The sequence below is a fragment of the Schistocerca serialis genome, chromosome 3 (assembly GCF_023864345.2).
Source record: "Schistocerca serialis cubense isolate TAMUIC-IGC-003099 chromosome 3, iqSchSeri2.2, whole genome shotgun sequence".
NCBI classification, from domain to species: Eukaryota; Metazoa; Arthropoda; class Insecta; order Orthoptera; family Acrididae; genus Schistocerca; species Schistocerca serialis.
Genome location: NC_064640.1, coordinates 443,646,859 through 443,718,947, shown reverse-complemented (window position 1 = coordinate 443,718,947; position 72,089 = coordinate 443,646,859).

The window sequence follows — 72,089 nt, the reverse complement described above, 5'->3', positions numbered from 1 at the left end:
CGGCCTAACGGTGTGCGGGACCGTAGCCCAGCTTCATGGAGACGGTTGCGAATGGTCCTCGCCGATACCCCAGGAGCAACAGTGTCCCTAATTTGCTGGGAAGTGGCGGTGCGGTCCCCTACGGCACTGCGTAGGATCCTACGGTCTTGGCGTGCATCCGTGCGTCGCTGCGGTCCGGTCCCAGGTCGACGGGCACGTGCACCTTCCGCCGACCACTGGCGACAACATCGATGTACTGTGGAGACCTCACGCCCCACGTGTTGAGCAATTCGGCGGTACGTCCACCCTGCCTCCCGCATGCCCACTATACGCCCTCGCTCAAAGTCCGTCAACTGCACATACGGTTCACGTCCACGCTGTCGCGGCGTGCTACCAGTGTTAAATACTGCGATGGAGCTCCGTATGCCACGGCAAACTGGCTGACACTGACGGCGGCGGTGCACAAATGCTGCGCAGCTAGCGCCATTCGACGGCCAACACCGCGGTTCCTGGTGTGTCCGCTGTGCCGTGCGTGTGATCATTGCTTGTACAGCCCTCTCGCAGTGTCCGGAGCAAGTATGGTGGGTCTGACACACCGGTGTCAATGTGTTCTTTTTTCCATTTCCAGGAGTGTATTTCCAATGGAACCACAGTTCATGCCCGGAGGTTCGGGTCCTCCCTCGGGCATGGGTGTGTGTGTTGTCCTTAGCGTCAGTTAGTTTAAGTTAGTTTAAGTAGTGTGTAAGTCTAGGAACCGATGACCTCAGCAGTTTGGTCCGTTAGGAATTCACACACATTTGAACATTTGAACACAGTTTATGTGCACTGTGTACTGTTATGTAAGCAAACAAAACTCAGACGTCGTTTTGTGGTACCAGCTACATTTCGAAATGAAATACTAAAACAAGTGCATGAGCGTGTGTTAGCAGGGCGTGGAGGTCATAGAACAACAGAGCGAAATGTAGCCAAACAATATTGGTGGCGAACAAAATGGTTCAAATGGCTCTGAGCACTATGGGACTCAACTGCTGTGGTCATCAGTCCCCTAGAACTTAGAACTACTTAAACCTAACTAACCTAAGGACATCACACACATCCATGCCCGAGGCAGGATTCGAACCTGCGACCGCAGCAGTCGCACGGTACCGGACTGCGCGCCTAGAACCGCGAGACCACCGCGGGGTGGCGAACATGTAAGCAAAATGTAGAGCTGTATGTAAAGAATTGTATCATACATACATGGAGCCAAAATAAGTCATCAGTGTATGAAACTGCAGAGATTATTGGCGGATAGAAAATAATTTGAGATGATCAGTTTGGACAGCTTATGTTCCTTAGGGTAGACAATGGCAGGGGATCATCGTGTGTTAAGAAACAAACTTCGTGCTGCGTAGAAATGATAGATATTCCGAATCTGTTACGAGTTTGTAAATTGAGAAGAAGCATGTTAAATTTGCAAGCAAATGGCTGATTGGAATTGGTTTACTATGGATGTGCAGTCAAGCTATAAAGGTGATTGATAAAAAATCACCCGTGCGACCCATCCTACAATATTACTCAAATATGTGGGACCCGTACCAAATAGGACTATCAGGGGATCTAAAGGTATACAGAGAAGGGTAGCACGAATTACCAAGGTTACTTCGATCCGTGGGAGAGCGTTACGGACATTCTAACAGAACTGACCTGGCAGACTCTTGAAGGTAGTTGTAAACTATTCTGAGAAGGCCTACTTACAAAGTTTCAAGAAACCGGTTTTGAATGATGACTCTAAGAATATACTACAAGCACCTGCTTATTGTTCTCGTAGGGATCGTGAGAACAAGATTAGATTAATTACAGCGCTCATATAGGCATTCAAACAGTCATTCTTCCTACGCTCCATACGTGAATGGAACGGGAAAATGCGACGTACCATCTGCCATGCATTACATAATGGTTTGATAAGTATAAATGTAGATATAGTTGTTTGCAGTTAACGTATTTGAGCGCACGATGGATATGAGCGACTATATCAGCAAAAATCACTTGTCTTCCCTAATTTCTGATTATGAGTACTGTTGCGAAAATAACGATGGAGAGCATAAGGAGTACTGCAGCAGGCAAATGAAAAAGGACTGTCTCCTAGTTCATTTTCGCAACTAGTCTTGAATCGTCTTTCATTGGACGCAGGAAACTGAGGAAATCTGATACAATGATCCGCGTAATTTTTAAGACATTGGAGAGACAACATGAACTACCGGGTACTGATGTGGATATGGAAGGAACAGTAAGGCATATAAGTCTGTCACGATCTTCATCATGACATTCTAAGACACATCGAGGGTATTTGAAGTATGACGTTTCAGGTCGTAAAATTCTTTATTTGTTATATACTCAGATTTAGCTTTTAGGCAGTTTTCAAGGGAAGCATTGTAGATAGAATTAATACATTATATGCAAGCATTCTGTACAGGTGCAAAACTATGGAAGGCATATGCTGACAGATTCAACATCCAGCTCATATAAATTCACTTTCTCAATGAAACACGACTGTGTATTCTGTAGAGAGGGTCTTGACTTAAACTATTTAATCGAGCCTGTGGAACAAAGTACAAAGAAAATACCAATAATAACGTAATCGTAATATAAAGGCTTCGACTGAGTAAGTTTGCTGAAGTGGAAAAAAAAGAACCTGTTGTTCTGTTGCACCAATCAAATCAGTTCCACCAGGAAATAACGGAAAGCTATGAAGAGAAAGTGTATTTTGTGAAAGTGGTGCTCCACAGATAGTAAAATATCGTATTTCACCTGCCAAAACTTTCTTTCTTTTTTTTCTTTCTTTTGCATGTGCCGTTTTTCCCGCTGATACGCAGGGTCGGCATGGTTAATTGGATGTGGCAAAGTTAGTTGAAGGGGTGGCCAGATGCCCTTCCTGCCGCCACCCTGTACCCCCCGGGAAGGAATTAGTTTACCCCAACTGTCTGCGACTAGTGTAATCCATAGAATAGTGCGAAAGTGTTCAGATTTCTGCGAGCCGTGGAACTGAGGCGGGACGAGGGGACCAGCCCGGTATTCACCTAGTGGGATGTGGAAAACCGCCTAAAAACCACATCCAGGCTGGCTGGCACACCAGCCCTCGTCATTAGTCCGCCGGGCGGATTCGATCCGGGGCCGGCGTGCCTACCCGAGTCCAGGAAGCAGTGCGTTAGCTTGCTCGGCTAACATGGCGGGTATTTCACCTGCCAAAACGTTGCTGATAAATACACTGATGTGACACAATCATGGGATAGCGATATGCATTATACAGATGGCGGTAGTATCCGATACACAAGGAATGAAAGGGCAGTGCACTGGCAGAGCTGTCATTTGTACTCAGATGATTTATGTGAAAAGGTTTTCGACGTGATTATGGCCGCACGACGGGAATTAACAGACTTTGAATGCGGAATGCTATTTGGAGCTAGACACATGGGACATTGCATTTCGGAAATCATTAGGGAATTCGATATTCGGAGATCCACAGTGTCAAGAACGTGCCGAGAATTCCAAATTTCAGGAATTACCTGTATTTGACAAAGCAGTAGTCGACGGCCTTCACTTAACGATGGGAGCAGCGGCTTTTGCATAGAACTGTCAGTGCTAATAGACAAGCAACACTGCGTGAAATAACAGCATAAATCAATGGGGGACGTACTGCGAACGTATCTGTTAGGATAGCACTACGAAATTTGGTATTATTGGGCTATGGCAGCAGACGACCGACGAGAGTGCCTTTGATAACAGCACGACACTGCCTGCACCGCCATTCCTTGTCTGCTGACCATATCAGTTGGACCCCAAACGAATGGAAAAGCGTGGACTGGTCAGATGAGTCCCGATTTCAAATGGTAAGACCTCATGGTACTATTTGAGTGTGGCAGAGACCCCACGAAGCCATGGACCCAAGTTCTCAACAAAGCACTTAGCAAGATGGTGGTGGCTCCATAATGGTGTGGGTTTTCTTCACAAGGAATGGACTGAGTCCTCTGGTCCAAATGAACCGATCATTGACTGGAAATGGTTATGTTCGGCTTATTGGAGATCTTTTGCAGCAATGCATGGACTTAATGTTCCCAAACAATTGCCATAATTGTTCGTTATTCGTTTAAAGATCATTCTGGACCATTCGAGCAAATGGTTTGGCCAGCCAGGTCGCCCGACACGAATCCCAGAGAAAGTTTGTGGGACATAATCGAGAGCACAGTTCGTACGAAGCATCCTGCAGCGGCAACACTTGCGCAATTATGGATGGCTATTCTGCTATTTCTGCTGTAGACTTCCAACGACTTGAGTCCAAGCCACGTTAAGCTGCTGCACTACACCGGGTAAAAAGAGGTTCGACAAGGTATTAAGACGTATGCCATGACTTTTTTCACCTCAGTGTAATTCATTAGCCACGTCGGATTTCGATCTTCAGTTCATATTCAGGTGTCTGAAAGATATTTATAACAGCTTACACGGGAATATTAAAACTGTGGCTTCTAATAACATAAAAGACATCCTAAGCCATTGCCGTGAATAATAAAATGCATTACATGTCTGTATGTAGACGAGGGTAGTACGCTTTACTGTTGACTATGTGGGGGTAAGTCAGGTATTATCGGACAGCGGGTTGTACCGGAAAAGAGCTTTTTCTGAGCTCTAATGGAAGCACCTGTAGCGCCACTGCAGTGTGAACTGTGGAGGAGCAAGACCGCTCACGCGATTTTGAATGAAAACATGAGAGAGTTTAGCAGTGGCAACAAGTTATCTGTTTTTAGTGGGTTTTTCGGTGGACAAACTTAGCTTTGGAGTGGTGCGTTTCGTATGCAAGTAAGCAGTATTACATTTTTATTGATTACGCGATACGTTTGAGCTGTATTGGCCAAAACAATTTTGCGTTATACGCGACATAAAGCTTACAATAAAGACTAAAATTTTTACGATTTCTTTTCTTTAACCCGCAAATATGGAGAAGTCGTGTCATAAATGGGATAAAAATAGCATGGAGGAAGACCTCGAAAAGTCAGACTCCTTGAAATGACCATCCGGGAATCGAGTGAGAAATGTTCTGTTTTAAGAAGTACGTTAGGTTATAGACATAATGCTTCACGGGAAAAGGAAGAGGTAGCCTTGAAACCTGTTTTAGGAAATTACAATGTTTTTCCGAGAACATTCAGTGACGAAGACGAAGATACGTTTGGAAACTGAAACGGAATCTGACAAATGTGACTCCATTATCTTAAATACTTACCCACCACTCTTGGAGAGGAACTGACGAATCAAAATCGGATAAAAAATTGTCATAGGCAAGTAGAACTGTCTCGTGACGGAACCGTGCAAGAAGGAAATTCTATAGCTTGCTACAGTACTGGAAATCAGTATAAAAGTATGCATATTTGTAGGAAAAATAGCACTGGCAGTTGGAATAGTTGTGTACAATCTATATTTAATAGTACGAGATCCAGTATTCTGACAAATGCAGTCAAATGTTATCACATTTGATGTCAATAACACAGTATATATACTGAAGGACCAAACAAAGTGGTGCAGCCATGTGTACTCAAATACAGAGATATGTAAGCAGGCAGAATACGTCGCTGCTGTTGGGAAAGCCTATATAGGACAAGTGTCTGGCGCAGTTGTTAGATCGGTTACTGCTGCTACAATGGCAGGTGGACAACATTTAAGTGAGTTTGAATGTGGTGTTATAGTCAGCGACGAGCGTCGGGACGCAGTATCTCCGAGGCAGGGATGAAGTGGGGATTTTACCGTAGTACCATTTCGCGAGTGTACCGTGAATATGAGGAATCAGGTAAAACATCAGCTCTCCGACATCGCTGCGGCTGGAAAAAGATCCTGCAACAACGTGACTAACGATGACTGAAGACAATCGTTCAACGTCACAGGTGTGCAACCCTTCCGCAAATTACTGCAGATTTCAACGCTGGGCCATCAACAAGTGTCAGCGTGCAAACCATTCAACGAAAAATCATCGATATGAGCTTTCGGAGCCGAAGGCCCTCATGTGTACCCTTGATGACTGTACGACACAAAACTTTACACCTCGCCTGGGCTGGTCAACACTGACATTGGCCTGTTGATGAATGGAAACATGTTGCCTGGTCGGACGAGTCTCGTTTCAGATTGTGTCGAGCGGATGGACGTGTACGGGTATGGAGACAACCTCATGAATCGAGGGACCCTGCATGTCAGCAGGGGCTGTTCAGGCTGGTGGAAGCTCTGTAATCACGTGGGTCGTATCCAGTCGGAGTGATATGGGACCCCTGATATGTCTAGACTCCGACAGGTGACACGTACGTAAACATCCTGATCACTTGCACCCATTCATGTCCATTGTGCATTCTGACGAACTTGGGCAATTCCAGCATTGCTACACCCAACACGTCCAGAATTGCCACAGATTGGCTCCGGGAACATTCTTCTTAGTTTAAATACTCCCACTGGCCACCAAAGTCCCCAGACATGAACATTATTGAGCACATCAGGGATGCCTGGCAACGTTCTGTTCATAAGAGATATCCACCCCTCGTACTCTTTCGGATTTATGGACATCCTCGCGGGATTCATGATGTCAGTCCCCTCCAGCACTACTTGAGACATTAGTCGAGTCCATGCCATGTCGTGTTGCGGCACTTCTACGTGCTCGCGGGAGCCCTTCACGATATTAGGCAAGTGTACCAGTTTCTTTGGCTCTTCAGTGTAAGAAAATGTCGACGATTAGGATGGTAGAGGGTTGAACTACGGAAAAAGGCCGTCAGCTTTGTGTGGTGTCAGTGTGTGCGTTTGTACCTTTGATGCTGACAGGAAACAGCGGGTTGCGGACATATACCACGATTGTGGCAATGCCACGCGGGAAACTGTTATCACGTGATGAAAAAGCAAAAGCCGGTGCGTACAAGGAAATGGGACTCACTAATCGTCAAGTCGCCAAGAAGTTGAACCGTTCAAGTACAGTGATTTATAAAAATGGTTCAAATGGCTCTGAGCGCTATGGGACAACATCTGACGTCATCAGTCCACTATGACTTAGAACTACTTAAACCTAACTAACCTAAGGACATCACACACAACCATACCCGAGGCAGGATTCGAACCTGCGACCGTAGCGGTCGCGCGGCTCCAGACTGAAGCGCCTAGAACCGCTCGGCCACACCGGCCGGCCACAGTGATTTATAATTTCGTTAGATTGGGCGCATCGTATGGACATAATGGAAAATACAAATAAAGTAAAAAACTATCTGAGGCATCGAAACAGTTGCTCTTGGGCAAAGGAAGGGCCACAAATCGTTATTCTTCTCACCCTGTTGCTGATTTGCAGTTGCCGATAAATGCCAGGCATCTACGCCAAATTTTAGGAAATGACAGATATCTTGCATTCGAGAAACGACTGCAAAAACCTACCCCAACATCCAAACAATAACAGGCTAGATTGGAGTTTGCTGAGAAACATATGTCCTTGGCTACAGAATGGGATAAAGTGATTTTCAGTGATGAGAAGAAGTTTAATTTAGTCAGGTCATATGGGTTTCAATAGTACTCGAATAATCTGAGAACAGAGGAGAAGGTAAGAATGAGCGGAAATTTTGGTGGCAGAAATGTTATGATTTTGGCAGCCTTCTGCGACAAAGGTAAATCGCGCATTGCTTGGTTGAACACCAGAATGAACTCTAAGATGTACACTGAGATGCTAGAGACAGAACTAATCAGAATTATGAGGACCTAGGGGACGAAAGTCTAATGTTTCATCAAGGTAATGCAAGTGTGCGTGTTTCTGCTACAACCAAAAGGTGGTTTGTGGATAAAGGTATCGAAGTCTAGCCCTGGCCTGCACATAGCCCGGATTTGAAATCCATGTGGAAGCCTTTGGGAAATACTAGCAAGGTGTGTGTATAGCAATGAAAGGCAATTTGGGGCCGTATGTGAGTTGAAAAGTGCGATAGGAGAAAACTATGTGACAGTTTCACTCCACGAATTGCAGCCCTAACAAAATTAATGTCGAAGAGTACCTCTGAGGTAATAAGGAATAACGGAGGTTGGACAAAGTACTAACACTGCAATGACACAACAGGACAGTGAGTGCCTTTATACCAGTTTTCTTCCAGGGCATGCAAACACCTTATTTTTTTAAGAAATGCAATTCCATTATGATTGTTTATGTCCTGTATGTATCTACCGCTTTCATAATAAGTTCGATACATGTATGCTTCAGACATTGTACTATCACTTTCGTAGGAATGTTGCCTTTATACTGATTTCCAGTCTATAGAGGTCAGACGTTACGTAAGAGAGAATATTTGGCCACCAACGGAATAACCTATACCGACTTTCAATCTATTCTAATAGTGGATTACTATCCGATAATGGGGCGCACTGAAACATCTTGCTACGCTGAAACGCCGAGAAGTGCGCACTATGAGGAAAACAGGTGCAGTATAATGAGTCGAATGGCATCGTTGGCTGGAAATTTCACGGGGTGGGTTCAAGAACCTGTAGTAAGGGATTTTCTTCCTCCGCACACATTGGACCTTTTCCTTGCTGATATGTGAGAGTTGAATAGTATGTGTATTTGTGGAGCGTAGGTGACTGCAGTCGATGCGTGTATAGTGTAGGGTTATGCTTTTTGGACTTGGTCCGTGATGACCGTCGGATCGGTTATATCTTGACATCGGCTCCGTGGTCAAACTGTGTTTTTGTGTGACAAGTGCCGCTCTTAGTAAGTTGTACCTGCACCGCCGGCCAGAGTGGCCGAGCGGTTCTAGGCGCTACAGTCTGGAACCGCGCGACCGCTACGGTCGCAGGTTCGAATCGTGCCTCGGGAATGGATGTATGTGATGTCCTTAGGTTAGTTAGGTTTAAGTAGCTCTAAGTTCTAGGGGACTGATGACCTCAGCAGTTAAGTCCCATAGTGCTCAGAGCCATTTGAACCATTTTGTACCTGCACCTATAAGTAGTGGAAATGTCACTTACTCAAGTGTGAGTTTTCTCGAAGAGACATTATGAGTAAATAAGGCAGGGTGAATATCTTGATGTTTTAAGTGTGGTCGGTCGTTGATAGCGTGAAGGGACCGCCGTCTCCCGTAGGTGTAGAGAACGCGTCGGTGCTTGCGCTGTCAGCTGAGTAAAGGCTGGCGGATCACAGTGCTGTCAGGCGCCCGCTGCCGCTGCTGCTGCAAGCCAGCCGTTCAGCCTTCCGGCACAAGGCGAACCACACCAGACGCGTACGGCGCTTCTTGTGGAGACTGAGCGGAAAGCGACGTAACCAAATCAAAATTAAGTGGAGCGTGTTCGACATCTAATGGACAACCAAATGAAGTCAGGATGGCTACCCGGAAAGGAACGACGTGCAACTGACATGGCTAATTAAAGTGATAATGCAGAAGGAGAAGCTGCAACAATCAGAGAAGCAGTGAATATACAACGACTGTATGAAGACTTCGTGACATTTATTTAAAATGAATTACCCGGGCAAAAGATGGCACAGGCAAGAACAAGCGAATTAAAGGAGGAATTATCGCGATGAGTGATGTAGCAGGCGTTATTAATTGGAAGATTGGAGCAACTAAAAAAGAGAATGACAGTTATAGAGAAAATTCACAAGAACCAGCGAAACAATATGCAAATGCGTTGCTGAGGATGCTACCTAGCAGAGATGCAACCAAAACAGCTCCTGCAGCTAAAATCACAGCAGTGTAAACAATGCAACAAAATACTTTGTTCATAAAGTCAAGAACAAATGAAAAGGCAAAAGTAGTGCAACAAAAAAATCCCCGCAAAGGGAAAATTTGTATAATAAAGATCAAGCAAACCAATAATGTAGTAATCTTGGAAACTGCTACACAAAGTGACACGGAAGAGAAAATGAACAACAAAAATATGCAAGAGACGCTGATTTGTGAACAATTTAAGAAAAAGAAACCTTTAATGACACTGTAAGACGTCCCAGAGGACATAGATGTAAAGACACTAAAATGAACAATATACACGCAGAACCTTGGAGATGAACTGACCAATGAAAGCATCGAAAGTGGCTTTACAGTACGATTCAGGACAGGACCGATGGGAAGAAAAGCCCTTACTAAGCGGCAAAAAGTATGTCTTCAATTTCGTTCGCTTCCAGTGAAAGACTATCTAGTAGCGAGGCTGTGCGTTCAATGCCAAGACCTCGGTCATTTGGCAAAACAGTGTGATAAACAAGTTGTAATTTGTGGACATTGTGGGGAAGAAGGCCATATCAGAAAAGACTGCAATAAAATCAAGCGAGCGTCAGTCGGTATGCCATTTCAATATAGGGGTAAAAAGTTCGCAGGGAACAGAGATGAATGGCAAACTTATCAAACCCTCCTGATAAGGCAGATTTCAAGAACAGATTATAGATAGGCGTCTCATAACCGTAGCAATGAGGACTCTAATGACACCATCAAGTGCCGTCCGTCTACGTAAGAAACCCCCAGTCACCATCGCGGAGGAGGAGGGACGCCGATAGAACGAGGAATTTCTGGCAAAAGGTGAGTAGTAGGTACCACAGAAAACGGCATGCAACAAAGGCCGAAGTAGAGAATCATGCACATATGAAAAAGCAGGAAAGCAGTTTTTGGCGAAAATTCAGAACTGTGTGGAATAACAGAGAAGCAACATCGCAGGCTGATGTAGGACTGACATATGAGATAGGCAACCAGGATATTGTGACACAAACAGCGCAGTTGCATGCAGAATGCCAGAGCACACAGCCTGAGGAAAATACTGCGCTGTCTATAGAAATAAAAGAAGATTCGCCAATGCAGGACGTGAATCTGCAACAAAAATAGTAAGAGACTCACAACCAATCTGTATAGGAAACAAATACCTACTACAGAGAAGCAAACAATAAAACAGAGCGGAACAGATCCGCGACAGATGTATGAAAGCATAGAAAGCGTTATGCAACTCACTGGGCTGGAAGAGCCGATGACACTTACTATAGCGTTAAGACGTCTGGTAAGAAATGTGTACCAAGAAGCGTAATATATTACTTTCTCTGGACCTAATATCGTAGATAAAATCCATCTCAAACAGAACACTCTGTCAAGAGAAGTGGAAAACTGGAGAAGTTAGTGAAACAGGTTTCTGCCAGAAGAAATAAACCATTCTTAAATGGTTCAAATGGCTCTGAGCACTATGCGACTTAACTTCTGAGGTCATCAGTCGCCTAGAACTTAGAACTAATTAAGCCTAACTAACCTAAGGACATCACACACATCCATGCCCGAGGCAGGATTCGAACCTGCGACCGTAGCGGTCACGCGGTTCCAGACTGAAGCGCCTTTAACCGCACGGCCACACCGGCCGGCAATACCATTCTCCTTAGATACATTGTACAAGTACTTTGTGATTGCAGGTGGTCATATAGCATGGAATTACAGACAATAGGGGGGGGGGGGCAAGACTGTGAAGTATATACCCATCATCCCCAATGGAGATGAAAATAGGGCAGCTTAATGCCATGACAAGTGTCAGCGCATTGCATGAGGCTAAAAGAGTTGCTGTTAGATGCATTGTGCCTACAAGAACCGTATACTAAAATAGGAAAGGTCCACAGTATGCCGATAATTGCCCAGTTACTCACCCAAGGGCAACACCCTATGGCAGCAATAGTAGTATTTAACAATGCCACAACACTGACAAAAATATCACAGTATTGTTCAGAACACCTAATCTGTCTGGAATGATAACCGGAAGTAAGAACTGTATCCTGATTTCAATGTATTTTCAGTTTAATGATGAGATCGACGAGTATCTGCTAAGACTAAAGGATATTAGTTACCTAGGACGAACTAAGCCTCTAGTGTACTCCATTGATGCAAATGCGAAGTCAATATTGCGGCATAACCGCCTGATTGATGACCGTAGAAGACAGCCAGCAGAAACCATTACGGAAATCAATCGAAAACAAAAATTAAACTAAACTCCGTCCGAATAGGCCTCGGAAGGCCCAACAGTACCGACCGTCCGCCGTGTCATTCTCAGCCGATAGGCGTCACTGGATGCAGATATGGAGGAGGATGTGGTCAGCACAACCCTTTCCCGGCCGTTATCAGTTTTCGTAACTGGAGCCGCTACTTCTCAGTTAAGTAGCTCCTTAATTGGCCTCACAAGAGCTGTATGCAACACGCTTGCCAGAAGATCTCGGCAAATTCGGACTGTGACCCATCCAAGTGCTAGCCAAACCCCCCAGTCCTTAACTCCGATGATCTGACGGGAACCGATGTTACCACTGCGGCAAGGCCGTTGGCCGGAACTCAAACTAAAGGTATTGAATGTACCTCGCAATCCGCCAACCTACGAAGAGAGGATAGGAGTAACGTCAGTTACTGACGTCACTTTAGCAAATACGGCAGTGGTGCGCCATGTAAAAGGCTGGAAGGTTGAGGGTGGAATGACATCGAGTGATCACAATATCATACACTATACCATCGCTGGAAGGGGAATCCAAGACGCAAAAACGCGCGCATGAGACCCAAATACAGCAGCAAGGACGCTAACTGGGAATAACTAATAAGGGTGTTTCGGTGTCCGGGAAGTCCATCGCTAGGGAAGGAGTACCTTGCATCAGGACCGAGGCGTTACAGAAATTAAGATGTGAAACAAGAAGAGCCAGGAAGCTGTACCAGAGCAGCATGACCAAAGATGAGAAAGTACGAAGGTTGCATAGATACAGGTATGTTGAACAATGTTTTAAAGAAGAGTTATGGAAAACAAAAATGAAACGATTGAAGCTATTTGTGGAGGCTAACTTAGAAACCGATCTCTGGCGTTGTACCATATAAAATAATCTGTGAGAAAATAAGATCACCAACAGTCTTATCTATTCTCAAAAAGACTGATGGGCCGGTAACAGAAAGATGAGAACAGTCAGCTGTCCTGCTAACGGAAAACTACTTCCTAGCGACGGAGGAGAAGGCGAAACAGAAGATCAACGTAGGTTACGAAAAAATGTTGGGGGACGACTATAGAAACAATAAACTTGTGTACGCACTCACACAAGAAGAATTTAGGCAAATACTGAATACTGAAAAAGAAAATACCAGGACCTGATGGGATTCGTGCCGAAGCAATACAAGTCCTATGTGACCAATTAGATAATTACTTGCGCGAACTGTACATCTACATCTAAAGATCTACGTGATTACTCTGCTATTCACATTAAAGTGCCTGGCAGAGGGTTCAATGAATCACCTTCAAGCTGTCTCTCTACGGTTCCACTCTCGAAAGGCGCGTGGGAAAAACGAGCAGTTTTACTGGTTAAAGAAAGGCAATGAAATGGAAGTACGAATAATGCTTGAAACTGAGGCCAATACGAAAAAGTTAATAAAAGATTGCATATTACAGCTACGGCAAAATGAACAGGGCAACTTAGGCACAGGCAGGAGAAAATACAAATTTCTCCCTAACGTTAGGGAGAGACTAAAAATGAGGTTTCTTAACCCATCGAGTGGACTGATACTTTACCGGACAGGTCAGAGCCCCTATGCTACGTATCGACACTATATCAAAAGACAGATGAACGATACTTGTGCCTGCGGCAGTGTGGGCACACCAGAACACACATTGTGGGACTGAACGCTCTACAAAGACGCAGCGGGTAATGGCCGTAAGACATTAAGGATGCTGGACCCCAAAGCAGCACTACGAAGTGTGTTGACTGTTGCGTCTTGAACAAAACTACAGCCGCAGTATCCAGGAAGGCCAAGGAAGACTTCATGAAGCACTCAAACACACCTTGGCATGCTGCCATCCTGGTCTGACTGCCTTTTTTTGGGTCTTGTCCCGCGTCGCGCGGGGTCGGCCGCGTTATCACGGATTTGGCAGTGTTAGTTGCAGAGGGTGGCCGGATTCCCTTCCCGCCGCCACCTCGAATCCCCCCCCCCCCCCCCCGGGACATAAGTGGTGTACCCCAGCTATTTGTGTCGAGTGTAAGCCATGAAATAGAACGAACGACTGCAAGTGACTGTGAGTCGTGTAACTGAGGCGGAACGTGAGGACCAGCCCAGTATTCACCTAGCGGGATGTGGAAAACCGCCTAAAAACCGCATCCAGGCTGACCGGCGGACCGGCCCTCGTCGTTAATTCGCCAGGCGGATCCGATCCGGGGCCGGCGCGCCTACCCAAGCCCAAGAAGCAGCGCATCAGCGCTCTCGGTTACCCTGGCGGGTGCATGCCGCCATCCCGGCTAGACAACATATTCTGCAGATGGAAAGAAGACAATTGATGTCGGAAAGCACCGAATGAAATAGTTTCTCAAGAATGTATTGTGTTGTTGTAAGTGATCCTGGAAGAGTGGACTTTAAGACGTAACAGTGATTGGTGAAACTGCTTGTTATAGCGGAAACGCTGCTGACGTGCTGCCCGACGTCCAAGGAATCCAGCAGACAATGGCTGTTGACCAGGGTAGTTTGAAGGCGGATCCAGTAGCGGAAACAACTACCTACAAGTTAAATGCGTCAAAATGAATGGCCAAACACAGAACAGGCTCTGCAGTGCGTACAGTAGTATCAGCAGTTGCGTATCTGGTTAAAGCTTTTATTGTAGCTTTTTAGTGGTAGAAACAGTTGTAATATTAAAAAAGTTAAGTATCAGAAATAAATAGTTAATATATACATTTATTATTATCCAAGAAATTGTGATCTGCATGGCCTATTTTAGATTTGCGGATTGTAGGTTGTAATTGTTGAGGACAAATAAATAAAACAATAAATGTTTTTCTGTATTGTATGATGATTATGACAAAAAGGGTGATGATGGAGCCCGTTCTGCCAAAGAGCCTACTCCTCTCGAAGGGGGTCACCGAGTTTAACGTCCACATCCGAAGGATAGATCACGATCAAGTGTCACATGCCCTCACGTCATGAGACACTGCAACCACTTTTGGAATTTCATCCAGAACACTGGCAGAAAGACTGGTGATTAGTTACGCCACTACCTCTCCTCCCCTTTCCGGCCAAATACTGGCAGTGAAAATTTCATCCAGTTCCAATCCAAGCACCACCGCAGAGGCGTACGTTTACATTGGGTACGGAGGCGACTGGTTGCCGAAATGTTTCCCAAGGTGTGCCGTGTATGATGCGTCCTAATCCTCGAACATCGTCAAACTTACCAGATGCTTATTTAGGAGCAAATACGCAGTAAGGAAACTATAAAAATTACGGAGTGATAAACAAACATGACTGACGCATGATAAAAGCAAGAAACAAAATAGCCTCCAGCAGTGTACGTAATTGGAGGGATGCAGCTTAATAGAGATAATGTTTGTCTATTTAGTGCTGACTAAAGTACAGCAGCAGTAAGAAAAACAAATAAATAAAAATTGTTACCGCAAACGTTCAGAATGGGACAGAAATCTACGGTTCTGTAACACTTATTTCCTATTTAGCACAAAAATAGTTTAAACATTCCGTATGTGAATGACGTTACTCTATAAACCATATACTACAATTTCGAGTAGCTAGCCATTGGGACAGCGAGGCCTGTGAACTAGCCATGTGAACTAGCCACATTTTTTCTAGACTCGAAGGATAACAAAGAAGCAACATGTTTTTCTAATGTGCTTAGGAGCCAAGATATCAGCAGTATAGGGAACATATCGCACGGTGAAAGTAATAACTCGAGGCACCTACGAAAGAACATAGAATTAGACTGAAAAACTATTATTCCACTCCATAATATGTGCACAGCTATTATAGTGATATCATTGATGGTTATTCTAGTTAATCCGAGTTAACAAAACGCAGTAGGGTGCTCGGGAACTTCAAAAATACTAGTAAATAATGCAAGGGATTTATGATAGACCTCTCTAACGGACAATAGCACTAAAGTGACACGCAGCGCACCTAACAGCACTCAAAATCAACTGCAGTATTTTTTAATGTACTCTTGACGCTTCTTGTGAACGTATAGTTAGGAAGGATGGATGAATTACTGTTCCGAATCGGAAGCGACATCTCACGTTTGCGCGGAAGTGCTCAAATAGCATGGCGTCCTACTCAATAATGTAATTTATTTTATTGAAGAACATTTAACATATTCATATCTAAGTGGATCAAGGACTCTGTAGATACGGAGCTGAGATACAGAGAAAACATTTCATTCCAAAAGTAAAACTTGAATACTGTTGAAAAATTGGTTGGGGGCGTGTTTTTGCACCAGAAAGCTACACTGAAAGAACACTGCGTTACAATAAGAAAATTTACATACGGCAGGCAAACGTGCCTAGTTTTGAAAATAAACTACATTTTGACCAACATATTAGCTTAAAGCATCCATACAACTAATCTAAGAATTTTGAAGGCCGCTTAACATTTATTCGATATCTGCCTATTTAAGATGCACAATGAATAGGACAGTTCGTTTAGCGTCAACTGTACACCTTAGACATTGTTGTATGATTCATTTGTAATTTGTAGTCGACCACTATTAAATTATGATGCTTACAGCGCCATCTTTGCTACATTTTGTAGCTATTTATTTTTCTCCTGCCATAAGTTTTCTCCTTTCTCTGATTATACTCCTTTGCAATTTGACGTCATTCTGACCTGTGTTGTTAATTATACAGCGGTTTGAAAGTTAAATTTTAATTATAATCACCCTGTACATTTCTCTCACCAATATCAGGTAACATTTCCGAATTTTTTACTTCACGAAATGCGTGTTGCGTTCCTAATTTTTTGTATAAGCAATCTGTATTAAAATGACAGAAATTTCTAATCTGTGTCATTGTTCCCATGATCCTTTATCTCCATACAAGCATCAAAACCGAATTTCATTTGATTTACTCTCCAAATACTCTACATCAACACTACGGGCTCCGAATTTGAAGGAAACGTGTGAGAGACTTGGTATTTTACTGTTGGAGGATGCGGGAGTATAGGGATCATAATCTTACTTCTCTGGCGGACGAAGTAGATGGGCGCAAGACATTTAACTAACATAGGAAGGATTGAAAACAGAGGAGGAAGTATATCTAAACGTTAAATATGAGTTTTATGTAACTTTTGACTCATTATAAGTGAAATCGTTGTAGGATAACGGAAACATCAATACTTCTAGTCTGTTTTCCACTCGCGCGTTAATTTATCATCGGAACCTTTAAATCCGTATCTCAAGACAAGATAGATTAAAACATACAACAGTGTCATAATATAATTTTCAACGCGATAGGGTCTCCAGCTGCGATTAATTTGATGCCTTCAACTGCCATTCTTTTTATTTCATGTACGATTGCACAATCTGTGCTTTAAGTCATTTTCAGGTATCTGATGGATGATTCTTTAGTAGAATATTATACCACGAATGTCCTTGCTCCTATGATGCATGTAATGCTCATACAATAAAATAGCGGAAAACCTCTCCAGTTTATTTTATGAGCATTACATGCAGTCCTAGAAGCAAGGACACACATGGCATAATATGCTACTAAAGAATCATCCATAAAATACTTGAAAATCGTCTAATGCCGAATTTGTACAATCGTACATTAAATAAAGAGCATTTACTGAAACACATTGGTTCATATAGTGAATATACTAATCTACTTTCACACAAGTAGATTGTGATAAGTGTAATTGTTTTTTTGAGTTGACTTTTATAAACATTTTTTTCTTTTCAGCAAAACTTTAACAGAATATGTACAGTCTCTCTACCGCTGCAGTCATGTGCCTACATCTAATACAGTTTAATTTTAGCGGAAAGACGAGATCTATGACATTGCTTCAGAGCAATGTAAGGACGCTGCCGGAAAAAAAGGTATGCCTGGGAAGATGACCTTGATTTTGATCTGATGGCGGCATATGCCATTTGGGAGATCGTAGATGTACTGTGTGGAGTGGTAAATTCGAGGGCGAATTTCTCCAAAGGGTGGAGGAATGTTGAGTGGTACTTAAGATAAGTAGTAAATAAATTAGTGAAATCAAAGTGAAGTAGAAATTAGAAAATAAATGAAAAACTTGGTTTAGTTTAGAGAGTTACATACTGGCAAACAGCGGGCAGAGCAGAAGAGACAATGACCGTGAAGTCAGCAAGTTCAGGAGAAGTCCTCCCCACATAAGCGGACGCTGTCGATTCAGCCATCAGGGCATCGCCCGACCGGCTCACGTGTTTCTCAGTTGTCACATGTGAGCAAAGGCCCTCGCCTACATTCCAAGAGCCAATGACCGACGTTAAGAAAATTCTTCGAGAAGCTTTTCAACATGAAAGACGAGGCAATGACCGTGAACTCGTTCACCTCCAGTGAACTGAAGTGAATAAATACGCGAGACGCAGTGGGCCCGACAAGAAGAGTAGCAGTAGTTTTCAGTCAGTTTCGGTGCTGAAGACCGTCATGCCAGAAGAGACTACATCATACACAGACGCACCAAGTCCGCCGCTGTAATGGAATAGCAAGCAGCAGCCTCGGCGCAAGAAGACAGAAGTTAAAAGGTATTTGAAGTCTGATTTTTATGAAACCGGGTGACTCGTGAGGACGGGAAGGAGACGGCCTCACATCAGCAGTCACCTGTGAGCTGGGATGAAGATCTGACTGCCAAAGACTGGCAAGCGGGAGTCCGTTGTTCGAGTCCGGGACACTGGCCTTCCCCCGTCACGCCGCTCCACTGGCCGACGCACAACACTGACACACGCAGCCGCTTAGAAAAGAGAAACACTGGGACAAAACATCCGACGTATCACCATCCGATGCACGACTTCGCTCTCTATAATTAAACGGGCCACAGCACGATGCGCGTCTCCAGTCAACTGGGCGAGACGGCGACACGAGATACACACCGCCACGCCTAATTAGACACCGCCGCTGCCGCAGCAGAAGGCTTCGCAAACGACACAGCTGCCGCTCTCCGAGCCAGAACATCCAGTAAGCAAACAGTTGTACAAAACCTTCAATAAAAGTTATCTTATGTAAAAATGCTGTTTCATTCTACCTCATTCCCGAGCCAAGGAAGAACCCACCCTGCCCACATGTTGTTAAGATAGAAAAATTAATTTATTTAGTATTTTCACCCTGACATAATGCTTTAGAGTCAAATGCCCTTTGCAGTAATGCTCATCCTGACAATTGACTAGCATCAAAAGAGAAAATCCAGTTACATTAAGTAGCAGAAGTGTTACAACTGATAATGGTTTCAACGTCGTCCGCCAAAAGATAGCGTTGCGGCGTGGTCTCCAGAGCGCCATATGTGTCTACCCATTAACGGGGAATGGCCACAGCCAGAAGACTGGGTGTGGTGCAAACGTGCGAAGCAAGCGGTCAACCACACCATGGAGACGCAGTCCTGCTTCTTACAGCCAACTGAGCGAGTTTGAAAGGGGTCAAATTGTGGCCTATCGAGTGGTGGGATGGTTCTTTCAGAGAACTGTCACGTGCTGCGTCAGATGTGCAACGGTGCTGGTATCAGTAGTCACTTGAGCATTCTCACACCCGTAGATGACGTTCAGGACTTTCAAGTAGCAGAGACGTCCGCCAGGTTAGTCGTATTGTAAGGGCAGCAGTGGCAAATCGTACAGCTACCACAGCACAAGTAAGAGGGCTTGTGAACCCAGACGTTTCAACACGTACTGTTACGAACTGTATATTAGCCGTGGGAGTAGGGGCACGCACAGCTATTGTCCGTCTTGCAGTCAAGCCACAGCATCGACGTTCACAACTCGACTGGTGCCGTGAGAGGATCGCTTGGAAGATGGAATGGCGCGCTGTGGTCTTCAGGTTCTGCCTGCTCGCAAGTGATGGTCGTTTGAGCGTACATCTTAGAGAGCATACCGTCTCGTAGAGAGCATCAGTCCAAGACACACTAGCCCCACCGCACGCCTTATGGTCTGGGGTGCATCTTTGATATTTCTGGAGGGGACGCTAGTCCGCGCTCGGTACGTGCAGAATGTTATTTGACCCGTTCTTGTGCTGTTCTTGCAACAGGAAGATGATGTGTCGTTCCAAAAGGACAATACTCGCTCACACACGCCTGTGAAACTCAACATACTGTGCAAGACGTGTAGCAACTTCCCCAGCCAACACCAAATCCAGGCTTGTCTCCAGTCGAGTACATGTGGGATATGATGGGACGAAAAGTGACTTGTGTGACTCGTCAACCAACAGCTCTTACAGAACTACGTGAAAAAGTCCAGCAGGCGTTTCATAACGTATCCCAGGACAGTATTCGCCAACAGTACGAACGACTGGATCGCAGCCTGATCACCTGCATTGCCGTCCGTGGAGCTACTGCTGTGTAAATGTAATCATTTCATGTACTCCACGTGCACTGTTGCAATAATAAAAGTATAAACAATAGTCCTCACTACGTGATACTTCTCATCCTGAAATGTGTATGGGATATATACTACTGGCCATTAAAATTGCTACACCAAGAAGAAATGCAGATGATAAACGGGTATTCATTGGACAAATATACGAGGGCGGTTCAGAAAGTAACCTCCGATTGGTCACAGTGCGGGTTGTGGGGGGAGTAGCGACGCCATCTGTGCGTTCACGCACTCAACAGGTCAGTCGGCATCAAGCCGTGGTCGAGTGAACGTCGTACCTGCGCTAGTTTAGTTTTTGTGGCAGTTTGAAATGTGTGCTGCAATAGAAAACCCCGCCAAATGTGAAGTGCGTGCTGTCATAAGGTTTTTTACAGCCAAAGGATATTCTGCAGCAGCTATTCATCGTGAGCTTTGTGCCGTGTACGGACCAAGAGTTATGAGTGAAGGAGTTGTCCGTGAATGGGTACGTTTATTTAGAAGTGGACGAGAAAACGTTCATGATGAAGAGAGGAGTGGTAGACCATCATTGGTGACTGACGAACTCGTTCAGACAATTGATGCAAAAGTTCGTGAAAATCGACGTTTCTCAATGTCGGAGTTGTCTACTGGTTTTCCACAGATTTCTAAGACTCTCTTGTACGAGATAGTGACAGCAAGATTGGGTTACCGTAAGTTCTGTGCACGATGGGAGCCCAAAATTCTTACCGACCACCACAAAACTCAAAGAATGGCCTCTGCATTAGACTTTCTGTCACGTTATGAGGACGAAGGAGAACCATTGTTAAACAGAATTGTGACCGGTGACGAAACCTGGAATAAGTACGTGAACCCTGAGACAAAAGAACAATCAAAGATGTGGGCACATTCAAATTCGCCTACCAAACCAAGAAAAGCCTCGCAAGATTTTTCTGCCAGAAAACTGATGGCAACGGTGTTTTGGGATGCCAAAGGGGTGTTGTTGGTTGAATTCATGGAACGTGGTACGACCATTAATCAAGACGTGTACTGTGAAACAATAAAAAAGTTACGACGGGCTATACAGAACAAACGCCGTGGTATGCTGACTTCCGGTATCGTTTTTTTTGCACGATAACGCCCGTCCTCACTCTGCTCGCAGAACAACGGCCCTTCTTGAGTCCTTCAAGTGGGACGTTATCAACCATCCACCTTACAGCCCAGACCTGGCGCCAAGTGATTATCACCTCTTCATGCATTTGAAGAAATGGCTCGAGTCACAGCGGTTTGATGACGACGAAGAGCTCAAAGATGCGGTCACAGGCTGGCTGCAGGCACAAGCGGTGATTTTTATGCAGAAGGAATTTCAAAGCTTGTGAAGAGATACGATAAGTGCCTCAATCGCTATGGAGACTATGTAGAAAAATAGTGCAAAGATGTAGTTGTAAGATGTATATATTAAAATATTTTTATTTAACTTGGTGTATTTTTTTAAATCAACCGGAGGTTACTTTCTAAACGGCCCTCGTATTATACTAGAACTGACATGTGATTACATTTTCAAGCAATTTGGGTGCATACATCCTGAGAAATCAGTACCCAGAACAATCACCTCTGGCCGTAATAACGGCCTTGATATGCCTGGGCGTTTAGTCAAACAGAGCTTGGATGGCGTGTACAGGTACAGGTGCCCATGCTGCTTCAACACGATACCACAGTTCGTCAAGAGCAGTGACTGGCGTATTGTGACGAGCCAGTTGATCGGCCACCATTGACCAGACGTTTTCAGTTAGCGAGAGAATGTGCTGGCCCGGTCAGCAGTCGAACATTTTCTGCATCCAGAAAGGCCCGTACAGGACCTGCAACATGCGGTCGTGCATTATCCTGCTGAAATGTAGGGTTTCACAGAGATCGAATGAAGGGTAGAGCCACTGGTCGTAACATACATGAAATGTAACGTCCACTGTTCAAAGTGCCGCCATTGCGAACAAGAGGTGACCGAGACGCGTAACCAACGGCACTCCATACCATCACGCCGGGTGATACGCCAGTATGGCGATGACGAATACACACTTACAATGTGCGTTCACCGCGATGTCGCCAAACACGGATGCGACCATCATGATGCTGTAAACAGAACCTGGATTCATCCGAAAAAATGACGTTTTGCCATTCGTGCACCCAGATTCCTCGTTGAGTACACCATCGCAGGCGCTCCTGTCTGTGATGCAGCGTCAAAGGTAACCGCCTCCATGGTCTCCGAGCTGATAATCCATGCTGCGGCAAACGTCGTCGAACTGTTCGTGCAGATGGTTGTTGTCTTGCAAACGTACCCATTTGTTGACTCAGGGATCGAGACGACGTGGCTGCACGATCCGTTACACCCATGCAGATAAGATGCATGTCATCTCGAGTGCTATTGATACGAGGCCGTGAGGATACAGCAGGGCGTTCCGAATTACCCTCCTGAACCCACCGATTCCATATTCTGCTAACAGTCATTGGATCTCGACCAACGCGAGCAGCAATGTCGCGATACGATAAACCGCAATCGCGATAGGCTACAATCCGACCTTTATCAAAGTCGGAAACGTGATGGTACTCATTTCTCCTCCTTACACGAGGCATCACAACAACGTTTCACCAGGCAACGCTGGTCAACTGCTGTTTGTGTATGAGAAATCGGTTGGAAACTTTCCTCATGTCAGCACGTTGTAGGTGTCGACACCGGCGCCAACCTTGTGTGAATGCTCTGTAAAGCTAATCATTTGCATATCACAGGATCTTCTTGCTGTCTGTTAAATTTCGCGTCTGTAGCAGGTCATCTTCGTGGTGAAGTAATTTTAATGGCCAGTAGTCTAAAAGCTGTTGAGTCAGTGGGGAGGAAGAAGTCGAGAAATCGCGACGAGAAAGGCTGGCGGCTCGAAGAGTGAACAGGTCCTAACAGGCCCTAGTGTGTTCTTTGAAGAAGAACAATCTGGTTAGTAGGCGCCTTGCGCATCGCGAAGTGCAGAGGGCGCGCCACCCTCGCTGGGCAACTGGTGACTGCCTGAGGACGAGGCGCTCTTCACGTAACTGTATCTGTAGGAGCATTCCCACCAACACCTCATCAACATTATGTCCAAGGATGGCAGAAGTCTAGATGTACTTGCAGCCCTCTGTGGACAACAGTTTGAAATGAATCTGTTGTTTTGTAACGATGGTACAGTAGAAGATACTGATACTGCTGTGTCAAATGAACATCTTGATAGAATACTTGTCCTTGTGATACTTTTACAATTTAAAAAAAAAAACATATTTTCTCTGTGTGAATTTCCGGATACATCTGGTATTTGGGGAAACTATCTCTATATTTTGAAAGTCCTTTTCAAAGTATTTTCGTATGTTAACCAAGTACAGCATTCCTGGGCAAAACATGAGGTCATGTTTGCGACGTCTAATTGCGACTTCAGCATGTCCGTGTTTAAGTGGACGATGAGGAATTCTGTGACTTTGTAAACCCATAACTGATGCGCATTACGAGGGCTATTTTTTTTAAACTTCCAATCGGGCGCGAAATGAAAATCACAGAGAAAAGCCTCTGAAGCTTCACGCAGATGTGTTGCGCAATGTCTCTAATATGCACGTACATCGAGTCACGCAGCATGTTTCACTTCTGAGCACAAAGTGAGCACGTACAGGTGTCTACAACAACAGCGTCTCCCGCCAAGTGTGAAGTGCCTGTTGAGAGGTTTCACCTGGATTCATGCAGTCCACGTAAAGTAACAGTTATGTGTTTCCTTCTTCATGACAATTCTCGGCTGCACACTGCAAATGCAACGAAGATGCTTTTGCACCGTTTTCGATGAGCAGTGTTGGATCACCCATCACACAGGCCGAAATTGGCTCCCTGTCGTTTTCACTTTTTCGCTCACATGAACCGCTGACTATGAGGACAGCATTTAGGCACAGACAATGAGCTATAGACGAGCTGGTGGAAATCGTAGGTGACTGCCTTCTATGACGATGGATTTGGAAAATTTATACCACGCAAAGACAGTTGTCAAAGTCAGAGCGGTGACTACGTAGAGAAATAACTGGAAGAAGTAGCCAGATTTTACAAATAAAACATTTGTGATTTTCGCTGTGGTTTCCATTTCGCTACCGACCTGCGGCTGAAAAAAATATAACCTTCGTAGTGTGGCCAGACCAGGTTCCGGCATATGGTCCGCCGAACTACTTGCACGTCGTTCCGATGAGTGGAATGAATTTCATAATGCAGAAGGTTCAGTTTGTTACGATACTTGCAATAAATTACAATCATTATAACTGAATATTGATTGGCTGAAATTATATGGAAAGAGGTAAGTGGCTGCAGCACTCACCGTTTTCTGTGATGAATCTGGATCGCTTCAGGTCGGATTTATTGGCTACTAAAAGAAGGGCGTGTTCTCCATTATAGTTAATGCGCCCTAGATACCTCATGACGTCAGGTGTTTAGAAGGAATCCTTATGGATGAAAGAGACTGCAAAATACATTCGTCTGGAAAATAGGTAGTTATGATATTCTCAATCTGAAACATAAAATAATCATCGTAGTTCGTGTTTTAGTTTTGCCACCTGGCGCAGTTTATCTTTCTTGAGAATAAGTAAATTTTTCGCACGCTATATTTTAAGTAATCTATCTCGACATATTTTAACCATTCGAGGATTTATTTCTGATCTCAAATTTGATTTCTGAATGTTACACGATGTGATTCTCACGTACAAAAGTCTTATAGACGCTTTAGTAAATATTTTGGATACAACATTGTAATTACCTGTAATCATCACTTTATTTATGTATGTTTATCTCTTTTGTTTGGATGATATTCATTTTACTTCGTAACTGACTTTCTTTCGTAGCGGATTTCACCACTCTTCCTTCTGCCTATCCGTTACAAACGACGGGCATAATAATCTTTGTTTTTTATTCTTATCAGTTTCTAACATTCTAGTTACACCAAGTATAAAAAATCACATATTATATAAGTAAAAATTCCTGAAGGCTCAGAATATCAGTGTATGGTTCTTTGCTCCCTTATATTCGGTTTATTATTTTGACTTGCATGTTCTTAACAACAATTTTCCGTATAACTTTAAAATTTGCCATGTACCTTCGTATTTTATTTTCTATGTTACCATTCATCCGAAAGAAATAAGTCTATTCTCAAGCATAGAATGATCTTTACAACCATACGTGGATTTTAAACTTATGATTTTGAATATCATATATGCGCCAAGAAGTTTTGTAAGTTTGATGCATTGGATCTTCCTCAAAAAGTGCAGCAGTCAATATTCATCTCAATGTACAATGTTAATGGGAAAGCATAATTACGAATGAAATAATTTTGTTGTTAAGATACATCTTAAGAAAACGATAAAAGTTCATTAAATGTGAAGTTGTTTTATCACAATCGTTCACTACATTACAAAAAAACATTCAATAGTTTGACTATTATGTATCAGGTTACAACTTTATTACGTCCTTAATTATTCATCTCACGGAACGACCACTACAAGATAGTCAAAGATTTTAGAGATTATACCAAGTCTTATGGTCAGTCGCCCATCCCGTGCACAATTTAGGTAAGGGGGAAAAGAGAGTTGTGCCATAATTACCCTCCATCACTCATTGTAAAGTACCATATGAAGTATGAGTGTAGATAAGATGAATCGTTTATCCATGACTTTCGTTTCTTCTTTCTAATATTCTTGCCTTAGATGGAATGTATGGTGGTGGCTGCCTTATTAGACAAACTCATAAATACTCTGCATGTCTAGCAGTTCCTTTCTTCTCGGCCTGCTTGTAGGCGGTCCCCCATCCGTCTCAAGTCTGTTCTCGTCTAAGAGTCAGCTCTTTTTCTTCATCTAGGCAGCGGTTCACAACCTGTATGTCTGCTTCCAGCGTTGAAACAGAAACGGCTATACTCGAACTTTGTTTTACTGTAGCACCTATGTGGCTCTTAATTCGTCTCCTTTGCTCACTTTGCTGACCTTTACTCTCGGTTTCATTTCTGTATCTCTGTTTTTGCTGCTCCTTTAAACTTAAACTTGCTGCTAACCCTGGCGTATTCACATTTTTGTATATTATTCATTAACTCTTGTAACTTGTTACCATAGGCAGACCCTAAAAGTTTACTGGAATTTTGTGAAAACTACACAATTTTTGTCCATTCTGAAACAGGAGCCACCAGTTTTGGAAAAATACAGTAACTTCTTTTTGTGGGTAGCCACCATCTTCCACAAGAGATGAAAGCTTTCTGTAAGGCAATGCATTTTAAAAATGAGTGAGGTGGCGCGATGTTTAGTATACTGGATTAGATAGCGAGATAACCGGGATTCAAATCCCATTTAGACCATCCAAATTTGAGTTTTCTGTAATTACCAAAAGTTAACTGACGTGAATGTTAGGTTGGTTCCTTGGAGAGGCACGGCTGGTTTCCTTCACCATTCTTGAGTAGTTGGTGTTAGTTCCCTGTCTCTGACAGCCTCGTTGTCACCAGAATATTAAACCCCAGAATTCCTTCCTTCTTATCTTAAAACAACAGCTCAATGGGATGTATTTGAAAGCTTAGCTCGATTTCACAAGTAGTCTGACTGCGCACAGTATTAGCGTTTGATGTCTTAATACAAGAACCTCTATAAGAGATTACAGTCGGTTTAGCATTCGCTTTCAGCGTAATTCTTTTAGCTGTTCCTTCGCACTTCTTAACTGTTATGCTAGGTCTGTTTCTGAAATTTCCCTGAACTAAAATGTATTAAAGTAATACTCGAAACAATTGTAGAATTAGATTTTGAATTTATTATTAAAATAATGTATTTTGGAAATCATACTGTTATAGCTTAGAATAGTCTATATCATAATACAGACCGTATTTTTCTATTAACTAAATTTTCATTAAAATTTGACCTTCTGTATTTTGAATGCTAACCGTGTGTCTTTTCTGGACTCTTAGGTTTCTGTTCTCAAGAAACAACTCTTCTGGTCCCAAAAGTTTTAACCTGGCTTCAGCTTGTGGGCTATTTCTGATGTTTAATGTAGCTCTATAATATGCGATAATAAGTCTAAGAAAAAATATTATGAAATTTAAGTATTAAATGAATTAAAGAAACTCGAAATAACTGGTAACATTGCAAATACTAATCGACCAAGAGCCTCCCTATGCTTGATTACTGAAGAGTAAGGAGTGGTCTTTCTCATTCGTGTTTTCAGTGATTGCACCCTATATCGCAGGTTACTTCCGTCTACAGCACACATAAAGTGGAATCCAGAAGAAAGAAAACCGTGTGCACGTCTTATCTCCCTCGAAGTTCTGCTTGTAGCTCTCCAGGATCCGTCGCACGACCATACCTGTCGAAGCCGCTAAGGGTCTCTGTGACAGCAGCTCCATGACACTCCACGAAACGCCATCGACGCTGCAAGTCGGAAGCACAATGTCCTCAGAAGTCGTCACACAGCATCTTCTCCGTGTTGGCATTCAATCAGGTCAGCTGCGTATCCATATCTTCTTCCGCTTTACCTAAGCACGTTTTTGTTCGTGTTGCTGAGACCAGCTACTGCGAGGCGGCTGCCAGAGATCTGGTTGTCGCTGCTCCAACTATTTCTTTCCTCCAAGGAAGCCTTATTTGTTACTTCGTTACGTTTGTGGTCCAGAGTTTCTTCTGTCGATATTGTAGGGGTAATTTTGCTCTGGAAGAAATTTTGATGATTAGCGACCACTACTACTGTCTATTGCACCCTCTTGTAGTGCCTGCGCGTTATCCCGCAAAATCACTGAGCTTGTTCGAGTTGGCACCGACGGATCTCAGCGCAAGGTTCTGGCTGCACTGTATGTCTGGAAACGTCGTCCAGCGATACTACATAGAGTCGAAGGTACAGTCGCCGCCGACAGCCGATAGGTTACTCATTCGGCAGCAACGTGAGTTTTAACGCTGACGGACTGCAGACCAAACTCCTTGCAGTGGATCTCATCTACAAGGTTATTCATAAGTATCTCCGTTGTTTCGGAATAGCACTGCATAAGACTGTGAAAAACTACAAGACAGAAAAATGATACGTTTCAGTGGATAAAGCATCCCTTCAAAGTTCGATTCGTAACACGCGCCGTGGCGTAGTTTGTCTAAGGAGCAGGCGTGTCAGAACGTGTTGACCAGGTCCGGCCACGGCGTCCAGACTTCATGAAGATCCAGTGATCAGGCTGTGAGCAGGCAGCTGCTCGGCTTGTCTCAGCTTTACTCGTTCCTTCCCAAAAGTACTCGGTACAGAGTGAAAATTCACTTGGTACTACGGTGTGGCATTTTTCGGTTCCCACAACTCTCTTCATTTTGGCGGGATCGTGGGGTCACCGCTGTTTACACTTTGCTATTTGCTCGCGATCTGAAGGACTTTTTTTTGTTCGTGATTTGAAAGAGTTCACAGTCCAGTGGACGTTTACATAAAAAGTGGCAGTCTAACGATGTAAGTTCACAAGTCTTGAAAAATGAATGAGAATGACAAAGGAGAGTGATGAGAATTCTCAACTTCTATTATGCAGTGGCATAAGCGATAGGTTCTGTAAATTTACTATGAAACGACATTACAATACCATGTAGAAAGAACTGAAATATTTAGTCGACAGTGAAAGAGAAAAAATTACAACAATAGACAGGAGGGATTCATTGTTCAGTACAGTCAAGAAGCACTTGCTTTTAATTTACAGGCACGCAGCACGTGAATGAACTCGTGGTATGAGTAGTAAAATTTCTGAAGTTACACGGATTATTCTACTGTCAGTTGCAACAACATTCGATGGAAATGAACGAAGAGTATGGAAACTTTATATATTATTGCAAAGTACATTACTTAATTATAGTGGCATGCCAGGAACGACTTTTCGATTTAAAACTCGCTGTTGTTGAATTTATGAAGGAATAACGAATACAAGAACGAAAGTTAGAACATCTGGGATGAACTGTAGATGTCGCATTTTAAGTGGACTTGGCTGCACACTGCCCACCGGAAGACACAGCAAGATGAGAAACAACTTTTTATGATCTGATGGGGATACATTTAAAAAGAAAATCTCGTTGTGGAAGGGACACATTATGACACAGTCCTGGTCCCTAAGCTCACAGCCGCGAAAGCAATTGCGAGGATTAGAGAATACATTGTGGCCTTGAAAGAATTAGAAGGATAGTTCCCTAACATTGTGAGGACACTGGCTATCTTACATTTGTTGTCGAGACAGTTTCAGTTGAAGGCACCCATATGGATGAGCACATGTAACTGATTCATCTGCAAGGTAGTTCTCATCTGAGTAGCAAATCCTTTTACATTAACTGTCCAGGATGTCTACATTGCTTTCCTCACGTAGAGTTTCCACTTCTCCATAATGAGGTAGTAAAAGAGCTATTTAGATCGATTTAGTTAAGTGAAAGACCTTTTTTCAGTTATGAAACTAAACAAGTTACAAATACTTGGCAAGTTGAGTGCAAAAGTCTGTGAAATTGTCTGCATCTGTCCTTACGCCGACAGTTTGTAGCACATTAAAGTTATATTACAGTCAGTTCCATAAGAGAGTGTACGCACTTACATTTAAGAAATAAAGACACTAGTATACACTGAAGAGCCAAAGAAATTTGTATAGGCATGCGTATTCGAATACAGAGATATGTAAACAGGCAGAATACTGCGCTGCCGTCGGCAACGCTTATATAAGACACAAGTGTTTGGCTCAGTTGTTAGATAGGTTACTGCTGCTACAATGGCAGGTTTCAAGATTTAAGTGAGTTTGAACGTGGTGTTACAGTCGGCGCACGAGCGATGCGACACAGCATCTCCGAGATAGCGATGAAGTGGGGATTTTCCCCTTACGACCATTTCACGAGTCTACTGTGAATATCAGGAATCCGGTAAAACATCGAATCTCCGACATCGCCGCGCCCGGAAAAAGGTCCAACGACGACAGAAGAGAATCGTTCAACGTCACAAAAGTCCAACCATTCCGAAAATTTCTGCAGGTTTCAATACTGAGCCATCAACAAGTGTCAGCGTGTGAACCATTCAACGAAACATCATCGATATGGGTTTTCGGAGCCGAAGGCCCAATCGTGTACAATTGATGAGAGCGCGACACACCTTGATGACTGCACGACACAAAGCTTTACGCCTCGCCTTGGCCCGCCAACACAGACATTGGACTGTTGATGAATGGAAACACGTTGCTGGTCGGACGAGTCTCGTTTCAAATTGTATCGAGCGGATGGACGTGTATAGGTATGGAGACAACCCCATGAATCCACGGTTCCTGCATGTCAGCAGGGAATGTTCAAGCTGGTGGAGGCTCTGTAATGGTATGAGGCGTGTGCCGTTTGGGTGATATTGGACCCCTGATACGTCTAGATACGTCTCTGACAGGTAACACGTACGTAAGCATCCTGTCACCTGCACCCATTCATGTCCATTGTGCATCCCGACGGACTTGGACAATTCCAGCAGGACAGTGCGACACCCCACACGTCCAGAATTGCTACAGAGTGGCACCAGTAAGACTCTTCTGAGTTTAAACACTTCAGATGGCCACCAAACTCCCCAGACATGAAGATTATGGAGCATATCCGGAATGCCTTGCAACGTGCCGTTCAGAAGAGATCTCCACCCTCTCGTACCCTTACGAATTTATGGAGAGCCCTGTAGGATTCATGATGTCAGCTCCCTGCAGCACTGCTTGAGACATTAGTCGAGTCCATGCCACGTCGTGTTGCGGCACTTCTGCGTGCTCGCGGGGGCCCTCCACGATATTAGGCAGGTGTACCTGTTACGGTCTAAAGTAATGCGCCGGCACGCCAGGCGGGAACGATAGGGTAGAGATGGCTGTGAGAAGACGTCAGCACGTCGCACGCTGATCGACCCCTCTCCAGGACAACTAGACAGCAGCGGCCCTTATGTGAAGAGGACATAAGCGCCGCGACCGACTGGCGACGTCCAGTTGAATAGCAGCTTCAAGATAAGCACTTGTATAGCGTGACCGCTAGTTACTTCGCTTGTACTGTTCACGTAGCACAGACTTGGAATTGCTTATACTGAAAAAGACTGTTTATTTTGTATATCGCCCTTTGCTTACAACGCTTCTGTGTAATTGTCAAAGTTAAGTGTTGTCATTTACTTTTTGTAATGAAACTCATTAATACGATCTGTTTGAATTGTTTGTCTAGCGAACCGAATACGTAGGATTCCTAGGCTCCACATATTTGACGACGAGCATGGAGACATAATACTGCCAATTTCTTTGGCTCTTCAGTTAATTATACGTTTACAAGAAAATATATGTTATTACTAATTGCACAATTAACTAATAGTCAATCCAATCGCTGCCATTATCGATTATAGCTTTGCACTTTAACCCTGTTTCCGGTAAATCATCCTCGTTTCCAACCTCCAAATGTCGTTTGACCCATTTCAGAACGAATGTCTTTAATTTTCTAAGAATTTTAGCGTCAGCTCCATATGAAATCTTTGGTCCGTTTGGATGGTTTACAAGGAACACTGCCTCGTGACGCTTCAGATATTTTGTATTCATTTTAAACTGCAACCAACGAAACAAAAAATTTAACTCTCCGACAGTTTATCTATACATTGTGAAAAAACGCATTGATTACAGATTCGAGACCACTGCCAGAGATGACGCTGCGGACGTTTTATTTAAAATTACAGCGTACACTTTCTTGTGGACCTGACAGTATGTCTTCAGTGCGCCAAAAAGAATTAGAAAATATTCGAAATTTGTTTTGTTTGAGAAATATGTTACTGATATATGTGAAATACGTATAAAAGTAAGTCGTATACCATTTAAATACGGCGCGTTCATGGTCTCCGCCTCTCTGTCCTCCAAGCGCTCAGTCAGCGTAACGTGGTAGTGGTGTAAATGTGCAGCGGCGCTGTGCGCTATGGCCCTCGTACCAAGAAACTCCCCACGAATTGAAATGTTGGCCGGTCTTGATGTAGACAAATCATCCACGTCATATTGGCACATCGAAATAGTTCACCCTTGCATATAGGCAAACCAATGAACGAATTTCCGAAGCGAGGTGTTGAAACGCCTTTCTGGACAATTCGTGTAGTGACTTCAACGAATTGCACTCTCTTATTGACGTTTACACAAACGGTGCCCATATTGAGCACTTGTAAAGTGAGTTAAAAACTTGGAGAGATGCTACATCCACTGATACGTGTCTAGTTTCTTTATGACTTGTGGATTTCACGCAGTGGTCTTTTGAAACCCAGGATACACTTACAACTAACTCTGTACATCTACATGTGCATGATTACTCTGCAGTTGGCAGAAAGTTCATAGAACAGCTTTCAGTCTGTTTCTCACCATTCCTCTCTTTATGAGCGCTTCAGAAATTCAACATCTAAATTTTCCCATTGCTAGCTCTGATTTCTAATATTTTATTACAATGCTCATTTCTCCCTGTGTAGGAGGAAATCAATAAAATATTGGGTCATGTGGATGAGAAAATTGCTAAATGAAGTTTCATGAGAAGACCTCGCCGCAATGAAAAACACCTTTGTTTTTATGATTGACACCCCATATTGCTTATAATATCCATGACACACTCTCCCGTTATTCATGATAATACAAAACGAGCTGTCTTTCTTTAAACTTTTTCGCTGTCTTTCTTCAATCCTATCTTAAGGATAACCGTATTGCACAGCATTATTTCAGAAGAGGATGGGGAAGTGTCATGTAGGCAGTCTCTTCAGTAGATTTCTTGCATCTTCTAAGTTTTCTGCCCTAAAACGCAGTAGTTGGTTAACCTTCCCGAATATATTTATTATGTATTGGTTACAATTTAATTCCTTTGTAATTGTAGTAGGTATTTAGTTGAATCTATAACTTTTACATTTGCGTTAATTATCGTGTAAATGAATGCCGCTTTTCGCACCATGAAGATACTTGTCAAAATCATTTTGTAAATCATTCTGATATCCTGAAGCCTTTTTTAGATGGTAAAAGACAGCAATGTCTGAAAACGATCTGTGTGGGCTGTTCAGATGGCCTCCTAAATCGTTTATACAGATTAAGAACAACAGAGTTCCATAAATCTTCCTTGAGGAATCACAGACGTTCCTTCCTTCTTACTGAACGACTTTCCATTAATTACTACGTACTGTGATCTGTTTGACAAGAAATCAGGCTTCCACCCGCACAACCGAGACGACACACCATAGGCACGCCATCTGATTAGAAGCCGCTTGTGAGAAATTATGTCAAAAGCCTTCTGGAAATCTACAAATAATGGCGACAACTTGAAATCCCCTATCGATAGCACTCATAATTTCGCGTGAATAAAGAGCCAGTTGTATTTCCAAAGAATGATATTTTCTGAATCCGTGTTGGTTAAGTGTCAATAGATCCCCTTCTTCAAAAACTTTTATGACGTTGGAACACCTTATTACTTGCAAAATTTGAGATTCAGGTCATTAGAAGTCGTCTGCCGTATCCACACTTGTCAGTTATATAGAGCACTCTTATATCCTTGCCATAGATGTACGAAGACGCATAAATGGTAGAGGCCGTGGACCTAGTAGGTTTAGTAGGTCCTCTACAAGTGGTGGTAGCTGAGCCACGTGATCGCCGGCAACGCTAGTCAGCAGAGCAGGTGAAGGACAGTTCCCTACAGGCAGCCACCTCGAGCATAGCATAGCCAGGTACGTCAAACCATCATCTTCTCACTGCCACTGCCGCTGAACTCTAAATACGACGCCGATCCACTCTTCTGCACTCTGCCGGATTCGTCGTCTCGGTCTGCTGTACCGCCGGCGCGGAATCCTGACACTATCAGTAGTGCTCCACTTGCAAACATTTCCTCTAGATATCTGTGCTATCATGACCTGTGTTTTATGGGATACTTATAAGTTGCTCATGTTATTATCAAATGTAACCAATTGCATTCCTTGAGAGCTGCTGAACTTCTTGAACTTCCGGTGTTCTGCTTCCTTTATTTACTTGTGGCCTTCAATTTTTCCCGGATACAAGGATCCAGTGATTTAAGTTGTATTGACATTTGATGGCTAGTATATACTGTAACTGTACAGTTTTTTTTTTGTTTAGACTGCAGCATACAAAAAATCACGTTTGCTGCCAAAGGAGTCGTCTAGCAGCAGGAAATCTCCCTTGACACTTATTTATCATCATCACCGTAAGTATCATCATTAGATGACTTTTCAAGAAACGACTTCTTGTCCTCAATTTGTTTCTCAAGATTTCGCCTACAAACTTTGGAATTATCCGTTATGCTTTTTACTCCCTATATAAACGATTATCAGTCATTTACGCTACTCTGCATCGAAATGGGACGCTTTCGTCGTTCCACTTCCTTCTGCAAGGTACGTTGCACTGCCAACAGCAGAACAAAGATCGCCTTTCTTTGTATCCAGACTCCAGATGTGGACTGAAGAGAAGAGAACCTCTACACCTCATTGATTCTTCGGTTTCCTTCCTTCCCCATATAGATTAATTGGTTTCATGTTTCACGGATCATTCTGCATGATAGATAGTAATGATGTGAAACGAGTCGTTTTAAATTCACGTCGCAAATTAATTCGCAACTATGGCTACATACTGAACACTTATAAGTTCCATTTTTTTAATATGCAGATGTGAGTTAGTAATTCCTTCCCACCGCCTTTTACACATTACAATAACAGAAATTCTTCTGCCCAATAGAAAGAGTTGTAAAGCAGAAATTTTTCTATTTGTTTTCAAATTTAACTTTGCTGCCTGACGGACATTTTATATCACTGTATAAGTGCTCAAACATTTTAGTTGCGACATTTTGAACTCTCTTTTGGACTAAAAACAACCGTAATGTGCAGTAACGAATGTCATTTTCCTTCTGGTATCATAATTATGTACTTCATAGTTCCTTTTGAACTGTAGTGGATTGTTTACATTCCTTTTTAACTGTAACGGATTATTTACAACAAACTTCACGAGGGAATAACTTTATTGTGAAGCAGTAGTCACTAAATCTGAGGGATTTGCGATGGGGAGTTTCCCTTGTAAGTACACACTAAGTAGTTTCAGCAGTTACAAAATGTGCTTTTCCCAGTTTAAATTCTCACCAACATGGACACCTAAGAATTTTGTTGTTTCTACCATATTTATAGTTTCCTCACAAACTGTTAAACTCATCTTTAGTGTAGTACCCTTACATGTACAGAACTGGGTATGTTGCGTCTTTTAAAAATTGAGGATGAGATCCCTGTCAGCAAACAAGTCAGTGACACTTTTAAGAACATTTTTCACCATTTCATCCGTTTCTGTATGTATGTTTGGATCGATTACAATACTAGTGATTTCTGCAAAAAGAACTAATACTGCTTGTTGTATGTTAGACGGTAGATAGTTTACGTACATGATTTTTGCTTATTGAAAATCCATCCAAACCAACAAAGATTACCTTACCACCTACATTTTATGGCCGTTGAATAACTCTTGAGAATGAGTGTACTAGTGCAGATTAATCCTGTTACTTATATCATTATTAACACGTGGCAAGATTTTTTTTCCTCCAACTACCATCCTTTCAGAGAATGGCTGGCGGTAGCACTTTTTGTCGAGTCTAACCAGAAATACGTGGCCATATCGTGGAAGCATTTCTCGAACTCAAAAATTCACTTCTAAATAGGAGTTCGATGTAAACAGTTTTCTGGATGGCTATTCACACTGGGTCTACTGTTACAGTGATAAATCAGCAATGCTGTAACGATTAATATAACATCTTTTTGTCTGTTTGCGATCACTTAATTATATTTGCTTATGTTGAGGTTTTGGTGCCAGAATCTGCACCAAGCGTTGATTATATGCAAATTTCCCTACTGTAAATTTGGAATGATGTGAACGTTGCTGAATACAAGTACGCTGTAAGTAAACTGATTCAAAGAATTGCGTCATTACATGCCATGTGATTTGTATGTTTTGTGAGTGATAACCGACACTTCACTACGGCACGCCATATTGTAATTTCGGTTCTGCAGTCGACTTTTCATGTAGAACGATGTGTTAAGCTGTGTTTACAAAGAAGACTTCGATCCACTAGTACTAATTTTATGATACTCCGCAACCTTGTATTTTGTTTCAAAGTTGTCCCTACTGATATTAATCCATGGCCTTCCAAAGCCGACAAACATAATATCCCCCTTCTTTCGTATACATTTTTATAATTGGAAGGTTCAGATCTGGATCTGAACAGATAAAGAATTTTTGTATAATAAGGGTCAAATCTTTGTTGTTGCCACCAGGACTAAGCTGTTGCTGTAAAAAAGAAACAGTTTAAATTATATATTAATTTTTATCAAAGAGATGTAATAATAATAATAATAATAATAGTAATAATAATAAAAGTAAATATTGTATCAGATTACAATCTGCTTTATTAATAATATTTGTGATGCACAATGAAGCTTGTTTATTATTCTTAACAAATTTTGAAGTAAGTAATGACAACTACTTCTAAGGAATACATTTATATATCATACATTTATATAGCAATTGCTCGTTATATCGATTACATGAAAATTGGAAGCAGGTCGCGCAATTTTATGTGTAGTTCAAAGCAAGCTTACGAATCCCACCTTTTTGACAGACGTGGAGCAGGAGAGCAGCAGGGACAGCAAAGCAGTCAATCCGAATCGTCCTGCGGATGAGGGAGTATATGAGCTCGGTGTATATTCAAGACAACTCGGAAAATTATACCTATTTCATAAACATTTACTTTTAACTGTAACACAATAATTCTGGGTGAATTATTGTGAATTAAATAGTTGAGTAGTGAGTGAGGCAGGGTTATAGTCTATCCCAATGTTATTCAGTTTGACCACTGAGCAAGCAATAAAGAAAACAAAAAGAAATTGGGGTAGGAGCTAAAGTTCAGGAAGAAGAGATAAAAACTTCAAGTTTTGCCAACATTGTAATTCTGTCAGAAACAGGACCTGAAAGTGCAGTTGAACGGAATGGACAGTGTCTTGAAAGAAGAATATGAGATGAACATCAACGAACGAAAAACAAGGATAATGGAAAGCGGTCGAATTAAATCAGGTGATGCTTAGGAAATTAGATTAGAAAATGAGACACTTAAAGTAGTAGATGAGTTTTGTTATTTGGGCAACAAAATAAATGGTAATGGCTTAAGTAGAGAGGATATAAAATGTAGACTGGCAACGGCAAGAAAAGTGTTTCTGAACAAGAGAAATTTGTTGACATGGAATACAGATTTAAGTGTTAGGAAGCCTTTTCTGAGAGTATTTACATGGAGGGTAGCCTTCTATGGAAAGGAAACATGGACGATAAACAGTTTAGACAAGAAAGAATAAAAGCTTTTGAAAAGTGGTGATGAAGAAGAAAGCTGAAGATTAGATGGGCAGATTAGGTAACTGATGAAGAGGTACTGAATATAATTGGTGAGAAAAGAAATCAGACTAGAAGAAGGGATCGGTTGGTAGGACACATTCTCAGACATCAAAGGACCACCGATTTAATATTGGAGGCAAATGTGGAGGATAAAAATTGCAAAGGGAGACAAAGAAAAGAGTACAGCAAGCAAGTTCGAGTAGATGTGGGCTGCAGTACTTAATCGGACAAGAAGAGGCTTGCGCGGGGTAGAGTAGCGTCGAGAGCTGCTTCAAACAAGTCTTCGGACTGAGGACCACAACCACAACAACAACAACGAAACGAGTAGTTATTATAAAAATCGTTAGTTAATAACTTACTGATGTTATTCCCTTTAAATGTGAATAAAAACTCATAACAAAGAGAAAAGAAACCGATATTTTCCGGTTACAAGATTGGTAGTGGTCATCTTTAACATGTCAAATTTTGTTATTACTTAGGGCGGAGGTAGACAAATAGCAGCCCGCGGGCCACGTTTTTGTGAGGCCCGCCAAGGCAAAAATAAAAATCTGCCTTGAACCGAGGTTTCCTCTCCGAAACACTTACTTAATACAGAAAATAATTCTCTGTGTCTATTCTGTCATGAAACGATAGCGGAACCTAAAAAGTACAATCCAAAAAGCCGTTACGAAACAAAAATTAGCGATCTGGCTGCAAACCTTCCAAGGAAGAACGCAAAATATAAGCTGCAGAGTGTGTGAAAAGCTCTGAAGAAGCAAACAAACATTATTTACAAAGCAGTCAAAACTTCAAAATAGCACTACGGAAGCAAGTTTCATGATGGAATATTACCTTACTAAACATACCAAGCCTTTTTCGGATGGCGAGTTTATTAAGCTTTGGTTGCTGGAGAATGCAAGCATATTGTGTTCTGATTTAGTAGCAAATCTGAAAGCATTTCATTGCTAAGGACAACTATAGTACTGCACACTGACTCAGTGACGAACTGACGAACTCACACAACAGCTAAAGATTGCGAGAAAGATTTGATCGGTTTCCTTTGGCACTAGATGAGAACACAGATCATTAACACAATGCACAGTTCGGCCTACTCATCTTTATCCGTGGAATTAATGAAAATCTTGTCGGCACAGAGGGATTACATGGCCTAGAACCAATGGAAGATAAAACCGCTGGTCTGTTCTTGCTTGAGTGCGCTGCGATTTGTGTGGTGAAAAGTGCCTTGTCCTAGAACAAAAAGACAACCATTGTAACAGAGCTATCATTTGGGAAAATGTTGGCAGGGTTAAGCTTTTAAAAAACAAGTTAAAAACATGAAACACAGACAGTGATATCCCGCATCAGAAGAGCCTTTGGAAAGCTGTACTGCATGTGGCAGATCCTATTGTTGCTGTGGTGAACACATTAACAGCAAAGGCACTCCACCACAGACAGTTCATACCTTTTCTTGTGGAGCCGTAGTTTGAGGACATAATTTACCACAAGTGTGTAACGTTGTTGAGCTTGGAAAATGTGGACGTACCGTCGTCAGCCCTCACGTGGAAGGTTCGTTCAGACAGGTACGACCGCAGAAGCGTCATGTGGGACATCGGTATCCCTTGTTCAAAAAGTTTGAACTCGAGACCGTCGTGCCTTATTGATCTCTGATGGATGCCGACTTCATATAATCTCCACCCATCTCCCGCAGCCTCCGTCTGGACGCTTCTGTGAGGTCCGCGGCTGGTGGTGGGGGAAGCGCGGCGCCCCGCGGCATATTATGGGCCGCAGTCCTTCCGCGGCTACTCTGCTGTAATGGTGACAATGCTTCTTATTCTTCCTCTTCAGGTGTCCCGACAGGAGCGGATTTCCTTGTAGACTGTCGTTGTGTTTTAATCATGCTCAAACCTGGATCCCAGGCTTTGCTTAACTGGAAACCGCTGTCTTTATTTATTAGATCGTCATGCAGCCGAATATCCACTGCCTCAGAGGGTGTTCGACTGATGTAACACCTTTGTGCCATCGTAGTTCATGTCATGTCCATGTGAGAGGCAGTGCTCTTCCACGGCGGACTTGGTCGGCTGTGCGGTGTCTGTGTGGCGTTTATATTCACTACATCTCTCCTGTACCGTCCGGATGGTCTGGGCTATATACATTTTCCCACACTGGCAAGGGATGCTGTAAACTCCTGGTTTCCGGAGTCCTAAGTCGTCCATGACTGATCCTAATAATGTTTTCGTTTTGGATGGAGGGCGAAACACGTACTTGACATTATATTTTCTGAGTATTCTGCCGATCTTTGCCGATAGGTTCCCGAAATATGGTATGATCGCTGTCGCAACCGGTTTGTCTTCGTCCTCGGAAGGCTGTGGTCTCGGCTTCTTCGGTCTTAAGGCACGTTTTACCTGCCGGGTTGTTGTAACCTCTGTTTCTCACAGCCGCTGTTGAACAATTGTTGTCTGCAGTGAAGAAAATAACTAAAAATTGGTGAATACCCCATATTCCTACCTCAGCTGTTTCTCAAGAAAATCTTCGTTTAACGATCTTGCTAAATCCTTATGTTCTTCCTCTTATTTTTAGAGATCTTATTTTTATAATGATGCATTATTTTCATGAGTTCACACACTGCAACAACCTATTACTAAAAATCTACTTGAATACTACCAGTTACATACAGTACAGTTAATTTTTAATTATCGACTTACCGAAGACTGAGAATCTGTATTTTCCTTGAAAACCATCTTTGACTCTTTATTCCCCATCTTCGCTCCGACGATTCTCTCTGGGCAGTTCATATCTGCGACAAAAGAAATATTTCTGAGTGGCCAAAACATAGTCTCTGCAACATGTAAAACAAATCTCCGTTGCTAATTTGTCTCCACCATCTGGAATGTTCTCTTCTAAATTTGGAAGTGATTTGAAAAGAAGCACAGATAGGTAACAACAAACGGAGGTTTTTGAGCTTAACAGGGTGCAGGAAACTCTTAGGACCGACCTTAAGCTTGGTCGGTAAGAAATTCACGTAGAAAGAAAAGAGACTTGGAGTAGGGAGCAGCCAGGGGAGAGATGCAGGCCAATTGTTACAGGAAAAGCTAGGCTAGATCGCTAGCATTGTGAAACCTAGCGCCAAGCTTATCTAGGTGACAGAGAACGTCGGGGCTTTGTGCAGATATTTTGATGGTGAGGATGAGGTACTCATAATGCGAGAGGAGCAGGAAACAGTCTGACTCGCAACTTAGAATACAGCATTAAATATGACCTGGGGGAAACAGGAACAGTAATTGCACACGCTCGTGTGGGATTTGTCGAGGTTTTGCAGTGACATGACCAGCCCTGGGTTAACGCAGCTGTGAAAAAGAGGTGAACGAACTGCTTTTGACTGAAACAAAGTCTCATATATGCATATACAGCTTTCTGAGTCGAGTATCCCTTCTGGAATTCAAGCTGTCATATGCTAAATAAATTATTTCACTTAAGTGTGCGAGACGAGTACTCTTGAGTACAGTCGAGTCAGGTTACAGACAGAGAGTACTGAAATAAATTAGAACAATACGAGACTGTAATACGTATAATAGTTTCCAGAAAAATGAAATTCACTTTTTTCATCAGAACGTTAGAAAGTTGAAAAACAATATAGATGAGCTTATTGTATGTCCAGAAGTTGTGGAAAACTTCTGAAGTGATAGGTATTTTATGCCTCTCTGAACACCATGTATCCACAGGGGTGGAGAAGTTAAATATCAGGGATTACAGACTTGCATCCTTTGTATGCGGAGTTAATATGGAAAAAGAAGGAGTTGCAACATATGTTAAAGTTGGACACAAAGTCAGAAACATTGAAACAAATAGTTTTGTGTTGATCAGAAAATAGAAGCATGTGCTTGTGAATTGTTACTGCAGAATATTTCTTCAATAATTGTAACAGTCTATGAATCCCCTCTAGGAAATTGCCATCTATTTATGAAAAATCTAGATGCATTATTGAACTACTTCTGAGACAAGAAGGAACAGTTAGCAATTTGTGGAGATTTCAGTGTAGATCTCTTAAAAGATACGTAGAGGAGAATTGAACTAGAATTGTTATTTAGGTGTTTCAATGTAAATTTTGTAGACAGTTTTCGAAATCGTTTCCCACAAAATAGTAGGAAGCTGATTGATAATATTTTTTGGATAGTGCTCTGGCTGAAACAATCAATGTTTACCCGATTGCTAATGAACTTCCCATACTGATCCGCAATTAATGTAAGTGAACAGTATGGCACCTTACAACCCTGAGGCAGGTTAACACAAAGGAGTGATGCTTATTAACGAGAACAGGATACAATACTTTAAGAGTAAGATCAAAGGGGTGGGATGGGATGAGGTATATGTAGAAAGAGCTGTTAAGGTTAAATACAATTTATTCTATAGTACATTTGAGTCAATATTTGAAATTTGGTTTTCTAAAAAATTATTCAGAAGATCCATAAAAAAGTAAGCTAACAAGGCAATTAAAAAATTAAAAAGACAAGGAAATTAAAATCTCATTTAAGAGGAAGAGGGAAGTTTATGTGAAAGTCACAGTAACTTAAGGTATGACATTACTTGCATAGTAGAAAAATACGGAAAATATTATTTACCATTTCTTCTGTTGGGGAATTTACTATAACATTGGTATCATCAGCAAAGAGAACCTATGTTGCATGTTGAATGTTAAGTGAAAGGTTAATCACCATATAAGGAATAGGAGTGACCCAAAACTGAACCCTGTGGGACTCTTTCTGATTTTTTTTTCCCAGTCAGTATAAGTTTCTATCTTTCTGACATTAACTAAATTACTTACCACAACTTTCTACATTCTGTTTGCTAAGTATGATTCAAAACTACTGTGCATAAAGCCCTCAGTTCCATAACATTTGAGTTTCTCTAAGAGAGTAACAAGATCTACACAATCAAGTGTCTTGGAAAGAGCACAAAAGATACCTACTGGCGATATGTTATTATTTACGTCTTATACTGTTTGATGAGTGGATGCATATGCAGCTTTCTGAGTCGAGCATCCCTTCTGCAATTCTCTGAAAATGGACTCTCTCAAAATTCTTAAAAAGGTACAGCACATTCAGTTCTGCACAACAAATAGAGCCATACCAACAGTTGATGTAGAACATGAGCAGGAGTCAGTAAATAGGGTAGGATGCTCCAAATTTTAGGTTGTACATATTGATGAAAATCTGAACTGAAAGAAGTATATTATTGAGCTTATCAAACAATTTAGTTTGGCTACTTTTGCTCTTCGTATATTTGCTAATCTTATAAACAAATGTATTTACCTTCTGACATATTTTGCATATTTCCACTAAGCAATGTCTTCGAGAGTAATTTTTCGGTACGTCTTGACCTCCCGTACTGGGAGGAGTCTAGCAGGGTAACTGCGGACTGTTCAAGAGTATGCTGCATACTGCTACAGTACCTGCGCTTTGTTGGCAGACAATACTAGATTCCATAAATAAGAACAAAATCACAAAACAACTGCTGACGCGATAGTTCTTTAACTACTTACCAGTACTGTGTGGTAAAAGGTCTTAGACTTACATTTGTATAGGACAGATTTGACATAATTAGACACAACGAGATTAAATTATGTTACTAGACAGATTGCAGCTTCGTTATATTTTATGAAAAAACTAAATAAAGAAATAAATTTAATAGTAGGACAAGCGAAGCACCTAGAAGACATTGTCACATGTCAGTGTAGCTTTATAAACATTACACACCATCGACGGGTAGGAAAATTATTAGAAATGCAGTTCTCTGTGACAGATGCAGCGGTCACCAGGGTGCTACAGTGTCGTTAATCTTTTGTGTTGTTACCAGGCTTAGTAGGGTGTATAAGGACATGAATAGCGTCAATGGTTGAGTGATCCTTGTGAAGGACACGGAGATGCCATGAACTTGTGTGAGACAGCGCTATAGCCACCTGATAATTTTGAAAGGAACTTCTTCATCGGTCTCCTCTTGGCCGGCTAGTCAAATCGCGCAGTATCTAGAGTAGTGAAGCGACTTAAATCACTTCACAAAAGCATGTCTTCTGGTACAGACTGCATACCAATTAGGTTCCATCCAGAGCATGCTGATGCAACAGCTCCATACTTAACAATCATATACAACCGCTCGCTTAACGAAGGATCCGTACCCAAAGACTGGAAAATTGCACAGTTCAGACCAATATTCGAGAAATGCAGTAGGAGAAATACACTAAATTACAGGTCCGTATCATTAACGTCGATATTAAGCAGGATTTTAAAACATATATTGCGTTCGAGATTATGAATTACCTCGAAGAGAACGGCCTATTGACACACAGTCAACACGGAGTTAGAAAACATCGTTCTCGTGAAACACAACTGCCTCTTTACTCACTCGAAGTGTTGTGTGCTATTGACAAGGGATTTCAAATTGATTCCGTATTTCTAGATTTGCAGAAGGCTTTTGACACTGTACCTCACAAGCAGCTTGTAGTCTAATTGCGTGCTTATGGATTATCGTCTCAGGTATATGACTGGGTTCGTGATTTCCTATCAAAGAGGTTACAGTTCGTAGTTACTGACGGAAAGCCATCGAGTAAAACAGAAGTGGTTCCTGGTGTTCCCTAAGGTAGTTTTATAGGCCCCGTGCCGTTCCTTATCTATATAAACGATTTAGGAGACAATCTGAGTAGCCGTCTTAGGTTGTTTGTAGAAGATGCTGTACTTTATCGTCTAGTAAAGTCATAGGAAGATCAAAACAAATTGCAAAACAATTTATAAAAGATATCTGCATGGTGCGAAAACTGGCAGTTGACCCAAAATAATGAAAAGTGTGAGGTCATTCAAATGAGTGCTAAAAGGAATGCGTTAAACTTCGGTTACATGATAAATCAGTCAAATCAAAAGGCCGTAAATTCAAGTAAATGCCTATAAATTAAAATTATGAACAACTTAAATTCGAGGGAACTTATAAAAATGTTGTGGGGAAGGCGAACGAAAGATTGCGTTTTACTAGCAGAACACTTAGAAGATCAACAGATCTACTAAAGAGACTGTCTACACTACGGTTGCCCGTCCTCTTTTGGAGCACTGCTACACGGTGTGGGATCCTTACCAGATGGGATTAATGGAGTAGAACGGGAAAGTTCAAAGAAGAGCATCACATTTTGTACTATCGAGAAATAGCGGAGAGAGTGCCACTGACATGATGCAGAATTCGGAGTGGGAATCACTAAAACAAAGGCGTTTTCCGTTGCGGCGGAATATTCTCATGAAATTTGGATAATCACCTGTCTTCTCTGAACGCGAAGGGAAATCAGGGCTCCCACGGAAAGAAATAGTGTTCGTTTCTTCCTCGCGCTGTTCAGGATTGGAATAATAGATAATTATTGTGGAGGTGGTTCGATGAAGCCTCTTCCAGGAGCTTAAATGTGATTTTCAGAGTATCCATGTAGATGTAGATTTGTGGGGAATTCGGATGTGACAGTGGCCCGATGTTGGACTGCATGGGAGCGTGAGGGCCAGCATACTAGTTCAGGTTCCGATCGACCACGTCTGGCCACGACGAGGAAGGATCACCGTATTGTGCACCAAACACATCGTAACCCCTTCACATCTGCGGTCGCCATCCGACAAGAAGTAACATTCTGTGTCATCCTGTACCAGTAGGGTATTACCGTCCCATATGTTGGCTGCCGTTAATACTAATACACAGACGGCAGGGTTTGTAGTGATACCGTGACTGGGAAGCACGAACTGCTGATGAATAGCTTCGCACTCTGTTCGGTGATGCGTCCTGGTTCTGCACAACTCCGGATGATCATCGTCGCGAGTATGGCGGCAACATTGGGAGAGGTCCCATTTTTCCAATCTCTCCTGGTGTCATGGTGAGGGAAGCCTTTGGGTATGACTTCAGATCACGGCTAGTAGTGATTTGCACACCCTTCATCCTTACGTGTTGCCACTCATTCGACAGAATTGCGGCGTAACAGACGTACGGACAACATAATCGCATCCTGTGACTCGTCGATTCGGATACTAACCATTTCGCAGAGGTGACAATAGAACTTTTTGTGTTGGTCACCATGCAAGTGCGGGAGTGAAGGGGCTCCACTTTTCTCTTTTCGGTGCCATTTTTCAACAGAACTGTAGATTGAGCAGAGGGGTCGAAACGTCGATTGCTTGAAGAAATATGACGGCCTGACAACCTAGAAGATTTTAACTTCAGTGTCAGTGGCCTCGAAACCCTGCAGACTTGCATGTCTGGTGGAAGTTGAGATACTCCCACGACCTGCAAGATCCTCGTCGGCCGCTGTGGCCGAGCGGTTCTAGGCGCTTCAGTCTGGAACCGCGCTGCTGTTGCGGTCACAGGTTCGAATCCTGCCTCGGGCATGCGGGCGCTAAAGACTACACTGTTGAGCGCCCATAACACCATATCCATCCACCCATCCAACCATCCTGCCTCGGGCATGGATGTGTGTGCTGTCCTTACGTTAGTTAGGTTTAAGTAGTTCTAAATCTAGGGGACTGATGACCTCAGATGTTAAGTCTCATAGTGCTTAGAGCCATTTGAACAATTTGCAGGATCCTCATATCTGTTCCCGACGGAACGTGTGTAGGACTAACTTGGATGTCAACTAAATCCCAGTGCCAATATCAAGCATATCCAGGACCAGTTATAACGGTTCTGGCCCAGCTTGCCTCAGGAGAGTACAAAGGCTTTACAACACCATTCCCAAACCAATCAGTGCGTAGATTCAGACCAGAGAAAGTGCAACGTCATAGTGACACGTGGATTCATGCTGCCAAATTGTATGTAAATTTGACTCGACTTTGTAATCACCAAAACAACATCACCCTCTAAATCTGTGAAGTTTCATTTTGTTTCCTCCTCCCTTTCTGGGTGTTTCACTTTTTTGGTAGGCTGTGAAGGTAAATGAAAGTAGGAAATGAGGGAGGGAAAAGAATCATACTTACAAGATTCTTCGCTCTGCGTTGCTTGACACTAATGTCTATTGTTAGAGTCGTGTCCTGCTTTCCTCTCCCACACCTCCCCCCCCTACCCACTCCCCCTTCTCCCCTCCTCACCGTCTCCCGCCTTTCAGTTTATCGATTGCTTAAGCCAAATCTGATGACTGGACATACATGCATACTAATTACAATTATCATTTAAGAACAAATTTCTTACTATATATCACAATGGGCTATAAGTTCATCATCTACACACGTGATAGACACATGTAACGTTTTAGGCGTTTGGGGCAGGCAAAAAACGTCCGATTGGCGGAAACGCATCGGGAAGGAGTAAAGTGCCGAGAATTTGACGCAGTTTAATGTTAGGACCCTAGCGATTGATAGAGAGAGTTTCCACAAAATAAGAGGAACGCTCCTATTGGTCGAAAAAAGCCGTGACGTGGAGAACGAAAGAACGCAGGTGGGGAGACAGTTCGGCTATGAGAAAGACAAGACGGAAGTTTCGGGGGTTCTCTGAACTGGCGTCAAGTGCAGAACGGAGCGAATAACGCTCTGTACGACGCAGAGGAGAAATTTGTGTGAACACTGCGTTCACAGCAGATGACCTCCAGCTAGAAATTAGCTGTATCGTCGTTGAGCTCCGTGGAGAAACGAACCAGCCAGTTAGTTAATTGTTCTTGCGAGAACGCTGCTCCAACCATGCGCGTGTATATCGCCATAGTCTGAGACTAGGAATGAGTTCATGTTTTCTCGCATATCGAGAAACATAGGGAGAGTGTCTGCTGCAAAACAATTAGCAAAGGCTTAATTAGTTTTATAGGAATTTCAGTGGGCGAGAGCAGCCAGGCAGACGACAACTCATCGCAGCGAAGGTAAATACCGGGTGCAGAGGCGTTAAATTATTGGTTCACCAGCTTGCGTGCACTGTAAACTCGAGTGACATTGGGTAATCTTTTGCTCAACTTGTCACAAAACTAACTATCCTCCGTAGACTTGATTGTCATCCTAAAACTTTGAACCGGAATCGGATGATTTATCATACACATTGCACGTTGCACGGCGTGAGGCTTCTTCATCCAGGAAGAGCATCAGTCTATGGCACAAAGGCCGGGCATACTTAAGCAATGGAGACATGCATTTCGACATCTCTTGTAGGTTTGTTTGGTTCCCTTTAACATTAGCATAGCTAGTAATGTCTACCTCTTCAAAGGAGTCGTACGTGTTCAGATCCGCAGAATATGGCGGCTATTGGATGCCAATGCCAGTGGCCGCCGGGTATCCCAGAGCCAGAATGCGGTCCCCAAAATGCTCCTCCAGGACATCAAACACTCGTCTGCTTCGATGAGGTCGAGCTCCGTCTTGCATCAACCGCATTTTGTCGAAATCAGGGACACTTTGGATAATGGGGATGGAATCATCTTCCGAAACCTTCACGTACCGTTCGGTAGTCACCGTACCATCAAGGAATATCTCACCGATTATTCCGTGACTGGACATTACACACCACACAATCATCCGTTGACTGTGAAGAGACGTCTCGCTCTAGAAATGCGGATTCTCAGTCCCCCAAATGCGCCAGTTTTGCTTATTGACGAACGCAGCCAAATGAAAGTTGGTGCCGGCCGCGGTGGTCTCGCGGTTCTAGGCGCGCAGTCCGGAACCGTGCGAATGCTACGGTCGCAGGTTCGAATCCTGCCTCGGGCATGGATGTGTGTGATGTCCTTAGGTTAGTTAGGTTTAAGTAGTTCTAAGTTTCTATGGGACTAATGACCACAGCAGTTGAGTCCCATAGTGCTCAGAGCCATTTGAACCATTTTTTTTTAAAGTTGGCTTCGTCGCGCATTTGCATATTAATTCTCGTAATGCCCCGCGGCCAACCATGCAGTTTGAACATCCTAACGCAAACCGTTCAGAAGTTATGACGATTTCATTTAATATTGTTGTTGTTGTGGTTTTCAGTCCAGAGACTCGTTTGATGCAGCCCTCCATGCTACTCTATCCTGTGCAAGCTTCTTCATCTGCCAGTACCTACTGCAACCTACATCCTTCTGAATCTGTTTAGTGTATTTATCTCTTGGTCTCCCTCTAAGATTTTTACCCTCCAAGCTGCCCTCCAATACTACATTTGTGATCCCTTGATGCCTTAGAATATGTCCTACGAACCTTTTTCTGGTCAAGTTGTGCCACAAATTTATCTTCTCCCCAATTCTATTCAATACCTCCTCATTAGTCATGTGATCTACCCATCTAATCTTCAGCATTCTTCTGTAGCACCACATTTCGAAAGCTTCTATTCTCTTTTTGTCTAAACTATTTATCGTCCACGTTTCACTTCCATACATGGCTACACTCCATACAAATACTTTCAGAAAAGACTTCCTGACACTTAAATCTACACTCGATGTTAACAAATTTCTCTTCTTCAGAAACGCTTTCCTTGCCATTGCCAGTCTACATTTTATATCCTCTCTACTTCGACCATGATCAGTTATTTTGCTCCCTAAATAGCAAAACTTATTTATTACTTTAAGCATCTCATTTCCTAATCTAATACCGTCAGCATCACCCGATTTAATTCGACTACATTCCATTATCGTCGTTTTGCTTTTGTTGATGTTCATCTTATATCCTCCTTTCAAGGCACTGTCCATTCCGTTCAGCTGCTCTTCCAGGTCCTTTACTGTCTCTGACAAAATTACAGTGTCATCATATATTTCAATAATTGTCATCCTGTATATTTTACACGCTCAAGATGACGTTGATAAACGTTTTTCTCGCCGTGGGGCGGCACGCGTGTTCATGCTTTACTTCATCTGTCGGCGCTGTTTTTCGTGTTTCTCGTCGTAGGGTGAAGGTCGTGTTCAAACGCCCGACGCTAGCATTTTAATACTATCTCATTTCTTCAGAAAGCTCTCTCGTCGAAGAGTCGCATAAAATACGAGGGGCGTTCAGAAAGTAAGCTCCGATCGGTCGCGAAATGGAAACGACTATGAAAATCCGATAAAGCTTTGCACAGATGTGTTGGGTAGTGTCTCTAGTATAACCCCAGTTAGCATCACGTCGCTCTTCTCATTTCTGAGCTCGCAGTGAGTGCGTAAAGATGTCTAGAAAATAGTGTCTGCCGCCAAGTACGAGGGCCTGGTGAGAAATATCGCCTGAAGCTATGCAGCTAACATTACATAACTGTCGTGCTGTTTCGTCTTCACGACAATTCTCAGCCGCATTCTGCAGGGGCAATGAAGATGCTCCTGCATCGTTTTCAAATGGAAATGTTAGATTACCCACAATACAGTCCGCAATTGTCTCCCCCTGAGTTTCATCTCTGGTCACATGAACCGCTGTCTTTGAAGACAACATTTTGACACAGACAACGAGGTGTAGGCCAGCGTGGAGAATTGGCGGAAAGCACTGGCGGCTGCCTTCTATGATGAGGCTATTGAAAAGTTGGTACAACGCTATGACAAAAGTCTAAGTCAGAACGGCGACTACGTAGAGAAGTAGCTGAAAGGTGTAGCTAATTGTTACAAGTAAAACATTTCTGATGTTCACTGTGGTTTCAATTTGGCAATCAATCGGAGCTTACTTTCTGAACAGGCCTCGTAATTGTATTCTCAGCTGTTTGTTGCTGATAGGTAATACGCTATACGTTTGTGTCTTGCTGGTAGCATAATTGGGAGGCAATTAAGGCTGCCCGACCTGCCGCTCAATCTCATTTGCCGTTCGCGGAGAATTGTGTTAGGGGCGGCAGAACTACAGACTAAAAATTGACTTACACTACATCCAAAATAAACGGCCGAATATGAATCTGTAGCTCACTGCGTGAGTGTGTTGGTGATAAAAACCAATAGTGGGAAGAGCTGCCACAGAAAATGGACGGGCATTTCGACGGAAAGTCAAAACAAAGTGTATTTCCTGTGTTTTCAGTTACGTGTCAGCTTGCAATGTACGTGCTTGAACATTGTCCTGCAAAATGATGGTCAGGTCCTTCAGAAAGTGTCATCACTTCTGTCTTTATGCTGTTCAATTTTGGATCACAACCTACGACCAGCTTAGAGACAGAAGTGATGACACCTTCTGCAGGACCTGACCATCATTTTGCATGACAATGCTCAAGCAAGTTGTTACTGATTTGTTTGACTGATGAGGCTGCTAAATGCTATACCACCTAATGCACTCCCCTGACTTAAGCCCTTGTGAGTACAACTCGATTTCTAAACTGAAGGAAACACTTCACGGCATTCGCTTCAGAACTGCTACAGATTCGTCGGGCAATAGACTGCGCCGCTCGAACTGTCAACACAACTGGCACTGCCAAGAGTATCCTACGACTTCCACATCACTGGCAACGGATTATACACAATGTTAGTGATTACTTTGAAGGTCAGTAAACCTTTGAAACACTTCTCTGGTTCAAATGGCTCTGAGCACTATGGGACTTAACATCTGAGGTCATCAGTCCCCTAGAACTTAGAACTACTTAAACCTAACTAACCTAAGGACATCACAAACATCCATGCCCCAGGCAGGATTCGAACCTGCGACCGTAGCGGTCGAGCGGTTCCAGACTGAAGCACCTAGAACCGCTCCGTCACAGCGGCCGGCCAACACTTCTCTATTTTGTACGAGCTATAAATAATTAGTTGCCACTATTAATGTTCCAATCCTCGTATCTGACAACAGTGGCGAATCCATGGATTTCATTGTACGACGACATTAATTTTATATCGCCTAGTGTGATGTACATGCTTTCTGACCCTGATGATAATCCTTGGGTGGAAACTGGTTGTTCAGTGAAGAATATTTATCAGCAGATCTTGACGGTAAAATACGATGTTTTTCAAACTGTGGCGGGCGTTAGATTTGTTTCTACTCTGGCGACGATAATATGTTCACTATACTGTTCATAGTTCCCTAACCAAAATGCTATTTTCTTCTTGAGTGTTAGATTTAGTTCTGCTCATATTATTCTAGTTGCTACCAGAGCTGAGGTACATGCGCAAATTACTGATTTGTTTCACCACATGTAATACAGTCTTTCCATGCTGGACTCAGAAAAACAGTCACTGAGCATGTAATGATACTCATGATAGGCGTTACAGCTGTTTTGGGCTTATTCGAATATGATTTTCTTAAAATGTAACTTGTCTCCAGTTGTTATTTATTATTCCATGAAATTCTGCGAATGCAACGATAACCACTTCTTCTTCTCCTGTGGTATTTCGTCTGTGAATCGTGGAGCGTCTTCAGAATGAACCAGACATACTGCACATGTGTTTATCTTTTTATATATTGATCGTTATCATAATGAATTTTCACTCTACAGTTCAGTGTGCGTTCATTTTAACTTCTTGGCAGATTAAGACCCCTCTACCGATCTTGAACAAAGGCGAGATTGGCTCTGTTAAGTCTTTTATAGTTGTAAAAGATGCTAGGACTTAGTTCCCACGAACGGCCTGTTAGCAGGATTAGTAATTTTTGTCTCTTGAGGCCACGGGCGCTTGAGGCCGAAGTAAAGCTCCTGCTCGACCTGTGCATCTTGGCGCGTAGCACGTCGTCTTACATCACCAGCAAAATGTGCCTCTTCCCCATCATGCACGTAATAGTAGTCGTCAAACTTCTTTGTTCAAGAGCCAATACTAAGATTTTGCAGTGCCACCTCGGACCTAAAAATGTATCGATCTTGTTATTAATTGGTAATCTACATAAATTAGTATGTTGTGAGCTCCCAGGTGTCTAGCTGTAGGAAGGGCGCACTACGTTGGCTGCCGGCCCCTAAGTACTGATCGTTAAAGGTCGGCACCTTTCGGAACACTTCGTGTCAGCTGTTCTCTGCTTCAGACTGCTGGCACTCTCAGTGACCCTTAAGTTGTGACACTGCAACTGCCTGACGATGTGTTGTGTTGTCTGTGACAGCAGTTGTGATTAATACCAGTAACTGTACTTATGTTGAAGTGCATTAGACAATAGAAGACACGATCACAAATATTTACTAAATGTTTTGAATGCCATTTTCTTCTACTTATTGGTGTGTTACAACAGCCTTGATTTCGTACCCGTCACCACAAATATGTACCGCATTGTCAGATGACCGCCTCTATAATGCACCTTCCAGAATCAGTGTTACTCCCGTTTGAAATTCATACCATAGCGGGTGATCAGTACGAGACACACAGTCCCATGATTTGCCAGCACTGGAAAACAAACAATACAACATTCCCCCTATCATGTTATCTCACTCTGCAACGGCAAATCTATCTGCCCCTGCACCCAGCTTCGCGCACGAGGTGGCTGGCCGACTTTTCGCACGTCTACTATAATTCCTCCAGTATATTTTCGGTCTGACGGCGGGGTTAGGTACACCCAACAGTTGCAAACGTTAAGTATTTATTCTTTACCAGTAAATTTAAATATACAAAAATTTTAATTAATGTGCCTCATGGTGTACTTTTTGGCTTTCTCGTCCATATTTGCACCTTCTCAGATGTATACAGTCCTTATTGCATCTTCCAAATATAAAGGAATATTTCGCTTTCATATGAGACAGTATTCCTGTTATAGTGCAATTAAAATTATTTGGCATCGGCCAGACGAGGAAACGTATGCACCGCGTTGTCACCTGCAGCGGTACTCCAACAGTTGTAACAGAGTACATGTCAGTCATATGGCAACTGTGCAGAGCTTGCACGCTAGACTGAAGGATATGATTGACCCAGTCAGATTCTGGCAGCACATACTCTGAACTGTTGAGTGCAATAGCACTGTAGTTGAAATTAACATCTATTGCACGTTGTGTAAACTTCTGTGTCCGTGCAAAGCAATGTACGCGGTCGCAAACACATCGAGAAAATCTGAAATAAAATCACGACCTCACAGGTCTTACTGATTTGAAGAGCTCTCGGAAATTACACTTCTATACATTACATGTCCACTTTCGTTATCGATAGTATTATTGTACAGTAGACACGAGAGGAGTTGGCTGGTAGCCCCAAAGTACTGATCACTACACGTCGGTACCATTCGGAACACTTCGTGTTGATTGTGGACTATATCAGATTGCTGCCAACCTGAGCGCTCTAACAGTTGTGAGACCATGAATACGCGATGAAGCGCTGTTGGAGTCTATATGTGTGCGAATGATTTTTGAATAATAGTAGTATTTCTCATTATGAAGTTTGATAAATGAAATTCCAGTTTTATTCTACTCACTGCATTGTGTTACAAAAACCGTAATTAATTTAATGTTCATTTCTATAAATAAGTACCGCATTTGAAGATGCCTACCTCTGTAATGCGCATTCACGAATCCATGTTACCTCCATGTCAAAATTTATTCAATAGCAGCTGATCGGTACGAGTCCCATAGCCAGTGAGCTGTCAATAAAGGAAGACAAACAGTACAGCATTCCACCTCTCACATTCTCTAATCCCCCATTGGCTGTGGTGCTTACCTCTCTGTAGCAGACGTAGGTGGCCAACTTTACTGAGCTCACGGCCGAATTCACCATCGTCAATTTCAATTAAGAATATCTTAAAATACTAATGTCTCTGTAAGTATTTATGCTGTCACACAGGGCAAATAAACTTCACTCTTAATAAGCTGTTAATGTTAGTCGACGTTTTTTGGATTCGGCTGTTACCCGCTAAATGCATGCTGTTATACACTGAAGAGCCAAAGAAACCGATATACCTGCCTAATGTGTAGGGCCCCCGCGAGCGCGCAGAACTGCCGCAGTACGATGTGGCATGGACTCGACTAATGTCTCAAGTAGTGCTGGAGGGATCTGACACCATGAATCCAGCAGAGCTGCCGTAAATCCGTGCGAGGGGGAGGAGATCTCTTCTGAACAGCACGTAGCAAGGCATTCCAGATATGCTCAATAATGTTCATGTCTGGGGGTTTGGTGGCCAGCGGAAATGTTTAAACTCAGAAGAGTGCTCCCGGGGTCACTCTGTAGCAATTCTGGAAATGTGGGATGTCGCACTGTCCTGCTGGAATTGCCCAAGTCCGTCGGAATGCACAGTGGACATGAATGGATGCAGCTGATCTGACAGAATGCTTACGTACGTGTTACCTGTCAGAGTCATATGTAGACGTATCAGGGTCCCATATCACTCCAATTGGCACGCCCCACACCATTATAGAGCCTCCACCAGTGTGCTCAGTCTTCTGCCTTCGGCTCCGAAAGCCCACTTCGATTATGTTTCGTTGAATGGTTCGCACGCTAACACTTGATGATGACCCAACATTGAAATCTGCAGCGATTTGCGAAAGGGTTGCACTAATCTCATATTGAACGATTCTTTTCAGTTGTCGTTGGTCCCGTTCTCGTAGGATATTTTTCCGGCCGCAGTGATGTCGGAGATTTAATGTTTTACCGGATTCCTGATATTCACAGTACGCTTGTGAAATGTTAGTACAGGAAAATCCCCACTTCATCGCTACCTTGGAGATGCTGTGTCCCCTTCGCTCGTGCGCCGAACATAACACCACGTTCAAACTCACTTAAATCTTGATAACCTGCCATTGTAGCAGCAGTAACCGATCTAACAACTGGGCCAGACACATGTTGTCTTATATAGGCGTTGCCGACTGCCTATTTATATATCTCTGTATTTGAATACGCATACCTATACCAGTTTCTTTGGCGCTTCAGAGTAAAATACGATTCAGAACTGCGGGCCGCAAGAATACTTAACTCGAGCCTCACGCGGCTTACAGGCCGCAGTTTGACAACCACCGCTCTATAGCGTCACTGAATGAGATTTCCCATCATGGGTTTATATGCCGAAGTTTTCCACCTAGAAAATCTGTAAATTTTAATAGAGGTTTGAAGTAGCTCAGTATTTCTTCGGTATTATGTTACTTGTTGTCTACATGACCCACACATGCCCTTCTTCCCTGCTGGTAACTTATGATAATTTTCCGGCTCGTAAGAAAATAATATCATACTGTGAAACAGGCATGTGACGCAGTACGAACGTCATCCGTAGTACCAAAAGTGTCTCACTTATTTACTGAAAAATAAAACAGTAATGAAAACGCGAGCCGGTCGGTGTGGCCGAGCCATTCTAGGCGCTTCAGTCCGGAACCGCGCGACTGCTACGGTCGCAGGTTCGAATCCTGCCTCGGGCATGCATGTGTGCGATGTCCTTAGGTTAGTTAGGTTTAAGTAGTTCTAAGTTCTAGGGGACTGATGACTTCAGATGTTATGTCCCATAGTGCTCAGAGCCATTTGAACCATTTTTTTTGAAAACGCGAGGTGACAACTGGGGTATGCTGCATGTGAACAACGGCTCTGTGGAAGCGTCCGCGTGAGTTCTAATTCCTCCGAATTTCTAGTCACGGTTATTTAGTGAGAGGTGTGTCGGGTGAATAAATGAGGGCTGATTTTTTTTTTGCGATGAATCTCCGATTGGTCGCGAAACCCTCAGCATGTACTTCACTCTTGGCAGGAGACCCTACCCCTTGAAGTATTTTTATGTGCTCACGGGGCGTACAGAACTGATGGTGCGAGGTAACGCACAGACGGGCATACGAGAGGCACTGTGCAACAAATCTGCGCAACGTTTCATGGGATTTTACTGTGGTTTTAATTTTTTGACCTATCGGAGACTGAAGAAAAAGAAAAATTGCCCTCAAATGTTGCTCGACTCTTCTAGAAACGTTCGTTCTCCGCGGCTGTCACAGGAATTTGTTGAGTATCTTCGTAACACTCTAGCAAATGAATTCCTGATGAAATGCTCGACTCTTCGTAGCATCTTTTCATCTCTTCTACTAATAAAACCTGGTAAGGTACGATATTACAGTGCATGGATTTCCGAATGAACACTCAATGCGGTGACTACAATTGTTAATAAATACATGAAACGTATTGGCAATTACGAACATGGACAGCATCCAGCTGTATAATGGAACGAAGACATTGAAAATTTGTGCCGATTCGGGGCTCGAACCCGGTCCAGCACTAATTTTCAATGTCTTATTTCATCATACAGCTGAAGAGTGACAGCTCAAGGTTGACTATATTCACAGTTGCGAATATATTTCAACTATATGCTGTTTGAGGATTTCCCGGAGCTGCATCTGCTTGAGAGATTCCCCGGAGTTACACCGGATAATATTGTAAAAACCGCACAATATTTCAGCAAGACAACTGCCCGCCATCTTCAGGTGCCAATGTCGCCTCGCTGAGAAGCTAACCAATTTATATGTTGGCTTTCTAGAACAGCGCAGGCGACAGCGGGGGCATAACGTCATCGAAGACCAATCGTAGACGGCGTCGAATACCAGAGCCCTCTGCTGGAGAAACGGGTCGCGATCTGCGGAAGCGCGCCGCGGTGCAAGAAAATGCGGCCGGGAGCGACGGACCCCGTTCGCGCGCGCGAGGTGTTGGCGCGCGATTTAAGCATCTGCGCTAAGGTTTCCCATCTGCGTTGACTCGGTGCAGTTGCTAATCTGTGGCTGACGATTCCTTAGTGCCGCCAAGGCTGGCTCCCAGGCTTTGCTCAGGTGAAACCCCGTGTCTCTGTTTATTAGATCACTGCTTATACGTATTTCGACCGCCTCTTTAATGATGGAGTTCCAGTATGTGGAAGCATACGAGACGATCTTGGTTTCTTATAGTTCATGCCGTGTCCCGTGTCAAGGCAGTGTTCAGCAACCACAAATTTCTCTGGCTGACCCTATCTCGTATGACGTTTATGTTCGTCGCATCTGTCTTTAACCGTACGACACGTCTGGCCAATATAAGTCTTCCCACAGTGGCACGGGATTTTATACATTCCTGGTCTCCTCAGGCCGAGGTTGTCTTTAACCGAGCCTAGCATTGATTACACTCGTGCTGGAGGCCGGGAAACCCATTTAATCCGGTATTTCTTGAAAATTCTGCCCATCTTAAAAGACACGCCACCGACATACGGTAGAAAAACCAACCCCGTGGTGTTCTCTGTTTCTTCAGGCTGTTCTTGAGGTTTTGAGCGTGCTGGTCGAAGTGCATTCCGGATCTGCTTCTCGGAGTACCCGCTCTGGGCAAACACAGAGTGGAGATGGCTAAGCTCAACCGATAATCTGTCCTGATCTGAGATGGCTCTAGCCCTATGCACTAGCGTCCGTAATACACGGCTGCGCTGTGAGGGATGATGACAGCTCGTAGCTCGTAAATACGAGTCTGTGTGCGTAGGCTTCCGGAACACACTGTGACTCAAGGAGCCGTCTCCTTTTCTACGAACCAAAACATCCAAAAACGAGAGCTCACCATCTTTCTCTACTTCCATGGTGAAACAGATGTTTGGATGGAGGGAGGATGAAACCAAAATGTTTTTGGAAATATGTAGATGATACGTTTGTGGTATGGCCGCATGGGACAGCAACGCTTCCTTCTTTTCTGGAACATCTGAACTCCCTCCATCCAAACATCTGTTTCACCATGGAGGTAGCGAAAGATGGTGAGCTCCCGTTTTTGGATGTTTTGGTTCGGAGAAAAGGAGACGGCTCCTTGGGTCACAGTGTGTTCCGGAAGCCTACGCACACAGATTTGTATTTACAAGCTACGAGCTGTCCTCATCCCTCACAGCGCAGAATTAGACACTGAGCCGAGGAACATTTCTTTGGCTCAGTGTCTAATTCTAATTTTAATTCTCTACGTTCTGTGATCAATCTCAAGGAGAAAACGTTTGACAACGCATCTTTGTCTGTGCTGGGGAAAGGTTTGAACTTCGCACCGACGCCTGAGAGTTTACCAGTAGTTGATTTTATTAGTTCTATCGAACAGGCTGTTTGTAAACTACCTTCCGAGGCTGCGGAAATGGTTAGGAAGGAAGCTTGTCGTGTGTTGACTGGGGCCCGTCCACCCAAGTATAACATTACAGCAGCTGAGGCGGCTGCTTTACATTCACTCAGAATGGATCCTGACATTGTTATTTTACCTGCGGACAAGGGAAACGCCACCGTTTAGTTGAATGAGCACGATTACCTTCAAAAGATGCAGTGTCTACTTTCTGATTCGGCGTATCGCAACATCGGTGCTGACCCTACTAAGAGTTTTGAGAGAAAGACAAATAACCTCCAGAAGAAAAGTTCTTTGTCACAGGAGACTATCAAGAGTCTTAAGTTTTACTGTGCTGTACTACCTAGATTATATGGCCTCCCTAAGGTCCACAAAGAGCCTGTCCCGTTGAGGCCTATTGTTTCTAATACTGGTGCTCCGACATATCGTGTAGCTAAACGTTTTGCTAGTTTGTTGAGCCCACTAGTAGGTAGGTGTGAACAGCACATTAAGAACTCTGCAGATTTCTTACGTCGATTGCAGGGATTGCGTTTGAAGGACTCTGATATTTTGGTCAGTTTTGATTTGGTTTCTCTTTTCACTCGTGTTCCTCTCTCTGATTCGTTGCAGCTAATTGAGGTTAAGTTTGGTGTCGAGTTAACAGATTTGTTTCGGCATGTGCTGACTTCCACTTACGTTTTATTCAATGGTCAGTACTAGGAACAGACTGATGGAGTTGCAATGGGAAGCCCGTTGTCACCTATTGTGGCCAATTTGTTTATGGAGGACTTTGAGGAACGTGCATTGGAGTCAGTGACTTTGAAACCTGCGTGTTTTTTCAGATATGTAGACGATACTTTTGTTGTTTGGCATCATGGTAGTGAGAATTTAAACCGGTTTTTGGAACACCTGAATTCAATCCACCAGAATATTCAGTTCACTATGGAGGTGGAAAAGAATGGATGCCTTCCTTTTCTTGATGTGTTGGTCAAAAGGAAGACTGATGGTACGTTGGGACATTCTGTTTATAGGAAGCCTACTCACAATGACTTGTATCTGCGATCTGATAGTTGTAACCATCCAGCTCAGCGTGAAGGAGTACTTCGTACCTTGGTTCACAGGGCCCACGTTACCTCAGACCCTGAAAGTTTTGCAGCTGAGCTATCACATCTCGAAGTCACCTTTCGTCAGAATGGTTATAGTGAGAGGCAGATCAAACGTGCGTTGCGCTATCAGCCTTCTGTGCAACGGGTGAATGACGATAACAACGAAGTGGCAGCTAAGTCTACGGCCTTTTTGCCGTACGCAGGAATCATTTTCAACAGGATTGGCCGTATTTTGCGGAAATATGATGTGACATATGTTTTTCGACCACCTTCTAATATTAAGGCCCTGTTGGCGTCCGTAAAAGATGATCTTCGTTTGCGTAAGGCTGGGGTCTATCGTATTCCTTGCAGTTGTGGCATGTCATATATTGGTCAGACAATCAGGATTGTGGAAGACCGGTGTATTGAATATAAGCGTCACACACGCTTACAACAGCCGAGCAAATCCGTTATTGCTGAACATTGCCTTGACACCGGTCATTCTATGGAATACAACAACACGGAGATTCTGGCTTGTACGTCCAGCTATTGGGATAGTGTTATTAAGGAAGCTGTTGAAATCAAATTATCAAGCAACCTTATTAACAGAGATGGTAGATTTTGTTTAAATGCTGCTTGGAATCCGGCTCTGTCTCTCATAAAAAAAACAGAGGGACAGAATTAGTGCTACCTCATCTGTTGATTAATAGTAACTATCGATATTTCTGATGTTGGTTATTTTTGTTTGTGTTGACACTTGTTCTGCGTCTGGTATCTTCCTTGTCTCTCCTCTGTGAACCGAGGTATTAAATTTCCTTGCACATTTCTTCCTCCTTGCATATGCTGGCCTGTGGGCCAAGCGGTTCTAGGCGCTAAAGTCTGGAACCGCGCGACCGCTACGGTCGCAGGTTCGAATCCTGCCTCGGGCATGGATGTGTGTGAAGTCCTTAGGTTAGTTAGGTTTGAGTAGTTCTAAGTTCTAGGGGACTGATGACCTCAGAAGTTAAGTCCCATAGTGCTCAGAGCCATTTGAACCATTTGAACCTCCTTGCATTTGTGCCTTGAGAATGGCAGGGTGTGCTCCTGTCGAAATATCGGCGGTGTTCGACGATGTTACCCGGCAGCAAACCCGTACGTTATTTGAATCTCCCTAACCTATTCGACATGATCATCAACATGCGGGCGACCTGGTTATTTATCATGTAGCAGTGAACAACCCGTCTCAACCAAGTTATTGTGCCAAATATTAGGTCTGCTTGAAGGTTCTTTAGCGTATTCGGTGGGAAATTTAAACCGAATAGTTGCTGCAGAGTCCGTTTCGTAAAACTAAGACACAGCGAGAACGCTCCGCACCAGTGAAAGTAGCCAGTTTAACTGTGCACTACGCTGGTGCTTCTGGTGGCAGAATGGGGTACTGATGCACTACGTGAATCAGACTTGAGGTTGTTTGCTACAAGATGACACAGCTACCGATTCTGTAAGTTATTTCAATAAATTTCTGTATTATTCCAAAATTGTAAAATTCTTTTTAACTCACTCTGTATACAACTGAAACGCTAACGATCCTTGAAATACTCCAGAAAATATTTGTATATCAGTCTAGTTCAACTATAGACTATCTATTTATTATAAACTCCTGAATCCACTCAAAAATCTGGTCGATATTCCATTAGGTCCTATTTTATTTGTTATACGTCAATATGGAATATCATTCCGGAAATAAGGAAAACGGTATCAACCGTAGACAACTGCTCTCTGCATACGATGCACGATCAAAGTCAGCTGAGATTCATGAGAGCTCTGTTTGAGGAATCCATGCTGGTTTTTATAGGAGAGGTTTTTGTTTCCCGTTGTTGCTGTGGTCTCTATTTGAAGACTAGTTTGATGTAGTTTCGCAAGATAGTCTATCTTGCCCAACGCACTGCACTGCTGCGCAACTCCTGCAGCCTACAACTACTTGGACCTGCTTACTGGATTCAAGTCTTCGTCTTTCTCTAAAATTTTTACCCCCAATATTTCCGTTCATTACGAAACTGACGATTCCTTGATGCCTCAGCACGTGTCCTATCAACTGATCCCTTGTGTTAGTCAAGTTACGTTACAATACACTAGTGTCCAAAATTAAAGCAACAAACCGTTATTTCTTCGTTCTGTGTCTAATACACGATATACTCACAGAAACTGTCAATGGATTTCCGTACGATCGTGTTCTGCACGGAAGGTGACATTCCGGTCAATGGACAACCAATCTAACGATGACGTCTGGGCACCTATCAAACGGGGTCGTGTTTTCCGGGTAGTCCCGCACCCACAACTGCTGTGCATACAGCCACAGACAGTGCAGTTAGGCGCAGAGAAGACGCCTAACACTCTCTCTGCGGTGGATGGCCATGGGAAGAATGAAAGCAGGACAGTCTCAAACTGATGTGGCCCAATGTCTTAATGTGAATCGTTCTGTTGTTCCTCGGATGTGGCAACAGTTTATAGAGACCGAAACTGTATACCGAAGCCCAGGGCAGAGTCCACGATTTGTGGCATAAGAGAGGACTATCATTTGGCTGTAAGGGTGGTACGGCATTGCCTTAGTACTGCACGGCAACTGGCATCTGACCTAGCAGCATCCACTGGACATGTTGTATTGAGGCAAACGGTGTACAGAAGGCTTCGGCAGAGTGGCCTTTATTGTCGGAAACCTTCTGTATGTGTACCTCTGACGCGATTTCACAGGAGGGAACGTCTAGAGTGGACTCGTCAACATGTCACCTGGACAGTCGAACAGTAATCCAATGTTCTTTTCACAGATGGGTCCCGATTTGGTTGGGACTGTGATTCTCGCATATGGAGGGAAAGTGTAACTCGATTTCGGGACCAAAACACTGTATAAGGAGACCGATATCGAGGAGGATCCCAAATGGTGTGGGCAGGCATTATGTTAATCACAAGGACAGCTCTTCGCAAAATTATACAGGTGGATCGACAATGTTTAACTGCTGTCAAGTATCGTGCAGTTGTTGCGAGGTGCTGTGGTCCCAGACTTCGTACTGATGGATGATAATCGTCCACCTCATAGAGCACGGGTGGTTGTTGTTTTCTTGGAAACGGAAGATATTGCGCCCATGGCGTGGCATGCTTGCACTGCCTATTTGAATCCCATACAGCACGTCTGGGATGCACGGGGAGACGGGTTGCATCACGTCAGCTTCCACCAACCACTCTCCAAAACTTTCGAGCAGCTTTGCAGGAGAAGCGGGCGTTATTGTGTCAGCATGAGACTGATGACAGCATGCCCCTACGTTGACATGACTGTATTGCTGCCAGAGGCGTTCACAGCCCATTCTGAGCACGTTAAACAGTTGTCAGAATGTGTGTGGAAATCCGTTAGGTTGGAAAACGCGAAGAACATTATTGTCTGTCGTTATGCATGTTGCAGTTGTTTACGTGTCTCTATTCTGTACATAGTTTCTACTTTACTACCACCTGTGTATATTGTTTTGTGGCAAAATAAACGCAACATAGCAAAATTTGCGTTTGTTGCTTTAATTTTGGACACCAGTTTATTTTCTTCCAGTTCAGTTCAGTGCCTCCTCATTGGTAATCCGATCTACCCATCTAATTTTCAACATTCTTCTGAAGCACCATATTTCAAAAGCTTCGATTCTCTTCTTGTCTGTTCATTGTCCACATTTTTACTTCCTCACAAGGTTACACTCCATACAAATACCTTCAGATCAGAAATTCCTGATAGTCTAAATTATATCCGATGTTAATAAATTTCTGTTTTTCAGAAATGCTTTTCTTGCTATTGACAATCTGCATTTTTATATGCCCTCCAATTCCGCCATCGACAGTTATTTTGCTGTTCAAATAGCAAAATTCATCGAATGCTTTTAGTGTCCCATTTCCTAATCTAATTCTCGCAACATCACCTGATTTAATTCGACTATATTCCATTATCCTTGTTTCACTTTGTTGATACTAAAAACCATTTTGAAGACATTATTCATTGCATTCAGTACTTTCTCTCTCTGACAAAATTGCACTGTACTCAGTATACCGCAAAGTTTTTATGTTCGCTTTCTTCTCAATTTTCAAATTTCTCTTTGGTTTGCCTTACTATTTACTCAATATACGGAAAGTTTATCTCCCCATCTCACTGATTTCTCAACTATTGCTTCCCTTTCATGCCCTTTGACTTATTCTGGTTTCTGTGTAAGTTGTAGATAATTTTTTCCTCCCTATGCTTTACCCCTGCTACCTTCAGAATTTAAACGAGTGTATTCCAGTTATTTTTGTAACAACTGGTGAATGAAAGGTACTGCTTGATACATGATTTAAAAAAAAAAAAAATAAAAAAATAGAACCTGAGCACTTACAGGGAAACAATGCTAATCGCGACAGTGCGATCATCAGTGTTTTATATAGCATCGTCAAGACAACACAGACTGGAAGTACTAGCGCTTTGTAGACTTACCTGAAAGTTGTGGCAAGTTGTTGTACTGCCAAGCCATCTCCAACACAGAGCGATGGCGCTAAGTCAGCTACATCGTGATCGCAGAATTCTATAACAGAGTAGCTTTTCTGAAGCTCTTGGTAGTGTAATTCCCAGAAAGTGCTTGACTATCAGCCACTTCGTTTTCATGCCGAACACTCCAAAAAGTAATTCTGTTGCGTGCTCCGTCGCAATTCTTTCTTCCCGAAACAACAGATGTCACCCATATTTGTAGCTCTGCTGAATGATCATTTGCCACGACTGTGAGTAAGTTGCCCACAAATACCCTGAAAATTTCTGAAGTTTGTTCAAACCCTTACCACTCCTTCCGTTCTCCAAACCTTAATATAGTGCCCAGCTCGGTAACATAAGAATTTAGCGGAAGTATCAGTGTGCCAACGCTCTAGAAGCCTCGAGACTAGGAATCCGAATTGTATCCGGTGCCTCCCTGTTTTGTCTACCAGAAATCTCTCCACGTACTCCTCTACAGCGAGAAGTGTTATAAACACTGTCTCCCAATGGTTTGGTTCCTATACATATTTCTGTGCATAGCTCGAGCTCACAGTCGCTCGTAAAAGCAGTTATATATCCGGAACAACCCAATAAAAATATACTACTGCATCACCCTACACTTTCTTAATTTGTGAAAGTAATCAGATTATTACAGATTATTACAAAAGTATCATAAAGGTGGAATGAGGCGCAACGGAGAGTGGGCTGCAGCCCAGTGCCACGCAACAAGATGTTGCTAAATTACCGAATTAGCTGGATGCTTTGAAAAGTATTACTTCAAATTCCTCCGTTTCAGAGTGAGAAAGCAGTTTTCTACACAGATGTATTGTCCTTGTGAAAAATGAGGTTTGTCTTATGCAGTCCAGATATCTTTCCACGTATTTCTTTATCTAGTGAGTCGTGAAAAATTGTACAGCTTTGAATGGTAACTGTCTACCCTTAACTAGACAATGAAGAAGAAGAACGCCTTTTTCAACCCAGAAAACACAATCCACACCCTTTCCAGGCAGTTCAGCTCGTCTTCACCGTTTTTGCTGTATTACCAGTGTCCTCCCCACACTACATTGAATGCTGATTTGTTCCTGGTCTGCAGTTGTGCTCATGCTGCCAATTCACAATAACAAGAATGCACACAAAGTCAGTTACATTCAGCTCTAAGCACTCAAAGTGTTACTGAGGAATTTCTTTTCGCTTGCACTTTTAGCCAACGTGCCAAATGCTGCACCTGACTGGTAAAAGCTACCCATTGTGTATTAATAATTTAAAATATACCTTTCTCTTTCATAGGATATGTCTTTCGGGTCACTTATTCGTTACAACTCTAACTATATTTCTTCCAATACCATATTGCGTACTTCTTCGATGTTTTCACCTGTGGTAGACGTTTTAGAACTTCTTTCTGGTGAATCATCTTCAACATCAAGAGAAGTACAGACGCGAGGTGTTGAAGTGATCATACATTCTAAAAACAAGGACACATGACAAAGGAATTATCCGAATGGGACGGAAGTCGGTAGTACATGTACATACAAACAAATGATTACAATTTTAGAAAAATGGGATTATTTATTCAAGAGAAAGAGCTTCACAAATTGAGCAAGTCAATAACGTCCCAACGCAAGCATTATTCGGCTTGGTACTGATTGATGGAATTGTTAGATGCCTTCCCGAGAGATATCGTGCCAAATTCTGTCCAATTAGATCGTCAAAATCCCGTGTTGGTTGGCGGGCCCTGCCCATGATGCCCCAAGGTCCTAAATTGGGAAGAGATCCGGCGACTCTACTGGCAAAGATAGGGTTTGGCAAGCACGAAGACAAGCGTTAGAAATTTTCGCCTTGGGCGGGCGGGTATCACATTGCTGAAACGGATTTCTTCCGAACTGTGAACGCCTGGAGCATAATAGGCAGGGTCCTACAACTGGCTCTGGATTTTGACTACCTATCGCGATAATTTAACAGAATTTGGCAGGGTATCCCTCAGGAGAAAATCCAACAACTCTGCCAATCAATGCCAAGACGAAAAACAGCTTGCACGAGGCCATAGGTGGACCAGCCCATAATTGACTTGCCCAATTTGTGAAGCTCTTTCTCTTGAACAACTCATCCATTTTTTCTGAAATTGTAAATTTTTTTTTAGAGTGTACGTTACCCTCACACTCGGGAACGCAGGGGCTCGAGTTTCCCTCTGGCACCCAGACTTAGGTTGCCTGCGGCTTTCCACAGGCGCTTGAGATAAATTCCGGGATTTTTCCATTGAAAAGCACACGGTCGTACGGTCGTTGTGTTTCTCTATCCTTCCCTAATCCGAGTTTGTGCTCCGTATCTAACGACGTCGTCCTCAAAGGTATATAAAACCTTGATCTTCCTTTCTTCCTTCCTTTCATTCTTTTAAGAGAAGTGCCGCACTTAGACTTTTCATAAACCTTTGCTTTGGATTAACTTCTGTTATTAAAGTAAATATTTGGATGATTTTATTTCATTGCACATGACCCATTCAGATGAAACACACACCAAGTACGGCTACTTTAAAACCCCTATTACACTGTTACATGTGTGAAGTTAACATATTACTTCATTATTATGAAGTGATATGTCAAAAGACTTGCACCCGGCGAACGTCGGGAGGCCCTAGTCACACAACATTTTATTTATCATTTCCAGTTAGAATACGATTTTTTTTACATTACTGCTCGTACTAAATTAATTAAAATGTGGCAGAGACATGCTTTTTGCTCTAGAAATACAAAAAAAGTATTTTATTTTCTATTTTTATATATTGTGTAACAAATATTCTTTTATTGCGAATATTCGAATTTTAACAAGATTAGTAAACAGAAATAAAGAATGATATTTTTATTAGAAAATAGGATTCAGTAATAATAAGTAGTGGCATACTCAGGGTACGAGTGCAGGGGAGCACATGCATGAGCCCTGCACTGCCGATCATGGCAAGGTCCTAGTGGAGGTGGTTTGCTGTTACCTTCGCCGGCCGTTGTGGTCGAGCGGTTCTAGGTTCTTTAGTCCGGAACCGCGTTGCAGCTACGGTCGCAGGTTGGAATCCTGCCTCGGGCATGGATGTGTGTGATGTCCTTAGGTTAGTTAGATCTAAGTAGTTCTAAGTCTATGGGACTGATGACCTCAGATGTTAAGTCCCATCGTGCTCAGAGCCATTTGAACCATTTGTTGCCTTCCTCGGACCTTCTACGTAGAGTTAAGTGTTTATCGGTGTCATGTGGATGATAGTGATGAGTGTGGTTTTGGGTTTGTGTTGTTATGGATGATAGGAAGGGAGAGGGTGGAAACTGGGTGCTGGCAAATAGCCTATTCCTCCTATTCCTCACGAATAGCCGGAATTACCATCATCCGACGGACGGATCACCATCAACAGTCACCTCATGAAACACTACGGAGGTTTGGAATTTCATCAGGGACACTGTTCCAAAGAGTGGTGATCAGGCTACTTACGCCACCACCTCTCCTCCCCTTGCCGCTCAAATACTGGCAGTGAAAGTTTCATCCTCCACCAGATTTGAACCAGCTTACCTCCAACTCGAGCGTCACCGCACAAGCGTATGCTAGCGACCTCGGCTACCGAAGCGGGTGCATTGTTCTTTACGTATGTTAATTTACATTTTTAAACCAATTTAGAACTGAAAAAATTAATAACTATCTAATTTGAAAAAATAATGTACCGGACGTCTTTGACGATATGTTCTTCATGTAATTACCTTACCTTCTGATGAAGTCACCCTTAGAGGTGACGAAACCTGGTCAAAGTGTATAGAAAACCTATGCAACCGGTTGGCAGATTTTTACATGTTTTTCAAATTTGTGTATACGGTTGCTGCAAACGTCAGCCACGTTCAAAGTTGTAATAAGTATCACTCTACTAACCAGATTAGAAACATCGACATTAGGGATACAAGATTTTCACGCTACACGCCTAACTAGCTACTAACTACTAGCCGGAAGCGGCTACAAGGGTATCGGAGTACGTGTGGAGTGCATATGTGGGTATTTTAGGTTAGAGAATTCCCTCCCTAGGCCCGACAAGACGCCTCCTGAGACGCGGCAAGGTAGGAGTAGGCAAAATGCAACAGGGAATAACAATATTAATGTGCTAATAGTAAACTGCAGGAGCGTCTATAGAAAGGTCCCGGAACTGCTCTCATTAATAAACGGTCACAATGCCCATAGTACTAGGGACAGAAAGTTGGCTGAAACCAGACGTAAACAGTAATGAAATCCTAAACTCAGATTGGAATGTATACCGCAGAGACAGGCTGGACAGTGAAGGGGGAGGCGTGTTTATAGCGATAAGAAGTGCAATAGTATCGAAGGAAATTGACGGAGATCCTAAATGTGAAATAATTTGGGTGAAGGTCATGGTTAAAGCAGGCTCAAATATGGTAATTGGATGTTTCTATAGGCTCCCTGGCACAGCAGCTGTTGAGGCTGAGCACCTGAAGGATAATTTGGAAAGTATTTCGAGGAGATTTCCCCACCATGTTATAGTTCTGCCTGGAGATTTTAATTTGCCGGATATAGACTGGGAGACTCAAACGTTCATAACGGGTGGCAGGGACAAAGAATCGACTGAAATTTTTTTAAGTGCTTTATCTGAAAGCTACCTTGAGCAGTTAAACAGAGAACCGACTCGTGGCGGTAACATATTAGACCTTCTGGTGACAAACAGACCCGGACTATTTGAAACAGTTAGCGCAGAACAGGGAATCAGTGATCATAAAGCGGTTACTGTATCGATGATTTCAGCCGTAAATAGAAATATTAAAAAAGGTAGGAAGAATTTTCTGTTTAGCAAAAGTGACAGATTACAGAGTACCTGACGGCTCAACACAACAGTTTCTTCTCAAGTACAGATAGTGTTGAGGATCAGTGGACAACGTTCAAAACCATCGTACAAAATGCGTTAGATGAGTATGTGCCAAGCAAGATCGTAAGAGATGGAAAAGAGCCACCGTGGTACAACAACCGAGTTAGAAAACTGCTGCGGAAGCAAAGGGAACTTCACAGCAAACATAAACATAGCCAAAGCCTTGCAGACAAACAAAAATTACGCGAAGCGAAATGTAGTGTGAGGAGGGCTATGCGAGAGGCGTTCAATGAATTCGAAAGTAAAGTTCTATGTACCGACTTGGCAGAAAATCCTAAGAAATTTTGGTCTTATATCAAAGCGGTAGGTGGATCAAAACAAAATGTCCAGACACTCTGTAACCAAAATGGTACTGAAACAGAGGATGACAGACTAAAGGCCGAAATACTAAATGTCTTTTTCCAAAGCTGTTTCACAGAGGAAGACTGCACTGTAGTTCCTTCTCTAGATTGTCGCACAGATGACTAAATGGTAGATATAGAAATAGACGACAGAGGGATAGAGAAACAATGAAAATCGCTCAAAAGAGGAAAGGCTGCTGGACCTGATGGGATACCAGTTCGATTTTACACAGAGTACGCGAAGGAACTTGCCCCTCTTCTTGCAGCGGTGTACCGTAGGTCTCTAGAAGAGCGTAGCGTTCCAAAGGATTGGAAAAGGGCACAGGTCATCCCCGTTTTCAAGAAGGGACGTCGAACAGATGTGCAGAACTATAGACCTATATCTCTAACGTCGATCAGTTGTATACTTTTGGAACACGTATTATGTTCGAGTATAATGACTTTTCTGGAGACTAGAAATCTACTCTGTAGGAATCAGCATGGGTTTCGAAAAAGACGGTCGTGTGAAACCCAGCTCGCGCTATTCGTCCACGAGACTCAGAGGGCCATAGGCACGGGTTCACAGGTAGATGCCGTGTTTCTTGGCTTCCCCAAGGCGTTCGATACAGTTCCCCACAGTCGTTTAATGAACAAAGTAAGAGCATATGGACTATCAGACCAATTGTGTGATTGGATTGAAGAGTTCCTAGATAACAGAACGCAGAATGTCATTCTCAATGGAGAGAAGTCTTCCGAAGTAAGAGTGATTTCAGGTGTGCCGCAGGGGAGTCTCGTAGGACCGTTGCTATTCACAACATACATAAATGACCTTGTGGATGACATCGGAAGTTCACTGAGGCTTTTTGCGGATGATGCTGTGGTATATCGAGAGGTTGTAACAATGGAAAATTGTACTGAAATGCAGGAGGATCTGCAGCGAATTGACGCATGGTGCAGGAAATGGCAATTGAATCTCAATGTAGACAGGTGTAATGTGCTGCGGATTCATAGAAAGAAAGATCCGTTATCATTTCATTTAGCTACAAAATAGCAGGTCAGCAACTGGAAGCACTTAATTCCATAAATTATCTGGGAGTACGCATTAGGAGTGATTTGAAATGGAATGATCATATAAAGTTTATCGTTGGTAAAGCAGATGCCAGACTGAGATTCATTGGAAGAATCCTAAGGAAATGCAATCCGGAAACAAAGGAAGTAGGTTACAGTACGCTTGTTCGCCCACTGCTTGAATACTGCTCAGCAGTGTGGGATCCGTACCAGATAGGGTTGATAGAAGATATAGAGAAGATCCAACGGAGAGCAGGGCGCTTCGTTACAGAATCATTTAGTAATCGCGAAAGTGTTACGGAGATGATAGATAAACTCCAGTGGAAGACTCTGCAGGAGAGACGGTCAGTAGCTCGGTACGGGCTTTTGTTGAAGATTCGAGAACATACCTTCACCGAAGAGCCAAGCAGTATATTGCTCCCTGCTACGTATATCTCGCGAAGAGACCATGAGGATAAAATCAGAGAGATCAGAGCCCACACAGAAGCATACCGACAATGCTTCTTTCCACGAATAATACGAGACTGGAATAGAAGGGAGAACCGACAGAGGTACTCAAGGTACCCTCCGCCACACACCGTCAGGTGGCTTGCGGAGTATGGATGTAGATGTAGATGGAGTTATGCCTATTACTTGGAAAAGTTATGTTATGGAGCTGATATCTGGGTACCGAGCTTCAGATTTTATAATCACGAAGAAAATCGCTGAGGGCCAGTCCGTAGTTTACTGGAAGTCAAACGACTACGTGGAAACGAAGCGCTGCTTACCTCGATGGTTGATATTGGTCTGAGAGCACTCGGGCATCTGCATCTTGAGGAATGCTGTGTTGCCGCCGTGAGCAGCGCTCATTGTCGCGTCGCGATAGCTGGGCGGCGGCTCCTCCTCTCCTTCGTTCTCGTGACCAGTCGCAGCTGGTGACCTGCGGCTGCTCGCCGCCTCGTAGCGAGGCACGGGCGATCTGGGGCTCCGAGGCGACCGGGAGCTCGGGGAGGCCTCGGGGCGCGGGCTGCACCTGCACGCAGGAAGCGCCTGCTCTTGGCCTCCCACATATCAGGAACGGGGACTCACGGTGGTAATGGCTCCGCAAAAAAAATTACACTTAACTTTCAGAGAATAATTTAGGACGAAAACTACGAGTCTCGGTAACGGTTGGGAATTCTGTGAATTGCAAGTCAAATGTAATACTTTCCAGCTGCTCGCGGGAAGGTTTCTCTACGTGGATGGGTGTGACTAGTACTATTTTCGGTAGGTAAATGCGCACATTCGTAGACTAATCGCACCTTATGTCAAAAAGAAATCCGACGCGGTCCGTGAGTTCACAGATAGGAACAAGGAGTTGATTGAGGGAAGAGGCAAAGGTAAAGACAATGCAGGCTGTGGTCATCACGTCATGAACTTAAAGCCGACGTCCGCCGTGTTAGTCGCCCCAAACATTTAGCGTCTGGTGGCAGTGTTTTGATCAAATATACCAGTTTGTCTCATTTACGGGTGTACTAACAGTTCTGTAAGTAAATTAAAGCAATCATCAATACGAAGATTGTTTTGAGCACTACAGTGCTTTAGTAGGAATAGTCCTGTTGGGGATGGTGTGCAGTGGCCTCCATCCACACACGAACTGACTTACTCAGCCAGTTATAGGGTGATGCACAGTGTAGTGGATTCTGTACCACGGTGAATCTCGACCTTTTCCACATCAACAGACATTGCCGGAGGCGAGAAAAGTGGCGACAATTAAAATTCTAGGATGTTTTAATTGGGGATCGAACCCCATTAACGTCTACCAAAAACAGTAAAGGAGGATACAGGGAAGGTTTCTTTATAATTTTGTATTTATGTATTTATGTTTTATT